Genomic DNA, 60,948 nt, shown 5'->3' on the forward strand with positions numbered 1-60,948 from the left:
CTATTTATTATTATTTAATGAAACAGAAATGTTATATTAAACGAAATTGCCTTTAGTTTGCCATCAGGCAGACAAAGATTTGCCATTATCATTACCATTGCCTGGCACATCATACATTCAGAGAAAGAGAGTCCCCACAGGTAACCGAGTGTCTGTGGATTTGCTTCCAGCGCTCCTGCAGGCTCTGAAGCCACACAAGACCAGTTCAGTTCAAACCATTGACAACCTGATCCAAACGTTAGACATGATGAGGAAGCCTTCAGCAACCTCCTTGCCCTCAGCATACTCTCGAATCCTGGTTCTGATATTTGGTTCTCATGAGCCAGTTTCCAGCAGCCCACAGCCTGTATGGGTTCCTCACCTGTAAGTCACCAACTGCTCACTCCCTGTGTGTGTCCTTCAGCCACAGAGCCCCTCGCTGGTCCACCACCATGGTCGTCTCCTCTGCTTGTCAATGGGGCAAGTTCTCCCCATTTTCTGGTGCCCTGCAACAATCTACTGCTCCTTCAGAATACATAGCTGTTGCCATCTTGGGCTCAGACCCTGTGGTTGCAGGGTTTCCAATAAAACACCATCAGCCCCTTTATCAGGTCTGCACAGAGCCAATACAGTCGGGATGTGGGGTAGAACCTTGTGGGGGAGTGCAGCATCTCTGCACCCCACTCTCCCTGAAGGGTACTACTGCCTGGTAAAGAGCAAGGACAGTTGTTTAAAGCCACATCATGATATGCATCAGCTGGAAAGTTTGGTGGAGCAGCTGTAAATGACATCAATCCATCAGATGTGAGTGATGTATTTTGGAAGGTGAACAGCTGTTGGATCACATTATAACTTGTGGGGCCCTGAAGAGTGTCGATGAACAGAGTGAACTGAAAATGGTGGCAGAGGTGAATAGTGTAGCGTGATCAATGACCACCCACAGACAAGAAGCAAGTAGTCAAAGTTTTATCAAGCAGAAAACCTTGGCATGCCTCTAGATACAAGGCAGGCATTACATCCAAGGCAGGCATGGAGGGAGGAGACTAGGGGTCTCAGCCTTTATTAGGGATCTTATGGGGAGGAACTACAGGTATGGAAAGAGGGCCAGCCTGCCCAGCCCAGCGAGTCATGCCTGCAGAATCTCGTCCCACCATATTCACCCCTTCTATTTTTAGATGAAGTCCAACGGAATGAAGCGTGGCAATGTCCATCGGCATTGGTTGTGTAGTCCATAACAGTTCATAGGTTTAGCCGATCCAATGGTTTTATCTACCGCTGCACTGGGTGTATTGTCAGTTCCTGCGGAACGGTGGCTTGTTCGGCAGGTTGAATGTTGGAGAGCTGAACTGTGTATGTGTGTACTGGGGACTTGTTTGTAGTGGTGGGGGAGGGGTGTGTGATGGTCTGAGGAGCTGAGTTGGTGGGATCACTTCATTGCTTCTCGGGGTGGTCCCTGGGGCCAACTGGTTGCTGATGGGGGCTTCTGGGTGCACCTCCTGTGCTCAAGCCAGGTCCTGGATGAACACTGTGTGTCATCTTGTCCGTCAGGGTACCTTACCAGAGCATAGTGTGGGTTAGCATGCAGGAGGTGCACTTCCTTCACAAGTGGGTCTGCCTTGTGGGTCTTAACATGATTATGGAGAAGCACCCACCCTGCGGTTGTCAGTCAGACTGTCAGTGTGGTTAATGACATTGACCTCCGAGGGAAGGAGAATAATTTCTCATGTGGAGTAGCATTAGGTGCAGTGCAGAGTAGGGACATGGTGGCGTGCAGCACTTTTGGAAGGACTTCTTGGTGCTGGGAGATGGGCATCCCTTTTGATTTGAGGGCCAAATGTACTGCCCTCCAGATCATATCATTCTCCCTTTCCAGCTGCCTGTTCCCACAGGGGTTGTTGCTGGTCGTTCTACTCTTGGCTATGCCCTTGGAAAGGAAATATTGCTGCAATTTGTCCCTCATGAATGAGGACCCCCAATCACTGTGAATATAACTGAGATATCTAAACAGGGTGAAGAGGTTGCGGAGGGCTTTAATGACCATAGATGTGGTCATGTCTGGGAAGGGAATGGCGAATGTAAGTACTTGTCCATGATATTCAGGAAATATGCATTCCGATTCGTGGATGGGAGGGGCCTCTTGAAGTCTATACTGAGGTGTTCAAAGGGGCAAGTGGCCTTGATGAGCTGGGTTCTCTCTGGTCAGTAAAAATGCAGCTTGCTTTCTGTACTGACCGAGCAATTGTGAGTCAGCTCCCTGACCTCCTCTACTGAATAGGGGAGGTTACGGACCCTCACAAACTGGTAGAGCCTTGTGACCCCGAGGTGGCAGAGGCTATCATGGAGGGCTTGGAGGCGATCTACTTGTGCCCTAGTGCAGGTTCGCCTGGACAGGGCATCGGGTGACTCATTGAGATGCCCCAGCTGATACAAGATCTCATATTTATAGGTGGACAGCTCAATTCTCCACCGCATGATCTTGTCATTTTTGATTTTCCCCCGCTGTTTGTTATTAAACATAAAAGCGACAGCTCTCTGGTTCTTCACCAGGGTGAATGGTCTGTCGGCCAAATAGTCCATCCAATGGTGCAAGGCCTCCATTATAGCTTGTGCCTCCTTCTCAATGGGGGAATGTCTGAGTTCGGGGCCCTGGAGTGTTCAGGAGAAAAATGTCACTGGCCTGCCTGCTTGGTTCAGCGTGGCGGTCAGGATGGTTGGAAGCGTCGCTCTCCACTTGGAATGGGATGCAGTCATCAATGGCATGCATTGCCGTCTTGGCATTCACACCCTTAATGCCCTCAAAAGCCTTACGGGCCTCTGCCGATGGGGTAAATGTGGTTGGGCCTTTTCTGAATTGTTGGGGATCTACAATAGTTTGAGAAGGATCCCAGGCACCTTTTTGAAGCCTTGGGATTCTGGGGCAGAGGAAGGTCTAGAAGGGGGCACATGCGCTTGGGGTCAGGGGTGATGACACCAGGCTTCGCCACGTACCCCAAGATAGCCAGCCATTTGGTGCCAAACATGTACTTTTTCTTATTGTACATTACCTTTGGCAATGGCCAGGAACCTCTACAAGTTCTCGTCGTGTTCCTCCTGGTTCCAGCTGCTGATGGTGACAATGTCCAAATATGGATAGGGAACTTTTAATTTGTTGTCATCCACCATGTGATCCATCTCCCTTTGGATCACTGACACCCTGTTCGTGAGGTTGAATTGGATCCGCAGGAAGTGATAAAGGAGGCTGTTTGCCTCAAAAGTCATGTAGGGCTGGCCTTGTGGGCAAATTAGAATTTGGTGATACACCGATATGAGGTCTATGGTGGAGAAGATCCTGAACTAGGCGATCTCATTCACCATATCAGCTATGCAGGGTAAAGGGTAGGTGTCTAATAAGGTGAGCCTGTTGATGGGCTGGCTATAATTGATGACCATCTGGTACTTCACCCCACTCTTCATCACTACCACTTGCATCCTCCAGGGGCTGTTACTGGGTCTATGATGCCCTCCCCCAGCAGTTGCCCCTACTTCTGTTTTTTTGAATTCCCTGTCCCTGGGGCTGTATGGCCTGCTTTTAGTGGTGACTGGTTTGCAGTCTGGAAAGGGGGGGTGGGTAGAGGGACCTGGAGGGTGGCCAACCCGCAGGTCAGGTGCCCTGAACGGTGTTCCAGTGTATGATTGGGCACATTTGAGAAGACGGATGGGCCCCCCAGGAAGTGGTTATACTGATCGTTGGTGGGGGGGGGGAGGGTGGGGTCCGTCAGACTGTATCACCACACCTTTAAGCTGGCACTTCGCTGGGGACATAGTCAGGGAATAATGTTGGGCCATGCCCAGGTGTATGAAACTCTCTGTGACAAACAGGCAACCTGTGGTATGGCTATTTACTTTGATGTCCATCACTGATCGTGCCAGCCGGTGCTCTGGTCCAGCACAATGGAGGCCAACGTAAACTCATTGCCCGAGTCGCTGATGCTATATCATTGGTATGGCTGCTTAGGAGATCGCGAAGTTGGTCGCCCCATGGATCTTGCATGGTGGAATTCGGAAGAGAAGCCGGATGTGGTGTTACCACTGTTCTGTTCTTGGCTACTGGAAATGACACTGGAAGTAGGACGATGCAAGATGGCAATGTGGGTTGCGGTCTGCATGCATCACTGCTAGAGTGGGATTTAGAATGGCATACCTTTGTGTAGTGCCTCTTCCTCCAGCAGTTCAACCAGGTCGCGCTACAGGCCGGGTAGTACTTCCACGGGTGTTTGCCTTGGCTGCAATAGTTGCACCTCGTGTGCTTGGTGGGAGCAGTGGCAGTCAGGGATCCTGAGTCCCAAGATGGCAGCGCCCATTCTCCCCTACCAGTGGCCACATTGCCTCCTGAGTAGTCCTCCGCGTTCTTTTGAGTTGTCTCCAGCAATCGGGCCATCTGCACCACTTCCTGAAGGGACCCATTGCCCTTCTCCAGGAGTCTTGTGATGGGAGTAGAAGCCCACAACTAGCCCGTTGTGAATGAGTTCCTCCTGGTAGGTCACTGCAGTCACATCTCACATCCTGGCACCCGCAAGCTCGTCCCAGCTCCCGCATGGCCCTTATGAAATCATTGACCGACTCACCAGGGCCCTAGTGTCAGGTGACCATTTGGTAGTGGGCATACATAGCGTTTATCAGGGCTGCGTACTGCTATTGCAGTAGGGCCATTGCCTAGTCTAACTCTTCAAGGTCACAGATTATCTGGTATGCTTGGTGGCCCACTGCTGCAAAGAGCAGATCCTATCTATCCTATCCTATCCTATTACAGATCTGCTGTAATCTTGTGGCACCTCATGTAGGCCACATTGCTTGGTGGCCACATATTGAACTTGACGGAGGCCTCTGGTTCCTTTGGATTGGTTTCCAGCTTCTCCAGTCTAATTGCCTTGTCCATGGCAATAAAATTCTGCTTAATAATTGCTAGCACGATCAATGACCACCCGCAAACACGAAGCAAATAGTCAAAGGCTTTATTAACCAAAAAACCTTGGCATGCCTCGACATGCTGCTGGGTCACATCCAAGGCAGATATGCGGGAGAAGTAGGGGTCTTAGCCTTTATTAGGGATCATACAGGGAGGAGCTACAGGGATGGAAGACAGGCCAGCCTTCCCAGCCCATGCTTGTAATACTGCGTTCACTACAAATACATTTAAAATTTTAACTTTTTATATGTGAGGGTGCCACAGTTAGCATAGTGGTTAGCTCAATGCTGTTACAGCGCCAGCAATCAGGACTGGGCTTCAAATCCAGTACTGTCTGTAAGGAGTTTGTGTCCCCTGGGTCCCCTGGGTTTTCCCCAGGGTCTCTGGTTTTCTCCCTCTTTTAAAATGTATCGGGGGTTGTAAGTTAATTGGGAGTAATTGGGTGGCATGGGCTTGTGGGTTGAAAGGGCCTGTTACTGTGCCATATAAATAAAGTTTTAAAAAATTGATATTTATAAATATGTTTATTTATAACATGGTAGAAGCCGATTCTGGTCTTTAAACCTGTGCCATCCAATTACACCCAAATTAACCTAAAACTCCATTTTGGAAGGTGGGATGAAACCGGAGCACTTGGGAAAAACTCATGCAGACACATGGAGAACGTATAAGCTCCTTACAGACAGCACAGGATTCGAACCTGGGTCAGTGGTACTGAAATGGGATAAGGTGGTGAAGTAGGAACCTGGGATGCTTCATCAGTCCTGGCACGTGTCATTACACATTTATAAATCATTGATTAGGCGAGTGGTTCCCAAACATTTTCGAGTTGCCATCCACTTGGTCTCCAGGCCACATCCGAAGCGCCCCCCCCCTCCCCCCGTATAACAGCACTTGGGGATGTGCTTAGTGGCAGTGCTGAGCAGGGTAAGAGGGGGAGTTAGTGGTGGCACTGAGAGGGGTGGTGGTTGTGCTGAGAGGGAGGTGGTGGCATCGCTGAGAGGGGGGTGGTGGCTGCACTGAGAGGGGGTGGTGGTGGCACTGAGAAGGAGATGGTTGTGGTGCTGAGAGGGGGTGGTGGGTGCGCTGAGAGGGGGGTGGTGGTGGCGCTGAAAGGGGGCTGGTGGTTGCACTAAGAGGGGATGGCAACACTGAGTGAGGGTAGCGATGCCAATACAACATGTTGGCCACCGAGACCAGTTCTCGCAAGAACACCTTGTTACTGTTTATGTTGCTCACTACTGCCACCCTGAGTCTGGCCACAAAATTACTGCACTGGCTCCCTCACTACCCCCTTGGATCTTTCCACTGCCCAGAAAGGCGGGTGGGGGGCAGCAGTGTTCACTTTGGGAATCATTAAATTAGGCCATACTGAACAATAGTGGACAATTTTGGTTACCGCACAATTGGATGTGATTGCACTGGAGAGGGTGCAGAGGAGATTCAGCAGGACACTGCTTGGAAAGGAGAGTTTCAAGGGTCAGGACAGGTATGAGGTTGTGTTTGTTTTCCTTGAAATGAAGGGTAGGGTGAGCTGATAGAGGTGAATAAAAATTGTGATGTCAATTGACATGGTGAAGTGTAGAAATCTTTCACTTTTGTCAAAGGATATTGCCTGGATTGAAGAGCAAGCCTCATGAGGATAGGTTAAGTAATGGAAGATGAGGGATGAACTGATAGAGGTGCACATAATGATGAGAGGTATTGATCATGTGGATGGCCAGAGACCATTTCCTAAAGTTGAAAGGGCTAACACTAGGGGGAATAGCTTTAAAGTGCATGGGAGTGAGTAAAGGCGGATGTTAGAGGTAAGCTCTTATTTTTTGAATATTTTCTTTTTGATTTTTATTGTATGTGTATGTGTCTGTGTATGTACATACACATAGAGTATGTGTTAATCCCATCCTCTTTCTCCTAAACATATTAATACAGTGTAGCGGGTTGTGTGTGAGTGCAGTGGAATAAGGCTGAGGCAGCAGGCTGGGAGCTTGAGTATCACACTGCTTTAATTTTAATCCCACGCTACAACTTTTAAGCCCTTCTCTGGTCCCACCCTCAACGTCCCGGCACTTGCGTCAAGGTGACGCAAGCGCGCACGTGCTCCTTCTGGACTGGACTGGAAGAGATGGTCCCACGACACCTTTCTTGCTGCAGCTGTCCTTCCAACTGCATGTGACGAGCAGGCTGGTTTGCTTTTGCCAACATGTGCGTCGCCACACAACATCCCACCCCCCCACCCAGAACCGGAACCAATGGTCTCGGGATGCGTCGAGGGTGATGCGTGCTGTTTTGATGGCTGACCCCTCGATACCAATGGGAGGATCTGTACTGGCTGGGACAAGTCCAGATGGGCTGGATTCAAACAGTCCAATGTGAATAACTCATCCTTGTCCCCAATGTCAAGAGTGAATGTGGATGCATTTCTGTGCAGCACCTTGTACAGACCCTCATAAGGTCATTGAAGGGGAGTCCTGTGCGCACCCCTTTGCACAAATACATACCCCCAGGAGGACAAGTCTGGGGGTAGTTACAGGGTGGCTGACCATGTCGTGATGGTGGTGGTGGGGCCAGGGAGCCCAGTTTGTCCCACAACCTCTCGGGGAAGACTGCAGTGTCTTTGTCCTGTTTGGTGGCTGGTGGGAGCAATTGGCCAGGGATTGCAATGGTCTCACCATGGACTAGTTTAAGTCTTTATATAAAAATGTCTTACCAAAGTAAATTGTAGAATTAAAATATTGTATCTGTATTTTTAGTTAGTTGTGGGCTGCTACAGGGTTACACTTAGGTCATAGCACATTTATAGAGAACCATTGTTTTCAAAGAGAGTTCATTCTCGATGTGTCTGGGAAGGACAGAGCTAATGGATTTGAAGTGGGTCTTGATTACTCAATAAGAACTGCTGAGGAACCCATCAGTTTTCAAAGTAAACTAGAAGGCCTCTTGAACAAGAGAAATAAAACTCAGAGCCATGTGAATGATATACTTAAGCCTTTGAAACAGAATTGAGGTAATCTTTCAGAGTTGTGCCATCTACAGGATAGAAGTATGAAAATCACATGGTTTACAAGAAACTGAGGTTGGCAACTGTTTAAAATTCCAGTAACTGATTTGGAGAAATATATTATTGAAATGAGAAACAAAGGGATAATTTCAGTTTGGAGTTGACAGAAATCAAAACCCTGTGACATACAGGGGTTTAAACCTTGTGAAAGAGAGGGTTGAGTTACAGTAACCAAAATTGGTGCTATTCTGTGTGTTACTCTTGGGAAAAGGAGAAGACAGAATCAGTGGCTTTTGAAATAAGGAAGACCACTTTGCTGTCTCTTTGGAAAAAAGGACAGATTTCTACTGGATCTATTTTTGAATGGCCACTTTATTTAACCCCTATCTGGTTTGTAACTTCATCATGGAAGAAGATAACCACATTTCATTTAATCCTTGTCTAGGTTTGTGAATTCATCAAGAAAGAAAATAACTTGAAGATATTATGTTTATAAGTGGTTTATAATTATTTCTGAACTCAGAATTTAAAACCTTCAAGCAAGACCTAAATGATGCTGAACTTTTAAAGAGTGACTTTTCAGAGTAGGACCTTAATTGCTCACTCACACTCGCACACACACACATGCATAGTGGGGTTAAATTTAGAGTTAAATATGTTTAGAGATAAGTAAGAAATGTTATGTTTATAATAGTTTAATAAAGAAACTATTATTTTGAATTTACCATTGTCTGGTGAATTTTCCACTGCTGTTCCTGTGTAGTGCTAACAAAGACCCTTTAGTCTCAAAAATAATTAAAAGGGTTGTTAGTTCAAAACAATACTTGAAGGTGGAGTATGTAGTTAATGGCAGGATTAACGGTGTGGAGAAACAGAAGGATCCTGGGGTCCATTGATATCTCAAGGGTGTCACACAAGTTGATAGGGTAGTTAAGAAGGTGAATGGTATGCTGGCCTTCATTAGTCAGGGGATTGAATTCAAGCAGGTCTATAAAACTCTAATTAGACCACACAGTGTAATCTGTTCCGTTCTGGTTGCCTCATTATGTTGTTGCTTTGGAGAGGATGCAGATGAAATTAATCAGAATATTGCCTGGATTGGAGAATGTGTCTTATGAATGAAGATTGACAGAGCTCAGGCTTTTCTCTTTGGAGTAACAAAGGATGTGTGGTGACTTAGTAGATGTATATAACATAATGTGGGGCATAAATAGGGTGGACAGCCAGCACCTTCATCCTGTGATGACAAGAGCAAATAACAGAGGGCATTTTTCCCCATTAGTGGAGGAAAGATTTTGAGGAGAGGTTGGAGGCAAGTTTTTTACACTGAGAGGTGGGTGTCTGTAATGCATTGCCAGAGGTGGTGATGGAGGCTGGCACAAAATATTCTCAGATAGGATATAAGAAAAAATAGAAGGTTCTGGGTGTGAGGAAAGAAAGGATTAGATTGTTTTGGAGAAGATTTATTGAGGTCAGCACATAAACAGAACAAAGTTTGGTGTTTGAAGAGTGCAACAGATCATAGAGTTGTTGAGTCATGGTGCTACACAGAACAGAAGCAACTCCCCTCTTCTTTAACTTCCATTATACCTATTGCATTTGGATCCTGGAATGTGTTGGGGTATTTTTTTATGTGCAAGGAGCAGTGGGAGACATTTGTCTTTATACTTTCCCCATCTCTTCTCCATTTTCTGGGAACTATGAAAAGTGTCCAACAGTCTGTTTGTAGTTCAATGAGGTGCCTGTAGAGGGCTATTATTATTTGCACCATCCTGTCAAAATGATCAATTCAATGAGCAACAGAGAAGTGGACCCCTGCTTGCAAAGGCCTTTCAGACCAACTTTCCTACACTGAACAAATTGCACCCCTCCCCCCAACACTTGTCCCACCTGCCTGCATTTAGCCCATATCCCTTGAAATGCATCCTAAGCATGTAACCATCCAAATGATTCTTTAACAGGGCAGTAGTACCTGCCTCAATGCCTTCCTCTGACAAAAACACAGAAATCCTGGAGGAAATCAGCAGGTCTCGCAGCATCTATAGTTGGTAAAGATATACAACCAGTGTTTCAGGCCTGAGCCCTTCATCAAGATGTGAATAAAAAACTGGCAGGTGTCTGGTGAAAAGGGAAGAATGGGAGAAGGAGGAGTACAGATCAATGGACAAAAAGTGTTAATGGAAGGAAAGGAAAAAGGAAAGGTGAGAATTGATTGGGAGAGGGGTTGGTTTTGGTTCTGTGAAAAAAAGACACCAGGAAAGGGTGGTAGAGGGAGATAGGGAGAGAGGGAGAGAGTTAGAGGAATGTGACATAGGGAAATACAGGGCAGGGGAGCCTAATGGAAACTGGAGACGCCGATATTAATGCCATCCAGTTGAAGGGTGTCCAGATGTCAGATGAGGTGTTGAGCTTCCAATCTGTGGGTGGTCTCAGGCTGGCAGTGGATGAGACCATGGACGGACACGTCAGCAAGGGAAAGGGGAAGGGAATGAAAATAGGTGGCCACTGGGAGATTCATGCTATTGTGGTGGACAGAGCCGAGATGCTCAACGAAGGGATCACCCAGTCTGCATCCTGTCTCTCTGATATAGAGCAACCACAAGTAGGGACAATGGATTCAGTAGATGAGCCCTATAGATTCACGTGAAATGTTACTTTATTTGGAAGAACTGCCTGAGGGCTGAATGGGTGTGAGGGAGGATATGTGGGCACAAGTGGTCACAGAAGTAGATGCCAAGGGGGAAATTGGTGGGAAAGAAGGAGCGGATAAGAGAGTCAAGGAGAGACCAGGCCCTGGGAAAGACAGAGAGGGAGGAGAGAGATTTACTCCTTTAATTCCTTTTGACTATTTGGGAGCTTGTTCCTCAGCTCCAACCATATAGCCTCTGGCCAACCATCTCCTTTAACCTCTTCTCCTACCCTCGCTGCCTTCTGAAGCACCTGAATAGAATGTTGAGCTTCCAGTCCTGCCCCTCCCTTAACTAGGTTTCTGTAATGGCCACTGCTTCCTAGTCGTGCGTTTCTCCATGCCTTATGTTCATCTGCCTTCCATGAATCACAGGGTTAGAGAACGTCCACTCTAACCAAGTTTGCATTCTGAGCTCCTTCCTTTTGTCTGCATTTAGTCCATATCCTTTCCTGTCTCTACATCAATCCTAATATCTTTTGAACATTGTTATTGTGCCTGCATCAAAGGTTTTCTCTGGCAGAAGAATGGACCATCCTTAGGGTCTGCTTAAATTTCTTTGCTCTAGTTTTCTAGTTTATCAACCATGGGAAACAGACTGTGAGCATTTACTTTATTTGTGGTCTTCATGATTTTATAAAACTCTATCAGGACATCCCTTAGCCTGCCATGCTCATGGGTATAAAGACCTAGTCTATCCAACCTCTCCCAATAATCCAACCCCTCCAGTCTCAGTGACATCCTGGCAAATCTCCTCTGGATCCTTTTTAACTTATTCATGCTGGGCGAGCAGAATTGCAAACAGTGCTTACCAATGCCTTGACCAGTTGAATCATGAGGTCCCAACTTTTGTACTCAGTACCCTTCCCATTCAAGCTAGTGTGTCAAACACCTTCAGCACTCTGTCCATCTGAGTTGCCACTTTCAAGGAACTAAATACATCTATCACTGGGTCTCTTCGATCTACAGCACTCTCCAGGGCCTGAACATTTGCTGTGTAAGTCTAGCCCTGGTTCAATTGAACAAAATACAACACCTCACACATGTCCAGTTAAATTCCATTTTAGATATAGACATAGAACAATACAGCATAGTACAGGACCTTCAGCCCTTGATGTTGTGCTGATCCATATATTCCTAAAAAATGTAAGTACTAAACCCTCACCACCCTATAACCCTATATTTTTTCCATCCATGTGCCTGTCTTAAATATCCTTAATAGACATCTATCAAGTCTCCTCTCATCCTTCCATGCTCCAAAGAGAAAAGTCCCAGCTCTGCTGATATTGCCTCATAAGACATTTTCCATTCCAGGCAACATCCTGGTAAATCTACTCTGCACCCTCTCTATAGCTTCCACATCCTTCTTTTCATGAGGTGACCAGAAATGAACATGTTATTCTAAGTGTGGTCTCATCAGAGATTTGTAGAGTTGCAATATGACCTCTCTACTTTTGTACTCAATCCCCCTATTACTGAAGCTCAGCATCCCATAGGCCTTCTTACCCATCCTATCAATCTATGCAGCGACCTTGAGGGATGTATGGATTTGGACCACAAGGCCCCTCTGTTCATCCACCTTGACCATTAACCCTGTACTCAGCCTTCTGGTTTTTCCTTCTAAAATGCATCACCTCACACTTAACTGGATTTAACTCCATCTGCCACTTCACCGCCCAAGTTTGCATCCTGTCTTTATCCTCTTGTAACCTTCGACAAAGTTCAGCTCCATCCACAACTTCTCCAACATTCATGTCATCCACAAACTTACTGACCCATCCTTATGCCACTTCATCCAGGTCATTTATAATAATCACAAAGAGCAGGGATCCCAGAACAATCCTTTTGGCTCTCCAGGCAGAATGCTTTCCTTCCACTACTACTCTCTGCTTTCTACCTGCAAGTCAATTTTTTATCCACACAGCCAAGGATCCATGGATCTCATGCCTCAAAACTTGCTGAATGCCTCTCTCATGAGGGACATTGTCAAATGCCTTATTAAATTCCATGTAGACCACATCTACCACCTTACCCTCATCAATTTATTTTGTTACCTTCTTTAAAAACTCTATTAGGATCATGAGGCTTTCCCTTCACATTCCACGCTAACTACCCTTGAGTAGACTGTACTTCTCCAAATCCTCAAAGATCCTATCCTTAAGAATCCTCTCCAATAGTTTGCACACCACTGATGTAAGACTCACTGATCTATAATTCCCAGGATTCTCCCTATTATTTTTTAAATAATGGTACTGCATTTGCTATTCTCCAACCCTTTTGGACCTCCCCTGCAGCCAAAGAGGACTCAAAGATCATAACTACCGCTACAGCTACTTCTTCCATCACTTCCCACAGGAACTTGGGGTACATTGTGTCGGCCCCAGAGACTTATCTATCTTGACGCTTTTAAGAAGATCCAACACTTCCTTTGCCACTTCTTGGCCCACTTTCCCAACTGATCTGGATACAAATGTAAACTTAGATATCCTCCCTCACTGTCCACTGCACCACCAAATTTGGTGTTATCGCAAATGTACTAATCACGTGAACTACAGTGCCATTGAAATCATTAATCACCAGTACCAACTCTTGTGTCACACCACGTGACACAGGCTTCTAAACATCCTTCCACAACTACCTTCTCCCTCCTTCCACTCAGCCAGTTTTGAATCCAATGAGTCAATTCACCAGACTAACCAGCCCTCCAATCCTCTGTGTCACCTCTTCCAACACCTCACTTTCAGGACACAAGGCCTTCTGTGCATAAATCTGTGATGACTACTTCCAATCAGTCACTGAATATTTAAATGATGGTAGACCCTTCCCCTCAGCATCCTCCCAGTAATGTTCCCATGACTGATGTTAAGTCCACTGTCCTGCAGTTCCCTGGCTTTTCCTTTGAAAATAACAGCACATCAGCTCCCCTCCAGCCTTCCAGCTCTTCACCCAAGGTCAACAATGATGAAAATATCTCAGAAAGGACATTCACAATTTCCTTCCACAAGATGCAAGGTTCACTTCATCAGCCTTTGCAACTGGATTCTTGACTTCCTATTGGGGAGGCCTCAGGCAGTCTAGATCGGTAACAGAAGACTCTTTTAAAATGCAGCACCTGGGTAGCCCTCTTGGGATGCGGGTGCAATTGTGGGACAAAGGTGCTGGAAACATCTTTTAAACGGCAGGGGGATCGACCCATTAAATCGCCGGGTTGGTGATTTAAGGGGAAATCCTGACCCCGCAATGACATGGTAACTGATGCATCATGAACTCATGGGAACTATCAGTAGTCAGTCTCCCCCGCCCCCCCCACTTGTCATCAGTTGCCATCCCCCCATTAGTTAACACCCCTACCATCAATTGACACCCACCCTGTCAATCACGCACCTCCCCCCACCAGCAACATCTTCCTGCCGCGAACGTTGAGCCATCACTGCAAACTGGAGTGGCATTTACCGCAGTGGCAGTTCACGGCCCCCCACTCACCGCCCCCCCCCCCACTGTAGCAGGAACCTATTCCCCCCCCACCATGGCAGCGATCCCTCTCGCCCCGTGGCAGCAACCTCTCTCCCCCCACTGTAGTGACCTCTCTCCTGCTGATTGTGGCTCCCACTCTATTAGGATCATGAGGCTTTCCCTTCACATTCCTAGATTGTTATTGGATCACTCACCCCTGTTATTAGCAATAGAGCTGGAGAACACCCCACTGAGAACGTATAGATGGAGATTAAACTCCATGCTACTTAAAAGGTAGGATTTTAGAGAATTCATTGAGCGATAAATTAAAATGTACTTTGAAATAAATACGGAATCAGTGAAAGAGATGCAATGAAAGCTTTCATCAGAGGGCAGATAATAAGTTATGTAACTAAGATGAAGAAGGACTACAATCAGGAAATAGAACAGCTGGAAAGGGAAATAGCAAGGACAGAAAAAGAATTAGCAACAAGGGAAGATTCAACAAAAAGAAGAGAATTGGCGGACAAAAAAATAAAATACGAAACACTACAAACGTACAAGGTGGAGAAGAAAATAATGAAGACAAAGCAGAAGTATTATGAGCTAGGAGAAAAAACGCACAAAATACTAGCTTGGCAGCTTAAAACAGAACAAACTAAAAGAATAGTATTGGCATCAAGGAAAAAGGACAAACAAATTACATATAACCCAACAGGGATCAATGAAAACTTCAATGAATTCTACGAGCAATTATATTGAACTGAGAACGAAGGGAAAGAAGACAAAATGGATGAGTTTCTAGCTAAAATTGAACTACCAAAATTGCAAGAAGAGGAGCAAAACAAATTAATAAAATTATTTGAAATAGAGGACATACAGGATATATTTTTAAAAAACTACCGAACAATAAAACACCAGGAGAGGACAGACTCCCAATAGAATTCTATGAAACATTTAAAAACTTATTAATCCCTCCTCTCCTGGAAGTAATGAACCAGATTGAAGAAACACAAAATATGCCAGATTCATGCAAAACAGCAATAATTACAGTAATACCAAAGACGGGGAAAGATCCACTAACACCAGCATCATATAGACCAATATCTCTACTCAACTCAGATTATAAGATAATAGCTAAACTATTAGCAAACAGATTGGCCGACTGTGTACCAAAAATAGTAAAACTAGATTAAACTGGATTTATTAAGAAAAGATGAACAACAGACAATATTTGTAAGTTCATTAACTTAATCCATGCAGTACAAGGAAACAAGACACCAACAGTGGCGGTTGCCTTACACGCAGAGAAAGCCTTTGACAGTGTAGAATGGAATTATTTATTCAAAGTACTACAGAGGTTCAATCTACCAGAGAAATATATTAATTGAATGAAACCATTATATAAGGGTCCATTTTAAGCAGGTCAACTAGGCAGGGATGTCCACTATCTCCCTCACAGTTCACGTTAGCTTTAGAACCCTTGGCAGAACTGATAAGAACAGAAAATAAGAGGGATAAAAATAAAAGAGAAGAAATATAAAATCAGTCCATTTGCAGATGAAATCATAGTATACTTAACAGAACCAGAATTATCAATAAAAAAATTACATAAGAAATTGAAGGAATATGGAGAAATATCGGGGTCCAAGATCAATGCAAATAAAAGTGAAGCGATGCCAATGAATAATGCAGATTACACAAAGTTTAAGAAAGAATCACCATTTAAATGGCAAACACAAGCAATCCGATACCTAGGTATACAACTAGATAATAATCTAGGCCATCTATACAAAGTAAATTATCAGCCATTAATGAAGAAATTACAAGATGACTTAGAACATTTGAAAGATTTACCACTAACACTGATAGGAAGGGTAAATTGCACTAAAATGAATACCTTCCCAAGGATATAATACCTATTTCAATCGTTACCAATTCACCTAACAGAGAAATTCTTCAAGGAGTTAAAGAAAATAATAAGGAAATTCTTATGGAAAGGGGGGAAACCAAGGATAGCACTAGATAAATTAACAGAATGGTACAAACAAGGGGACTTACAGCTACCAAACTTTAAGAATTATTATAGAGCAGCACAATTAAGATACCTATCAGATTTTTATCAAACAAGGGAAAAACCAGATTGGACCAGATTAGAGCCAGATAAAATAGGTGAGAAGGTACCTGAACATATACTATATAAGTGGGATGAAAAGCTGGTGCAACATAGGAATTCATCAGTACTGCACTATCTGCTCAACATTTGGAAGAAGATTCATGTAGAAAGGAAAGAAACAAATTATCAACTACCAAAATTAATATTGATGCAAAATCAACTAATCCCATTCACAATAGATAACTTTTCCTTTAGAGAATGGGAGAGAAAAGGGATCAAAAGAATAGAAAATTGTTTTTCGGGAAATAAATTATTATCTTTTGAACAAATGATGTACAAATATGATATAACTCATGGTACAATGTTTGCATTCCACCAACTGAAAACCTACTTGAAGGACAAATTGGGAAGCAGGCTGAGGGAGAAGGAAGAAATTTTGAATATATGATTACAGACACAATGATAATTAAAAGATTTATAACAAACATGTACATTAAACTGCAAGAGAAAGAGAATGATGAAATAAGCTGTAAACCCAAACAAAAGTGGGAACAAGATCTAAACATAAAGATAAAGAATGAAACATGGGAAAAGCTATGCTCTGGAACTATGAGAAATACAATAAACACGAGGTTACGCATGATACAATATAATTGGTTACACAGGCTATTTACCATTCCCCAAAAGTTAAATAAATGGAACCCAACAGTATCAGATAGATGTTTTCTCTGTAAGAAGGAAATGGGAACAACAGTACATGCAATTTGGGCATGTGAGAAAGTGGAAAAGTTTTGGGAAGATCTAAATCAGGTATTAAATAAAATTTCAAAAAATAACATACCAAAAAATCCAGAGATATTTCTTCTAAGTAATATAAGAAGTAAAGAATTAGGCCTCAAACTGGATGAAGCACAAAAAAGATTTATTATGATAGCCTTAGCTGTAGCAAAAAAATGTATAATGTCAACTTGGAAATCGGAAGAGAGCCTCAGAGTACAGCAATGGTACATGGAAATGAATACATGTATTCCATTGGAAAAAATAACATATAATTTAAAAAATAAAGTCACATTATTTGAACAAATTTGGGAATCGTACATGGAACATAACAGAGAGGGCTTGCCTTGGACCTCCACCCCCTAAAATGATAAAATGATAAGAAGATAAAATGACTTGATCCAGTGTGTAAAAGTAGATTACACAATTTTCTTGTTTATTTTCATTATGTGATGACATTGTTTAATGGTTTTATTGTATTACCCACACTCCTGTTCAGCTCCGAATCATGGGTTCTCTACCGGCATCACCTACGGCTCCTAGAACGCTTCCACCAGCGTTGTCTCCGCTCCATCCTCAACATTCATTGGAGTGACTTCATCACCAACATCGAAGTACTCGAGATGGCAGAGGCCGACATCATCAAATCCATGCAGCTGAAGATCAAACTGCGCTGGGTAGGTCACGTCTCCAGAATGGAGGACCATCACCTTCCCAAGATCATGTTATATGGCAAGCTCTCCACTGGCCACTGGGAGGGAAGGGAGGGGGAAAAAGGGGAGAAAATGACTGTGTATATTCAAGAGGGAAATGTTTGTGTGTATTTTGGTTAATATGGTTCATAGTGTGAAAAATAAAACAATTTAAAAAAAAGAAAGTCCTTTTTTCTGGCCAATTTTCCACTGTCCACATTTCATTTTTTATCTTTGTTTAAATCTTTTTCCCACTTTTGTTTGGGTTTATAGCTTATTTCATCATTTTCTTCCTCTTGCAGCTTGATGTACATGTTCATTATAAATATTTTTATTATCATTGTTTCTGTAATCACATATTCAAAGCTGCTTCCTTCTGGTAATCTCAGCCTGTTTCCCAATTTATCCTTTAAGTAGGCTTTCAGTTGATGGGATGCAAACAATGTACCATGAGTTATTCCATATTTGTACTTCATTTGTTCAAATGATAATAAATTATTTCCCAAAAAACAATTTTCTATCCTTTTAATTCCTTTTCTCTCCCATTCTCTAAAGGAAAGGTTATCTATTGTAAAAGGGATTCGCTGATTTTTCATCAATAATAATTTTTCTATTTGGTCATTTTTTTTTCCCTTTCTAAGTGAATCTTCTTCCATATATTGAATAAATGATGCAATACTGGTGAGCTTTTATATCGTATCAGCTTTTCATCCCACTTATAAAGTATATGTTCTGGTACCTTCTCCCCTATTTTATCTAGCTCTATCTTATCCAATCTAGTTTTTCCCTTGTATGATAAAAATCTGATAAATACCTTAATTGTGCTGCTCTATAATAATTTTTAAAGTTTGAAAACTGCAACCACCTTGGTTGTACCTCTCTGTAAATTTATCTAATGCTATCCTCGGTTTCCCCCCTTTCCATAAAAATTTCTTCATTATTCTCTTTAGTTCATTAAAGAATTTCTCTGTTAAGGGAATTGGTAACGATTGAAATAAGTATTGTATCCTTGGGAAGACATTTATTTTAATGCAATTTGCCCTCCCTATCAACATTAGTGGTAATTCTTTCCAATGTTCTAAGTCTTCCTTCAATTTCTTTATTAGTGACTGATAATTTAATTTGTACAGGTGGCTTAAATTATTATGTAATCTAATACCTAGGTATTAGATTGAGTTTGCCATTTAAATGGTGATTCTTCTTTAAATTCTGTATAATCCGCATTACTCATTGGCATCACTTCACTTTTATTTGCGTTGATCTTGTACCCCGATATTTCTCCATATTCCTTCAATTTCTTATGTAGTTCTTTTATTGATATTTCTGGTTCTGTTAAGTATACTATGATGTCATCTGTAAATAAACTGATTTTATACTCCTTCTCCTTCACTTTTATCCCTTTTATTTTATTTTCTGTTCTTATCAGTTCTGCCAATGGTTCTATTGCTAAAGTGAACAGTGAGGGAGATAGTGGACATCCCTGCCTAGTTGACCTACTTAATTTAAATTGATTCGATACATATCCATTTACTCTTACCTTTGACAATGGTCCATTATATAATGCTTTAATCCAATTAACATATTTTTCTGGTAGATTGAACCTCTGTAGTACTTTGAATAAATAATTGCATTCTACCCTGCCAAAGGCTTTTTCTGCATCTAAAACTACAGACACTGTTGGCTTCTTGTTTCCTTGAACTGCTTGAATTAGATTAATAAATTTACAGACATTATCCGCTGTTCGTCTTTTTTTAATAAATCCAGTTTGAACTTGTTTTAATATTTTTGGTAGACAGTCGGCCAATCTATTTGTTAATAATTTTGCTATTGTCTTATAATCTGAATTAAGTAGAGATATTGGTCTATATGATGCTGGTGTTAATGGATCCTTCCCCGTCTTTGGTATTACTGTAATTATTGCTGTCTTACATGAATCTGGCAAGTTTTGTGTTTCTTCTATCTGGTTCAATACTTCCAGGAGAGAAAGAATTAATAACTCAAAATGTTTTATAGAATTCTATTGGGAATCCATCTTCTCCAGGCATTTTATTGTTCGGCAGCTTTTTTAATATATCCTGTACATCCTCTATTTCAAATGGTTTTATCAGTTTGTTTTGCTCCTCTTCTTGCAATTTCGGCAGTTTAATTTTAGCTAAAAACTCTTCTATTTTATCATCTTTCCCCTCATTCTCAGTTTGGTATAATTGTTCATAAAATTCCTTAAAGATCTCATTAATCTCCATTGGATTGTATGTAATTTGTTTGTCCTTTTTCCTTGATGCCAATAAAGTTCTTTTAGCTTGTTCTGTTTTAAGTTGCCAGGCTAATATTTTGTGTGTTTTTTCTCCTAGCTCATAATACTTTTGCTTTATTTTCATTATGTTCTTCTTCACTTTATCTGTTTGTAATGTTTCGTATTTTATTTTTTTTGTCCACCAATTCTCTTCTTTTTGTTATATTGTCCCTTGTTGCTAGTTCCTTTTCTGTACTTACTATCTCCCTTTCCAACTGTTCTATATCCCGATTGTAGTCCTTTTTCATCCTAGTTACATAACTTATTATCTGCCCTCTAATGAAGGCTTTCATTGCATCCCATAATATAAATTTGTCTTTCACTGATTCCGTATTTATTTCAAAGTACCTTTTAATTTGGCGTTCAATAAATTCTCTAAATTTTAAGTAGCATGGAGTTTAACCTCCATCTATATGTTCTTGGTGGGATGTCCTCCAGTTCTATTGCTAATAACAGGGGTGAGTGATCAGATAGCAATCTAGCTTTATATTCAGTTTTCCTAACTCTCTCTTGAATATGGGCTGACAACAAAAACATATTAATTCTTGAGTATGTTTTATGCCTACTCGAATATTATTCCTTCTCCCTTGGGTGCTGCCTTCTCCATATATCCATAAGTTTCATTTCCTGCATTGATTTAACCATAAGTTTGGCCACTTTATTCTTTTTGCTTGTCTTTTGTCCAGTTTTATCCAACATTAGATCCAAATTAAGGTTAAGATCCCCTCCTATCAATATATTTCCCTGCTTATCTACAATCTTCAAAAAACTGTCTTGCATAAACTTTTGATCCTCTTCATTAGATGCATATATATATTGATCAAATTCCAAAATTCTGAATATATCTGACACTTTATCATTTCATAACTCCCTGCTGGATCTATTATTTCCTCCTCTATTTTGATTGGTCTATTTTTATTAATTAATATAGCTATACCTCTGGCTTTTGAATTATATGATGCTGCCGTTTCGTGCCCTACCCAGTCTCTCCTTAATTTATTATGTTCCACTTCAATTAGATGTGTTTTCTGCACAAATGCTATGTCTATTTTTTCTTTTTTCAGGAAATTTAATAGCCTTTTTTGTTTAATTTGGTTATGTATTCTATTAATATTTATAGTCATATAGCTCAACATGGCCATCTCATATCCTGTTTACACCTCATTTCCGCTTCCTCACCACCACAATCCCCCTTTTCCCCATTTTCATCTCTCAGTTTTCCCTTTTTGAACTCTTTTAAAACATAAAATACTTTTAAAACATAAAATACTTCAACAACTCCCACATCTAATATTCCCTTAGCCCCAAATGTCCCCCCCTCTCTGAGTTGCCCCTTATCCCTTGCCAGGCAACCACAACTCCCCTCTCCGTTTGGATTGCGAACCCGCTTGCAAGGATCAACTGATTTAGTAGTAACAGTTCTTCTCTCCCACCCAACCCCTCCAGAAAAGTCTTTTTCTTTACAAAGCTCACCCTTTTTTCCCCCTTACTTCCTTTCTTCCCTTTTCTTTCCCTTTAGTTCTTTCTTATACATTATTTTTACATCCTTATTGTAGTTTGTCGTCGTTCTTCATTCTTGTTACATCTCTTCATCTCTCCTTCTGTCCTGCAGGTGCTCTGCAAATTCTCGTGGTTCTCCGGATCTGAGAACAGTCTGTTTTGCTCCCAGGGATAAATATTTTAAGCACAGCTGGATGTCTTAACATAAATTTATAACCTTTTTTCAATGGGATCGATTTTGCTGTGTTAAACTTCTTCCTCTTCTTTAAGAGTTCAAAACTTATGTCTGGGTAAAAAAATATTTTTTGACCCTTGTATTCCAGTGGTTTATTGTCTTCTCTAATTTTATTCCTTGCCCGCTCCAGTATATTTTCTCTTGTCATGTATCTCAGAAATTTTACTAAAACGGATCTTGGTTTTTGATGTGTCTGTGGTTTTGGAGCTAGTGTTCTGTGTGCCCTTTCTATTTCCATTCCTTCCTGTATTTCTGTCATTCCCAGGCCCTTTGGGATCCATTCTTTTATAAATTCTTTCATATTTGTGCCTTCTTCATCTTCCTTTAGGCCCACTATCTTTATATTGTTTCCCCTCCTATAGTTTTCCATTATATCCATTTTCTGAGCTAACAACTCCTGGGACTCTTAACTTTTTTGTCACTTCCTTCCAATTTTCTTCTTAATTCATTCACATCCATTTCTGCAGCCGTTTCTCATTCTTCCATATTTTCTAATCTTTTCCCTATTACTATCATGACCAGCTCTATTCTACTCACTTTTTCTCCTGTACTTTTCATTTTTCTTTTCATTTCACTAAATTCTAATGTCAACCATTCTTTTAATGCTCTCATTTGTTCTTGAAATTTTTTTAAATCTATATTCTGTCCATCTATTTTGCCTTCTATTTCTCTGTGCAGATCTTGGTCTTCTTGTTCCTCTTCTTCTGTGTCTGCACCTGTGTTTGTGTCTTCTACTTCTCTTCCTTGTATCTGTGTTGCTTCTGACATTCCTGTTGAGTTGCTTGCCTCACTTTTCTGGGCTTCTTCTTGCTTGGCTTCTTGCTGTTGGACCTCTTGTTCTGGACTAGTCATCTGTTGGATCTCCTGTTGCTGCTCTTCTTTCCTATCATTCCCTTTCCTGTCGCTTTCCTCTTCTTCCAGTTGAGAGCCCTGGTGTCGGTCATCCCTCAGTTGGTCGCACTGTGTTTACTCGCTCCTCAGCTGGGCCCCCCTCCTGTCGGCATTCTCTTTTTCCTTAGTGAGCACATTGTGCATACGCGACTCCTCACGCATGCGCAGTTGCGCGCTTTTGTTTGGCTCAGAGAGCCATTTTTGCAGTCCAGCGGTTGGAAGGTCGTGACTCAGCAGGGTCGTCACCAAACTTGGAGAATGGGCTCTCTTCTCCACAACGGCTCCCTGTTTCTTCATGCAGGTAAGGCCTTCTCCTTTCTCTTCCGGCGTCTTTTCTTCTTTTTTTTCCCGTTGTTTTTACTTTTTCCTTCTTGGGTGCCATTTTCTTTCTTCACTTTATTTCTAATTTTCTGGAGAGGGCTGTATTCCCCTACCGGCCACTACTCCATCAAGTGACTTCTCCCCATTGATATGTTTTTAGGAATGTCCTAAATTAGGAGGATATTAGCAGAATATTTTTCAGTCTATATCCAATGATTTTTAAGATTAAATTAGATCCATCCCCTTTAACTGCCCTGTTTGGTTTTTCACGTGAATGGGATAAACTTTTATCGGCACCTCAAGAGAAAGTTTTAGCATTTAGCACATTGATAGCCAGACGAGCAGTTTTAATGAAATGGAAAAATGAACTCTCACTGACTCATGCACACTGGCTACATGATGTCATGACATATTTAAGTTTAGAGAAAATTAGGTATAATATTAAAGATTAAAAGTTTCTGTTTGAAAAGGTTTTGGGCCCATTTATAGAAAACTATATAACTGGCAGTTTCAGGTGATCTGCGTACTGGAGGTTGCGACTTGAGGGATTATATTAGTATTCGTTTTAAGGTCTTTTCTTTTTCTTTTTGACAAGTAGGTTTATGGGGTTTAATTTTGATTATCCTAGATGATGGCTCTTTTTTTTAGCTACTATATTAAATTAAGTTTGTAATAATATTATTCAACGGATTTTTATGTATATTCATTTTAACAAAAAATTGCATTTAACAATTATGGATGAAATTTAAAATTTGCCTTATTGTGCATTTATTTTAATTATATGCTATGCATATCTTATCATATTGCTTTGCTATATTAATAATTTGTCTCTGGATTATTTAAAGATAGGCGCTACCAAAAACTGATGGAAAACCGTGAACGTCACAAAACAGTTATTACAAAAACAGACTTCCAGTGCCCCCATTGTGCTAGATTTTGTGCTTCTAGACTGGGACTGCAAAGTAACCCTTGTGTCCCCAGATGAACTGCACAACAACACGTCTTCTTTGAACCGAAGGAAGAGCAATATTTGGATTATTATCTTAAACGCCATAAAAATATTTTTAAAATATCCTCTCCACTACAGAGCCCTCAATGAGGACTGGGTCATGTTCCCCTGACTTCCTCCTGAAGACTACAATCATCTCCTTCGTTTTGCTAATGTTGAGTGCAAGATTGTTGGTGGGAACCATTCAATGAGCTGATCTATCTCCCTCCTGTATGTTTCCTCATTGCAATTTGAGATTCTGCCAACAACTATGGAGTCCTTAGCAAATTTGTAGATCCCTGGCCTTAAACACCCTTGCTTGTGCCCTCATCAAGTTGTGAATCCTCTGATTCATCCAAGGCTTCTGGTTGGAGAACATCTGGCATGTGCGAGTGGGCACACACTTACCCACGCAGTTCTTGACAAGGTCAGTGACACATGTTACATATCAATTTAAGTCTAAGATGAGTTCTTGAAAATGTTCCAGTCCACCGATTCAAAGCGGTCCTGTACAGGCTCCTCTGCCTCCCTTAACCCATACTTTTGCCGTCTTCACTACTGGTGCTGTTGTCCTCAGTCTCTGGAATAGAAGTACAGCCAGGTAACCAGACTTGCTGAAGTGCAGTTGTGGTATGGCTCGGTAGGCATTCTTCATGGTTGTGTAGCAGTGGCTGAGTGTGTTGGCTCCTCTGGTCTTGCAGGTGATGTGTTGTTGGTAACTTGTTGGAGTCTACCTCAGCTTGGCTGATTGAAGTTCCCCACAATGATCGGGAAGACATCAAGCTGTGCTGTCTTGTGGCTGCTAATCACAATACTCAGTCCCTCCAGTGCCAGCCTGATGTTAGCCTGTGGCGGAAAGAACACTGCAATAACAGTGCACTCCCTTGGCAGGTAGAATGGGTGGCACTTGATTGCTAGATGTTCCAGGTCAGGGGAGCAGGACTGGGACATAACCATCACATTTGGGCACCATGATGAATTGATGATGAAAATGTCACGTCCCCTAGTTTTTCCTGACACCGGTGTCCGGTCAGTGCAGTGGAGGATGTAGTCCTCGGGGTGTCGTGTTGTGACTGGAATGTCCTTATTTAACCATAGTTCTGTTAAGCCCATCCCTGTTGTCTCTTTGATGTTGTAATCGGGCTCAGAGTTTGTTCTCCAAGGACAAGAATGTGAGAGTACAGATTTTATCACCAATGTGTAAATGTACAGATGGTAGGGTAGGATGACTGTGATTAGCTGAGAGTGTAGCCACACCTACTGGCAGGTCTTAAAGGATTGCTCCCCAAATCATTCTGGACTGGTCGACCTACTTGTGATATGCTCCAGTCTTTTAGTTAATAAAAGCCTTGGTTTGGATCAACATGTCTTTGGCTCTTTCAAAGCGCTCTTCAATTTTATTAACTAAAACATTTTGAAGGGATGGAGCGTATGCTACGGCTGGAATGCCTCGATATCGACCCACAGTCAGCTACAGCCTTGAATGACTTTAAGCACCGGGTGAGATGCTTCGAAACATACTTACACCTCTCTGACCCTGCCGTGATAGAGAACAGCCATTGACTACTAATATTGATGACTATGGTATCCCTGAGAGGCTACCATAGTATCCAGGATGCAACCACTTACGCCGCAGCCATAAAGGTGCTGAAAGGGCTCTACGAGCGACCGGTGAACAGGGTCTATGCTTGGTACAAACTTGCCACAAGGAGGCAACAGCCGGTTAGTCCTGTGGAGCTTATATTCAGGCACTAAGGGCAATGGGCAGGGACTGTGCCTGCACAGACAGAGCTGCTGCGGAGACCACAGACGATCTCATTTGGGATACTTATGTGGCCGGGGTTCGATCAAATGAGGTGAGGCAGTACCTGCTAGAGCACAGGGGAGAAAACCTAGAGAACGTGATCCAAATCACAGAGATGATGAAGGCTGCGGTCTTAAGTATGGATGTGTACTCTTGGGGCTCGACCCCACACTCTGATGTGAGTAGGATGCCCTCCCTCTACCCTACTACCCCTTGGCACACTGAAGGCCTGTCGGCTGCCGCTACGCTGCCCGATGCAACCCCAAAGTGTTATTTCTGCGGGGGGAACAAGCATAGCAGGTCCAAGTGCCCGGTGAGAAAAGTCATGTGCCAGAAGTGCCTTAAAAACGGGCACTTTGCTGTAGTCTATTGCTCCAAAATGGCCACCATCAAACACAGTGCCTCATGTGAAGCCCAATCACCACTCTCCCATTCAAACACTTCTTCCTCAGAGGTCTCGTCCGATGAGAGTGAAGGCTCCACTGCGCTACAGCGGCTGACATCACGGGGCAGATGCCAAGCGCGGAAGGTACAACCCACCCTCGCCGAAATGACGTTCGCTCTCCCTCATGAAGTAACGTCCAACCAGGCCCCAGTCCCGACCTCAACGGCTGCTGCTGCTGCTGACCAGTGACCCACCGCTGCCATCACCGCTGAGCCTGCCGCCGCCATCACCTCCGCCGCTGCCGACCAGTGACCTGCTGCCACTGTTGACCAGAGACACGCCACACCCGCTGCCACTACCGACTGGGGACCCTCCACCACCGAGGCAGCTGACCAGGCACCCGCAGCTGTGACTGACGCTACTGACCCGGTACCCAGTGACGCTGCTGACCAGGGACCCACCGCTGACGACCGCCTGACTCTCCGTCCCACCGCCGACATCAAGCAGCGACCCCCAACACTTACCGTTGGCTGGCCGACACCCCCAGCAGGCTGCAGGCAGTAACACCAACTCCTCGACGCTGTCTCTTCAGGCCCAACTGTTTGTGTGACGACATCACGCAGAATTCCACTGTCCCCATTACAAGTCTCTGCATCCATAACCCTCGACCAGAACTTACCCCAACCCCTCACAAAAGCAATGGAACTGATTAAAGTGCATGGACACTATACCAATTGCTTATTTGACTCGGGGTCAATTGACAGTTTTATCTGCCCAGACCTGGCCCACCGTTGCGGACTAGCTATTCTCCCCACTGCACAGAGAATTTCATTGGCGACCAGATCGCTCTCGACTAGGGTAAAGGGGTATTGCGTGGCTACCCTGAAAGTCCAGGGCATCACGTTCATAGACTTCAAACTATTAGTCCTTCCCCAATTGTGCGTCCCTGCTCTGCTGGGACTAGATTTTCAGTGCCAGTTTCAAACCATTTCCCTGCACTTTGGGGGGCCTCAAGCTCTGCTCGCTGTCTGTAACCACTCCACCCTGGAAGCCTCTTGCCAGCGGCAGCCCAAGCCACCCGCCCCCGTGCCCTAGGGCCTCATGTGTAGCCTCTCCATCCTCCGAGTTGCTCCGCCAGCACTTTTCGCAAACCTCACCCCTGGCTGGAAACCTGTGGCCACCAAAGCCACTAATATAGTTATGAACACAAGAAATTTATCACAAGCGAGGTGCGCAGACTGCTGGACAAAGGCATTATCGAACCTAGCTCGAGTCCCTGGATGGCCCAGGTGGTGGTTGTTAAAATGGGGAGAAGCCACGGATGGTGGTTGACTACAGCCAGACTATCAACCGCTTCACACTTCTGGATGCGTACTCCCTTCCACAGATCACGGATGTGGTGAATCAGATCGCCCAATACTGTGTATTTTCCACCATTGACTTACGTTTGGCCTATCATCAGCTCCCGATCCGCCGAGAAGACCGACCTTTCCTCGGCCTTCGAAGCGAATGGGTGGCTGTATCAATTCCTCAGGGTACCCTTTGGGATCACAAATGGCGTCACGGTCTTCCAGCGGGAAATGGACCGGATGGTGGACCAGAACGGGCTGACAGCTACTTTCCCGTATCTGGACAATGTCACCATCTGCGGCCATGACATGGAGGATCATGATGCCAACCTTGAGAAATTTTTTCAGACTGCAACTTGGCTGAACTTGACCTACAATTTCGATAAGTGTGTCTTCCGGACCACTCGGCTCGCAATTCTAGGTTGTGTGGTGGAGAACGGGGTGGTCATGCCGGTCCCTGACGACATGCGTCACCTCATGGACTTGGCCCCCCCCCCACACCCAGAAGGCACTCAGACACTGCCTTGACTATTTCTCCTACTATGTCCAATGGGTTCCACACTATGCCGACAAAGCACGGCCACTCATCAAGGCCACCTCCTTCCCCCTCTCAATCGAAGCCAGAGCGGCCTTCAACCGCATCAAATTGGACATCGCTACTGCAACACTGCACACCATCGATGAGTCCATCCCGTTCCAAGTTGAGAACGATGTGTCCGACTTTGCACTGGCAGCCACTTTGAACCAGGCCGGCCGGCCAGTAGCTTTCTTCTCCAGAACCCTCCAAAGTCCTGAGAGCCGACACTCCTCTGTCGAGAAGGAGGCCCAGCCCATAGTGGAAGCAGAACGTCGTTGGAGACAGTACCTCACTGGCAGATGCTTTACACTGCTGACTGACCAATGCATGGTCACCTTCATGTTTAGCAATACCCAGCGAGGTAAGATCAAGAATGACAAAATCGCCAGGTGGAGAATCGAGCTCTCCACCTTTAATTATGACATACTGTATCAGCCTGGTAAACTCATGACCCACCAGATGCGCTCTCCAGGGGGATTTGTGCCAACATACAACTGGATAGGCTGCAGAGACTCCACGAGGAGCTCTGTCATCAGGGGTCACTAGGTTGCGCACTTTGTCAAAGCTCGCAACCTGCCCTACACAGTCGAGGAGATTTGCTCCATGATCCGAGCCTGCCCTATGTGCGCTGAGTGCAAGCCACCTGCCCCTTTGAGCGTCTCAGCGTGGACTTCAAGGGGCCCCTACCGTCGACCAACCGTAATACCTACATCTTTACGGCCATCAACGAGTACTCCCGCTTCTCGTTCACTGTGCCCCGCTCGGACGTGACTGCCTCCTCAGTCATAGAGGCCCTGCACAGCATCATCGCCATCTTCGGGTACCCTAGTTATATCCACAGTGACAGGGGGTCCTCATTTATGAGCGCAGAGTTGCGGCAGTACCTTCTGGAGCATGGTATTGCTTCAAGCAGAACCACCAGCTATAACCCACATGGTAATGGGCAAGTCGAAAGAGAGAATGGCACTGTCTGGAAAGCGGTTACGCTTGCCCTCTGGTCCAAAGGTCTCCCCACCTCTCGCTGGCAGGACAAGCTCACTAGTGCCCTACACTCCATCCGCTCCCTCCTATGCACCGCAACCAATCCCACCCCCCATGAAAGGATGTTCTCTTTCCCGAGGAAATCCGAATCGGGAACAACCATACCAGCGTGGCTCACAGTTCCTGGTCCAGTCCTCTTACGACACCACATTCGGTACTCAAAGAACGACCCCTTGGTTGACCGAGTGACTCTGCTTCATGCGAACCCGCATTATGCCTACATTGAGTACCCTGACGGATGGGAGGACACAGTCTCGGTAAGGGACCTAGCCCAAGCCGGATCAGGTGCAGCAGTGCCTTTAACCCAACCTCCCCCTATTCCTTCTCCCCTAGGTCATGTGTTTGAACAGAGGGACCAGCACCACCCCACCAACTCAGGCCAGACTGTCGACAATGCCGTTGGGGAATTGAGTGAAGCAGTGGCTGCACCCTACGAGCCTGCTAGCAACATGACTCCAGTGATCCCAATCCCGGCACCACGGCGGTCACTCCGGATGGTCAGGCCCCCTGACCGGTACAGCCTCTAACCTCCATCAGTTCTCAAAGAAGGGGTGAATGTGATAGTACAGATTCTATCACCAATGTGTATATGTACAGATTGTAGTGTAGGATGACTGTGATTGGCTGAGAGCGTAGCCACACCTACTGGCAGGTCTTAAAGTATTGCTCCTAGCCAGACCAGGTCATTCTGGACTGGTCGACCTACTTGTGATATGCTCCAGTCTTTTAGTTAATAAAAGCCTTGGTTTGGATCAACAAGTCTTTGGTTCTTTCGACACGCTCTACAGATATGTTAGGCAGGAGGATGGTAGGGAGTGGAAGCCTCAGGGCCTGACATCTTAGCTTAACCTGTAGCCCCTCTGTGTTGACATGGTCGGGTCTTCTTTAAATGGCTGCTGGTAACTCTGTAGAGTTTAAATGGTCGGTGCGATCTCTCTTTAAATCTCTCTCAATGTTTAAATGGACTGAGCATCTGCTGCTTGCGAGTCACACTGAATTGAAATGGCCTGTTTTCTGGCTGTTTGAAATTCCTGCAGTGTTTAACTTGCCTGAGCGTTGGTTATTTAAAGATCCCGTGGACTCACGGAGACTGCCGTTACTGCCTATTTTTAGGACATCTTTATTCACAGGTAAGTTTGATTCTGTGGTCCTGGGGTTGAGTTATACTAGTTCTGAACAAGAGTATTTGATAATTCCCGTCAGAGTTGCATGCAAAGTGTTGCCACTGTAAGGTGCCGTTTTGAGTTCATCTTGAATTTCACCTTGGCCTCTGAAGCTCCAGAGTAAACAACCCAAATTGGTCAAATCACACATGCTCTAAACCAGACATCATGCTGGTAAACCTCTTCTGTACCCTTTTCAAAGCTTCCACATCCTTCCTTTGATAAAGTGACCAGAATTGCATACAGTATTCTAAGTGTGCGGAAAACAACATTTTATAGAGCTGCAACACAACCTCCTTACTTTCATAAGCAATGTCCCATTCCATGAAGCCCAGCATACCATATGCCTTCTTCCACCTTATGTACTTGCATGTCCACTTTCAAGAAGGTATTGCCCCAGACCCCTATAGACTTTCCCCTTACATTTGACCTCCCAAATATAACATTTCACACTTGTCCGGATAAATGCAACTCCACACAAGTCCACAAATCCACCAATCTTTGCATCATCTGCAAATTTATTAACCTATCCAACTATTTTTTTCATCCAAGTCATTTATCTTTATCACAAACAATAGAGGTCCCCACACAGGTCCTTGCAGAACACCACTGGACACAGAACTCCAGGCCGAAGTTCCCCCACTACCCCGTCTTCTGGATCAGCCGACTATGAGGGACCTTGTAAAATGCCTTACTAAAGTCATCACACTGAAGTGCTGTGGAAATTCAGCAGGTCACACAGCATTCAAATGAGGGAACAGGCAATTAATGTTTCAAGCCTGAGTCCTTTGTCAGGAATCTGGAAAAGCAGGTAGACATCGGAATAAAAAAAGGTCTTTACCTCCTCCCTAATAGAACACAGAACAGCCCCTTTGGCCCACAATGATGTGCAGACCTATATATGCCTACCACAACAATCCAATCGTTCCCAACCTCACAGCATATATCCCCCCCCCCCCAACATTCTTCTCACATCCATGTCTCAGAGTCTTTTGAATGTCCCTATTGTAGCAGCCTCCACCAATACCCCTGGCAATGCATTCCAGCACTAACATGCTTTGTTCACAATTAGATTCTTGTGTTGGGTCCAGGAAAGTGCCTCTGAAATAGTGACCCCCCACCCCCCAGGAATTTAAATTTCCTCCACCTCTGATTCCCTCATGATCACTAGGCTTCCCCTCTCTGGTTTTCCCTTCTCTTCCAATTTGCTCCTTGGTGAAATGAATTGTCAAAACAGGGAGCATCAAACTTCTGTCCCAGAATAATGCTAAGTATCATAGGTCTACTGTTACAGAATAGGTTAATATAATTATGATAAAGCATATCTTAAATGGGGTAAAGATTGTGAGGTTAGATCACATTTCACAAACAAACATCTCATGTGCCATGCCGGGATAGACTTCGTGTCTCCAATTGGCTTTGCTGGGAGAGTACTTGTGAGAATTTTACAAGTAGGTGTAATGGATCACCATGTTTGTACAGTACCCAGGATCAAGAACTGAAAATCGTTTGCTATTAAAACTGATGCCAGAAGTTTAAATTGCTGGTTCAAGTTGGTGTTCCAAGAGAGGTCATGTGGTTTTGCTAACAGAGAGAAAACAATCACTTTTAAAAATATTTTATTTTTGTATTACTTTCAAAAATTATACATAGTGACATTTTAAATATGCAATATATTAAACTTCTCATAAAGAGAACGAAGACAAAGCAGTCCCTCCCTCCCTCCCCCCTCCATACATATAGATCGATTCACTGTCAGAGATTACATATATTTTAAGTATATAGAGAACAGTTGAGGAAATTATGTTTTTGTACATATAATAGTTATTTTTATAACCTTTATTTTCCTTTTTATTACTGTATCTGGGCCCCTACATGGTCCAGGTATGACTTCCAGACCTTTACAAAATTGTCATATTTATTCTTTAAGTTATATGTGATTTTTTTTCCATAGGTTACAGCTGTTTATTTCTGCAGTCCATCATGCTATAAGTAGAGAGGAGTTGGACTTCCAAGTGATTGCAATATATTTTTCGATACCACCAGTTCTAGTTTTAGAAATGAGATTTGATATCTGGTCAATTTATTGCTTATTTCCATGAAATTACCTAATAGATTTCGCTTTGGTCGCCTGTGAAGGCCACTCCTGTTATCCTGCATATTTTTTCTGCAATTTCTTGCCAAAATGGCATCACTTTCACTCACAACCATGTGGCTTGTAGAAAACTTCCCGTCTCAGTCCCACATCTGAAACACATCTCTGAAATTTCAGCTTTTGATTTGTGTAACTTTTGTGAGATAAGATATCCCAAGATAAGGTGTAAAGAATTATACTGAACCAGTCCAAATCTTCCATTTATAATTGATGTCATGCTGTCCTTACACCAATCTGACCAGCTCCTTTCTGAAATCACCACATCCCGGTCCAACTCCCATCTTTCCCTTGACCTCTGCAACCCTGGTTTTAGACTTTCGCTCTGAAGAACATAGTACATTTTTGTTATAAATTTGGGTGTACTCCCCATTCATTCAGTTTCACTAATGTCAGGTGGGGGTCAAAGTTGGTCCCCATCTTTCTCTTAAGAACTATCTAAACTGGAGAAAACAGAAGAAGGTTCCATTGGCCACTTTGTATTTGTGTTTAATAGTTCAAAGGACATGAGTTCCTTCCGTATAACAGTCCTTAATATATCTTATACCTTTGTCATACCATGAATTTAATATTAATACACATGTTCATAGGTAATAGCACATTTTTACTCAGTACCGCTTTTATTAAAATCCCTACTTTTTTCCCATACATTCATTAATTTCTTGCCATATTCTAACCATATGTATTAGAATGGGGTTATCCGTCTTTTTCTTTAGTGATTTTAAACTCCATTTATAGATAAAGTCCTTTGCTTCCCCCTCCTCCATTGAGAACATTCCCATTTGAATCCAAGATGGGAGGTTGTCTTCAGTGAAGAAGGCTGTGAGAAATCTAGCCTGTGCAGCTAGGTAATATCTTTTTGAAATCTGGAAGTCTAAGTTCTCCCAGCCATAGTCCCATGTCAGTTTTTCAAATGCAATTCTTGGTACATTATTTTTTTCATAGGAACTCTCTAATATGATTGTTTAGTAGCATTAAAAAGTTTTTAGGTAATGGAATAGGCAGCAATTGAAAAAGGTATTGCAGTCTTGGCATCACTTTCATTTTAATGAAAACATTCATACTTTGGAAGAGAGAGGGACTGAGAGATTAAGCAGCAGTTGATGTTGAAGACTGCAAGTTTGTAGACCTGCTGCAAGATCCCATTTTCAAGATAAGTTTGAGTTCTGAGTTCAGCTGATTATAAATCTCTGAGGTCAACTTCAGAAGCTGTAGCTGGTTAATTTGTTTCTCCTGAAATAAGGGAAAAAGAAGAATGCTTTGTGGTTAACCTTGAAGAAGCGATTATCTTTCAAGAGAGAGCAAGTTTCTTCAGCAAGACACTTAGAATTAGAAGGGGGTTAAGTTAAGTTAATAGTAATAAGTTAAATATTGATATTATTAAGTATTAAGAAATAAAACCATTTTGTTTAAGTAGCCGTTGTCTTGGTGAATTTTTATTGCTGTTGGTTTTTGAGTCCTTTGGGCTCTAACAATACATTGTTATGGAGCTTGGGTATATATGTACTGTTACGAGCCCAGAGGACCCCAAAACACAGCAGCCATAGGTATTCACCAAGTCAAATGGTGACTTAAACAAAAGTTGCTTTAAATTATCTTTAAACATGAAAACAGAATCACACTTTGACTTATCATTATTAACTTAACTAACCTAACAATCCCCTTCTAATTCTAAGCGCATGTGTATGTAATGTGTGTGTAAGTTCAGAAAAATTCTTTGATTCACAGTCCAATCTCACTTCTCACTTTCCAAGTTCACCGGTATCAGGCAATTCTTATAGTGTGCACAGAATTTAACATTTATGAAGTTCACCAGGCTTTGTTGATCGAAAGGTAAATGGTTACTGCTCAGGAAGGATCTTAGTTTTCAGAGAGAGATTTGGTGTTTGCTGCACACCCACAACTGATTCCTTTAATCAGCCACTTCAGTTTCTTGCCGAAGAAACTTGCCCCATCAAGGTCCTCGAGATGATAACCTCTTTTTTTTCAGGTCACCACAGTGTTCCTTTTTGTTTCTCTTATTTCAAGTGAAATATTAGGCAGCCGGTCCTCTCCTCTTGTATGGACCACAAGGGCTTTGACCAGGCACTCAACCAGTCTATCAAATGGGGCTTTTCTAAAAGCTTGTCAGCTTGTCCTGTTCCAGTTCCATCTGTTGCTGCTGAACTATAAAAACTGCAGAACTGATCCCTCTCTCTCTCTCTCTCTCTCTCTCTCTCTCTCTCTCTCGCTCTCGCTCCCTCCCTCCCTCTCTCTCAGAGAAAAGTCTATTTCTCTCTCTCTCTCTCTTTCTCTCTCTCTCTCTCTCCCTCCCTCCCTCCCTCTCTCTCAGAGAAAAGTCTATTTCTCTCTCTCTCTCTCTCTCTCTCTCTCTCTCTCTCTCTCCCTCCCTCCCTCCCTCTCTCTCAGAGAAAAGTCTATTTTTTTTTCTCTCTCTCTGCTTGCAAAAAAACACATGACCCTCTTAGAACACCAAGCAGCACTTTAGACAGCCTGTGGCGCTGGACCTAGTCCTCCGAGTCCTTTCATCTGTTACTTTTAAAAACAACAATCCATTAGTGAAGTCACTTGGGCTCTCTCCAAAACTTTTGCAAAGGCCTTCGGAACCGGACAGTCTAGCTTGAGCAGAGCTCCAGTATTTTAAATGAGAAATGTTTTGGTGTTTGTATGGGACCTGCACTAAAAAAAAACCTGCCATACTTTATCTCCTAAAATCATATCTATATACAATACAAAACACAACATATTCTGTCACAGTACACCAGTGGATTTCCTGATTTCTTCAACAATCGCCTGTTGCAACAAATTCCACAGATTTACCACCCTTTGGCAAAAAAATTCCTCCGCATTTCTGTTCTAAACGGATGCCCTTCAATCCTGAATTTGTGCACTCTTGTCCTGGACGTTCCCACCATGAAAAACAACCTCTCTACATCTACTTTGTCCATACCTTTCAATATTCAAAATGTTTCAATGAGATTCTGCTCATTCTCCTAAATTCCAATTAGTTCTGGTCAAGAGCTGGCAAACGCTTCTCATATGATGACACTTTCATTCCTGGAATCATCTTTGTGAGCCTCTGAACTGGGGCAACAAATATATTAACATACAAATGATTTTGGATCCAACACTTTCCTCCCCTGTATTTTTCAATTTTATTTGTCATATCTCTGACAAACTGCCCCTTTGCAAAAAATGCCTTCTGTCACTGAAATGTCCCTCAGGATTACCTTTTTTCCATCTTCTTTGTCTTCCCCTCAGTAAAAGTGACAAGTTCAAGGTCAGGACCCTATTGTATTTATAGGTGCATTATTACCCTCATTTTGAATTTTGATGAAATGAGGCAAAAGCCAAACTGTGAAAGAAGCAAACTGAGAAAGCCCCAAATCAGATTGTTGCAACAAAACATAGTGCTGGAGAGGAGCTCAGTGGCTCGATCAGCCTCTCTGGAGCAAAGGTCTCAGGTTGAGAATCTGCAACAAGACTGATTGAACCAGAGAGGTATATTCTCAACCCAAACATCCACCACCCCTTCTCCTCACAGACCCTGGTCAAGCCAGCGACTTTCTTTTGTCCCAGCTTCCAGCTTTTGCACTCTCTCTCTTGTCTCGAGACCTTTTAAACAAGTTCCACAAATCCCAAGCCCTCTCAAATAAACTGTCCTCAAAGAAATTTTGATTTTAGAGACAAAGGAATGGACTGCACTTTGCATTTTTTAACACTGCAAAACAAAGAAAGCTACAACTCCCACAGGCTGTGAAATGCATGCTGCGTCTGCAGAGGGTCTGGAATGTAAAGAACAGGAAGAAAGTACGAGTGTCTGTTTCCATCCTCTGAGGCCTTGGCACATTAACCTTCCAACACAGGTTCCTTTTTCCTCTCCAGGACAGGCTACAGGAATCAACGAAGAATAGGGTGGAGTGAACGGAAACAGCTGCCCTTGGAGATTGGATAACATTCTGACCCGGTCCTGAGCGAACCCAACTGCACTCCGATAAGCATCATTGTTCATTCCCAGAATTATACTAGCATCACATGTCTACATTCCTATGGAACCTGGGTGTAAAGTTACCAATATGTATGCCACAGCTTTTCCTGATTGTTTCCACAACTTTATTTATGAACATCCAACGGTTGTCCCTAATAGCAGAATGTTATCTCTGCACAGAAAGCTGTTGATTTAAAACTAAGCTCAAAAAGCTGCAGGATCCTGCCCTTTAACCAGATTCTCCTACACAAAGGAATCTTAGCTGGCATGCAGCCTATATTCACAAGCCCACCATTGGACTCTAATGCCTTTGGTTAATGAAAATTTCATTGGGTTTTAATTTAGTAGAACATATTGAACCAGGATTGTGACCAGGGTGACAGAAATCTGTTAAGATGTTGGCTGCCTCTTGAGGTAATGCCTCCATGGTTGTTTTCAATGGTTGGGATGCCAGAGTCTGTGATGGACCTGGGGTTTGCTAACTTCTGCATTCCTGGACACTTGAATTCCCAATCAAGGCTGACACAACCAGTCAGAATTCATTCCACAGCTCACGCTGTAGAAGTGTAATCAAGTATTTGAAGATGTTCCATATCTCCTCAGACTTCACAGAAAATAGAGGCCCTGGTGTGATTTCTTCCCAGTTGCCTGGATGTGTTAGCTCCAAGGGAGGAGCACTCAATATCACCAAAAGCAAGGAGCTGGTTGTTGACTTCAGGAAGGGAAAACCAGAGGTGTATGATGGAGTGATCATAGGGGATCAAAGGTGGAGAGGGTGAGCAAATTTAATTCTTGTGAGTCACTATCTCGAAGGATCTTTCCTGGACCCAACACTCTAATGGCATTGTGAAGAAAGCACATCAGTGCTTCAGGAGTTTGCAGAGGTTTGGTATGACGTCAGAAACCCTGGCAAGGAAAGTGTGCTGAGCAGCTGCACCATGATATATATGGGGACAACAATACCCCTGAGCATATCAGTCCGATCTCTTGGTGCCTGCCACATTGACCACCGCCAGTGGGCTGATATCGCCTTAAACCGTACATCTTGGTGCCTCACATTTCGGCAGGCAGCAACCTCCTTTGAAGAAGACCGCAGAGCCCACCTCACTGACAAAAGACAAAGGAGGAAAAACCCAACACCCAACCCCAACCAACCAATTTTCCCCTGCAACCACTGCAACCGTGTCTGCCTGTCCTGCATCGGACTTGTCAGCCACAAACGAGCCTGCAGCTGACGTGGACATTTACCCCCTCCATAAATCTTCGTCCGCGAAGCCAAGCCAAAGAAGATAGCACCATAACAGGTCCTTCAGGCCCACGAGCTTGAGCCACCCAAATATCCTAATTAACCTACAACCCCCATATGTTTTGAAGGGTGGGAGGAAACCAGAGCCCCCAGAAGAATCCCACCCAGTCATGGGGACAACCTAGAAATTCCTTACATACAATGTCAGATTCGAACCCAGGTCGCTGGTGCTGTAATAGTGCTGTGCTAAATGTGGTGCTAACCATGCTTCCATTTAATTGAAATTTTAAGTTTAAATTTAGACATACAGCATGGTAACAGGCCCCTACACCTCCAGCATTTTTGGAACGGTCGGAGGAAAATAAAGCCGCCGAGGAAAACCCACGCAGACACAAGGAGAACGTACAAACTCCTTACAGATAGCGCTGGATTCGAACGGGGTCCCTCTCTCCCTCTCATACTTTTTCCCCTTCATTCTCTCTCATTCCCTTTCTCTATCTCCATCCTTTTCTCCCTCTCCCTCTCTCCCCCTCTGTCATGAGGGACTGTCTGTCAGTGTGCTCACTCAGCAGCTTCCGTTAGGAGAAAGGAGACTGACCTGCTGCTTTGTGTGCGAGTGCCAGCACTGTTGTCCAGTTTGTGACGCTCCGACTCCCAGAGTGTGTGTGTGTCCGACCTGTGCTTCTCCAGTACCCTTTCAAGAGGAGGAATTCATGTGGCAGAAGTCACTTGACAACCCAAGACAAGGTTTTACAAGAGAAGACTCGTGTGACAAAAGGTCACTTAGCAACCCTTAAAAAAGGGCTTTGGAGGCGCAGACTTAATGTTAGTGACTAGGAGGTCACTGTGTGAAAATTCACTTTGTGAAGAAATTAAAGGTGGTTGTTACCACATTAGAAAACTCAGGAAAGTCTCTTGTATTCCCCTAAAAATTTCATAAGTCTGTAGTGATAATAGTCATCTCTCTCCACATCCAACTAAAAACCTGTGCGCAACTAAACTAAGAAATCAATGCCTGGAGACCAGACTCTGTGGACTGACTGACTGAACATAACTGACTTGAGGTTTTGCCTTGGGAGTTTTATTTTGGGCTTGGACAGTAATGGTCTGGGTTTTTTTTTCCACATGCACATTATGAATACCTATTGTTAGTATATAGTTGTCATAAAGGCTTATGTTCGGGTGTTAAGTTTATTGAGTTAATTCTATCATTGTCAATTGTTAATAAATTTTGAATTAAATTTAACCCCTCTGTTTATGTGTATCTCACACACACACACACACACACACACACACACACACACACACACACACACACACACACACACACACACACACACACACACACACACACACACACACACACACACAGTCTCTGTAGAAAGGACTGTGATCTTGAGCCCTGTCACAAGTGGACACTGAGGGTAATCTCTGTGTAAACACCTCTCCAGTATTTGGTTTGTATTGTCCAAGGAGCCACATGAATGCCAATAGTGTCTCTCATAGAGAAGGTTCCAACACTACAAATATTTAGACACATGAAGGTGAAGAGTTTCATGCATGGGTTTCGCATTTCTTTCTCTTTTTTTATGAATAATTTATTTCTGAAAACTATTAAAAAAAAGATTCTGTCAGCTTTTTAAAGCATCTTAAATAGTTGAACTAGAACAACACCATGGCCATGCATAACCAGGCAAATCTGTGCTGTTTGTTCAGCCGGTGTCATTGTGGTAAATCTGCAGAGATGAATGGGTACTGCAGGTAAAGTCTTTCCAAAGCTCTGTCAATACTTTCAACATTTTGTCCTTCAGTTCGCTCCAAATAAAGGCAGTTTTTACCTTGTTTTCTCGTACCATCCACCCGCTGCCATAAGCAAAATTGTACCACATTTAGTGACGTATTTAGTGGATTTAATTTACTTTTATTTATTACGAGATGAGGTAAAGGGTAGAATAAGAAGATTAACAACGTTTCAAAAACAGGAATGAGTTTAGTTTACTGTGTAGATGGAGGAAAGCTGCAAAATTGTAAAACAAAAGGCGGAAGTGAAGAGTGGGCCTCCCTGTTATCTGCATCCAGCAGTCGTGACCTGGTGATTGGGAGGAAGGAGCTGCTTGTGTGGAGGAATTTCCTGTCTCAAGTTAAAGTGGTTTCATGCGAAGAGTTGAAGGGTAAATCTGCAGCTTTTTCTGTCAGCTGTAGATCAGGTGAATCAGGTGAATGCTGGTGGCCGAAATAGATCAACCATGATCCTTTAGCCAACGTTGCAACATTTTTAGTCCTTTTTCCCTCTGCCTCCTTTCTTCCAGCTCTGCTTTCACTGAGTTAACCCCCCCTCCCCCCTCTCCCATTCCCCCCATCAATTCTTATCTTTCCTCTCTCCTGGACTCCTCTCCATATCCAATTCTCACCTTTAGTCTGTTGGTCTGTACTTCTCCACCTGCCCTTTCTTTTAATTCAGGCACCTGCCTGCTTTTTACTCACACCTTGAAGCAGGGGCTCAGGCCCAAAACCTGCTGAGTTCCTCCAGCATTTCTGTGTTTTTACTACAATCACAGCGTCTGCAGACTTTCATGTTTCTCGATATTCACAGCAATGCTCACTTCCTGAGTGGGACCACTGACCACAGGGTGTTGGGCAAGTGCGCACTGCCTCTCCAAGCTGCTGAGATTGAGACTTGGCACATCCTCCCACACCTCTTCACATTCACTCTCACATTGAAAAAAAAAGTCGCTCTTGAAGGAAATAACTGTGAAAAATAACTGTGCTAATCTGCTTCAGGGTTTATTGTTTTTTTTATATGTTTGTTTTAAACCAGCTAACGGTTGCAATTATAGACCATTTCATGTAGTTGTACAGTGAGAGTTTACTATTGATGTTGAATTTACTGGAAAACATGGTGAATAGTTTCTCTTAAAAACACCCATCATCAGCTGAAAGAAAGAGAAACAGAACTGAGGGAGAGAGAGAGAGAGAGAGAGAGAGAGAGAGAGAGAGAGAGAGAGCTAGTGCAAAATAATGACTGAGGGGGAGAGAGATACTTAGAAAGTAGAAACACGCTGACTGAGAGATAGGGAGAGAGGGCAGAGTCCGGGGTGGGGGGGGGGGGGGGGCATAGCTGTAAAATGGTTGAGAATGGCTGATCTGTAGAACAGAACACCCTTCATAATTTTGTTTACCTCTGTCAAATCTCACCACCCCCCCCCACCCCCATTCTCTGATGCTCTGGGGAATAAAATCCTCACATTTAACTTTTATAACTCAGTCCCAAATCCCAGCATTATCCTTGTACATATCCTCTGCACTCCTTCAATCTTATTGATATCTTTCCTGTAGTCAGATGACCAAAATTGCACACAATACTCCAAATCTGGCCTTAACAATAGTTTTACAACTTCACTAGAACATCTCAACTCCTATACTCAATACTTTGATTTATGAAGGCCAATATGCAAAAAGTTCTCTTTATGGTCCTGTGACGCCACTTTCAGGGAATTATGTATCTGCATTCCAAGATCCCTTGGTTCTGCTGTACTCCTCAGTACCCTACCATTCACTGTGTTTGTCCTATTAAAGTGCAAAACCTCATTTTTTCAGCTACTCCAGACCCCGCTTTAAGCTTTGAAAGCCTTCCTCGCTGTCGACTGCACCTCCAATTTTTGGCATATGAACATTTACTGATCCACTTTACCACACTATCAGATCATCACACAGTGTGGATACAGGCCCTTTGGCCCAACTTGCCCATGTTCCCACCTGCCTGTGGTTGTCCCATATACATCTAGACCAACAATTCTCAATGGGGGTCATACAACTTGCCTGGGGGCCATAGCACATTTAAGGGGGTGGGGGGTGGGGGGGGTACTGTCTGAAATCATAAAATATATATATTTTTTAATGTAGTCAGTAGGAGAGAAGTACGGAAGAAGCAAACTAAACTTGACTGCTTCACAGAGAAGAGGGCCCATAAACTTTGAGCAGAGTCCTAAGGGCGCTATTGCCAAAAACAAAGATTGAAAATGGCTACTTTAAACCCATCCATGCATCTGTCCAATTTTTTTCTCAAACGTAGCGTAGTATCTTCCTCAACCTCCGGCAGCCCGTTCCATACACCTCAGGTTAATGTTAAATCTCTGCCTTCTCACCTGAAACCTATGTCCTTTGGTTATTATCTAGATCATTGATACAGATAACAAATAACAATTGACCCAGCACTGATCCCTGAGGCACAACACTAGTCACCAGCCTCATCTATCACTTTCTTACTTCTCCCACAGAACCAATGTTTAATCCAATTTACTACCATGTCCTACCAAGCAACTGAAACTTCTTGACCAACCTCCTATGTTGGTCCTTGTCAAAGGTCTTATTAAAGTCTATGTAGACAACATTCTTGTCTTTTCCTTCTTTAACTTTACTGGTAATCTTGGCAAAATTCTGTAAGATTGGTTAATCATGACCTACCACCACAAAGTCATGTTGACTATCCTTAATCAGTTTCTGTCTATACCTAGTCTTTTTAAGTTCAAGTTCATGTGAAGATACCTTCCATTAATTTACCCACTACTGACATCAGACCTATAATTACCTGGATTTTTCCGAGAGTCTTTCTTAAAGAACAGAACAACATTAGGTTTCCTTCAAACCTCCAACAACTCATGCTGGGGTCCTTGCAATTTCTACACTAGCCTCCCTCAATGTCCAAGGGAACATCTTGTCAGGTCATGGGAATTTATCCACCTTCAAGACTGCAAACACCTTCTTCTCTTTAATTTGTGTAGGGTCTATGCCCTCACTGCTTGTTCGCCTCACTTCTGTAGGCTCAGTGTTCATCTCCTGAGTAAATGTAGGTGCAAAATAACCATTTAAGGTTTTCCCATCTCCTTTGGCTCCATACGTAGACGACCACTCTGATCTGCAAGAGGACCAAACCCTAATAACTCCAGTGCACCTACCTGCATCACTGTATGGTTCAATTGGATGACATCTTTACAGACTTTTAGGAAATGAGAATTGGATAAGCAAGTTTGCGGATGACACAAAGATTGGTGGTGTTGTGGACAGTGAGGTAGATTACCGTAGATTAAAAATTGATTTAGGAAGGCTGGAGGTGTGGGCTGAGAAATGGCTGATGGAATTTAATACAGATAAATGTGAGGTGCTACATTTTGGAAAGGCAAATTTAAATAGGTCATATACATTGAATGGTAGACAATTGAGGAGTGCAGAGCAACAAAGGGATTTAGGAGTTATGGTAAATAGTACCCTCAAGGCTGATACTCAGGTAGATGGTGTGGTGAAGAAGGCATTTGGAATGTTGACCTTCATAAATCGGAGTATTGAATTCAAGAGTAGGGAGGTTATGATGAAATTGTACAAGGCATTGGTGAGGCCAAATTTGGAATACTGTGTACAGTTTTGGTCACCAAATTATAGGAAAGATATAAACAAAATAGAGAGAGTGCAGAGAAGGTTCACGAGAGTGTTGACAGGATTTCAGGTCTGAGTTACAGGGGAAGGTTGTGCAGACTGGGGCTTTTTTCTCTGGAGCGTAGAAGATTGAGAGGGGACTTGATAGAGGTGTTTAAGATTTTAAAAGGGACAGACAGAGTAAATGTGGATAGGCTTTTTCAAATAAGAAAGGGGGAGATTCAAACTAGAGGACATGGTTTAAGATTGAAGGGGGAAAATTATAGGGGGAACATGAGGGGAAATTTCTTTACGCAGAGGGTGGTGGGGATGTGGAATTAACTTCCGGCAGACGTGGTCGAGGCGGGATCATTGGTTATATTGAAGGAAAGACTGTATCGTTACATGGATAGGAGGGGACCAGAGGGGTATGGACCGGGTGCTGGTCAGTGGGACTAGGAGGGTGGGGATTTGCTACGGCATGGACTAGTAGGGCCGAACTGGCCTGTTCTGTGCTGTAAGTGGTTATGTGGTTATATGGTTAATATAGAATGTGTGGAATGGGTGGGATAAGTTGATTTCAGGCAAGCAAGTACAAGGTTAATGGAGGAACTTCAAAGATGAAAATCTGAGAGTACAGAGTTTGTATGTTCAGGATTAAAAGCAAGATTAGCAGGCATAAGGAACTTCGGTTTTTGAGGAATATTGGGAATCTTGTTCAGAAGAAGAGAGGGGTGCATAGCAAATATAGGAAACATGGAGCAAATGAGGTACTTGAGGTGTATAAAAAATGCAAGAAAAACCTCAAGAAAGAAATGAGGAAGGCAAAAAAAAAGACATGAGGTTACTTTGGCAGACAATGTGAAGGAAATTCCTTAGGGTTTCTACAGGTATATTAATAGCAAAAGGATAGTAAGGGATAAAATTGGTCCCCTTGAAGATCAGAGTGGTTGGCTTTGTATGCAAGTAAAAGAGATGGGAGATGACTTAAGTGTGTTTTTTCCAATCAGTCTTAAGTCAGGAAACAGGCACAGAGTGGTGGGAAGTAAGGAAAACAAGCAGTGAGGTCATGGAACCTATACATATTAAAGAGGAGGAAGTGCTTGCAGGATAAATCCCCATGAACTGACAAGATATTCCCTCGGACCTTGAGGGAGGCTAGTAAAGAAATTGCAGGGGCTCTGGCAGAAATATTTAAAATGTCCTCAGCCATGGGTGATGTGCCAGAGGATTGGAGGGTAGCTCATGTTTTCTGTTGTTTAAAAAACACTCCAAAAGTAACCCTGGATATTATAAGCTGGTGAGCCTGACACCTGTAGTAGCTAAATTATTGGAAGGCATTCTAAGAGATTAAATATACAATTATTTGGATAGCCAGAAATTGATTGGGGATAGTCAACAGGGCTTTGTGCATGGTAGGTCATGTTTAATCAATCTTGAAGAGTTTTTTGAGAAGGTTACCAGGAATGTTGACAAAAGAAAGGCTGTGGATGTTGTTTACGTGAACTTTAGTCAGGCCTTTGACAAGGTCCCACATGAGAGGTTAGTCAGGAAGGTTCAGATGCCAAGTATTCATGGTGAAGTAAAGTACTGGATTCGAAAATGGCTGGATGGGAGAAGCCAGAGAGTAGTGGAGGATGAGTGTTTCTCAGACTGGAGACCTGTTTCTAGTGGTGTGTCTCAGGGATCAATGCTAGGATCACTGCTGTTTGTCATCTATTTCAATGATCTGGATGATAATGTGGTAAATTGGATCAGCAGGTTTGCAGATGACACTAAGATTGGAGGTGTTAAGGACAGTGAAGAGCGTTTTCAAAGCATATAGAGGAATCTGGACCAGCTTGAAAAATTATCTGAAAATTGAATTTAATGCATACAAGTGTGAGGTGTGGCATTTGGAAGGACAAACCAGGAAAGGACATACACGGCTAATGGTAGGGTACTGAGAAATTCAGTAGAACAGAGAGATCTAGGAATACAGATACATAATTCCCTGAAAGTGGCGTCATGGGTAGATGGGGTTGTAAAGAGAGCTTTTGGCATATTGCCCTTCATAAATCAAAGTTTTGAGTACAGGAGTTAGGATGTTATTGTAAAGTTGTATAAGACATTAGTGAGACCAGATTTGGAGTATTGTGTGCAGCTTTGGTCACCTAACTGCAGGAAAGATATCAAGAAGATAAAAAGAGTGCAGAGAATATTTACTAGGATGTTGCCCAGACTTCAGGAACTGAGCTAGAGGGAAATGTTTTGCAGGTTAGGACTTTATTTCCTGAGGGGAGATTTGATAGAGGTATTTAAAACTATGAGGGGGAGAGATAGAATAAATATAGATAGGCTTTTTCCACTGGGGGTAGGTGAGATACAAACCAGAAGACATGGATTAAGAGTGAAAGAAGAAATGTTTAGGGGAAAAATGAAGGGGAACTTGTTCACACAGAGAATGATGGGTGCATGGAATGAACTGATAGCTGAAGTGGTGAATGCAGGCTCAATTTTAACATTTGGGGCTTCAGAGGAGACTGGTTTTGAGAGAGTTTCATGTGGAAGCTTCAAGCCTTGAGGAGCATCCGGAAATATCAGGTCTGTAATTAGAATGAGCCCTGACCCCCTCTGCTCCCAGATGCAACAAAAGCAAGATTCCCCTTATCCTCACCTACACTCCACCAGCCTCCACATCCAACATATTATCCTCTGTAATTTCCACCAACTACAACATGATCTGACCACTAGACTCATCTTCCCCTCTCCTCTCCTCCCTGCCTTCTGTAGGGATCTCTCCCTCCGTGACTCCCTTGACCACATCCCTTCCCACTAATTGTCCCCTTGGCACCTTCCCCTGTGATCACAGGAAGTGCCATATTTGCACCAACACCTCAAAACAGCCCTTTCAAATGAAGCAACCCTTCACTTGAGTATCTGCGGTAGTCATCTATTGCATCTGGTGCTCCCTTTATGGCCTTCTCTTCATCAGAGAGACTGGACGCAGACTGGATGATCAGTTTGCTGACATCTTCTCTCTGCCTGCATCAGTGCCAGGGATCTCCCAGTGGCCAACCATGTCAATTCTGAGCTCTACTCCCATGCTGTCATGTCTGCCCATAGCCTTATGTACTGTCAAGTCAAGACCAACTGTAATTTGGAGGAGCAGCACCTAATTTTCCATTGGCACTCTCCAATCAGATGGCATTAACATTGACGTCTCTGGTTTCTGTTAGCCTACTCCCCATTCTACCTCTCTTCCTCATCCCTCTGTCTTCTTTTCTCCAGCTCTCCATCCCCTTGCACCTCCATTCAAAGAGCCATTCCTCCTCCCCCTGCTTCCTCTGTTATCCACCCATTAGCTCTCCCACACCCCCCCCCACACCCCACCATCCCTCTCCCCTCTCCATCCACCATTTTGTTAGGAAGCCTTCCTGCATTTTGTCATACATTGAAGGGCTCAAGCCCAAAACGTTGATTATGTATCTTTATCTTTACCATATAAAGTACATTGTTTGACCTGCTGAGTTTCTTCTGCATTGTGTCTTTACAGTGATTGGAGGAGGCAATCGAATAAGTTGAGTGAATCAAGACCTCAAGAAGTTTGTTGGGCTAAGAAATCAATCTAATGTATCATAAAGAGAGAGATAGTCCTGGTCATCACACTACAGGAAGGATGTGGTTGTGTTGGAAAGAGTGAAGAGGGGATTCACCAGGATTCTGTTTGCATTGGAGGACTTGAGTTATGGGGAGAGATTGGATCGGTTGGGCCTGAGTTCCCTGAAGCAAACAATGTCGGAGGTGACCTTGTTTGCTTCAGGGAATACAAGGGGCATAGATAGAGTAGGTAGTCATCATAATTTCAAAACAAAAGAGCATTGGTTTAAGGTGAAAAGAGGAGTTTTAAAGGGAATCTGAGGGGCAGTGTTTTTTTTATACAGAGAGTGGTTGATAGCTGAAATGAACTATCAGAGAAGGGGATGGAAGCAGATACAATTATTACTTTAACAATGCATATTAGACATTTAAAATTATGAGAGGGATAGATAGAGTAGAATTGAATAGGCTCTTCCCCTTGAGGGTAGGTGAGATTGGAATGAGGGATCATAAGTTAAGGGTTGGAGGCAAAAGTTTAGAAGTTACATGAGAGGGGGCTTCTTCACTCAGAGAGTGGCTGAGTGGAATGACCTTCCGGAAGAGGTGATTGCAGCAGGGACAATTTTGTCATTTAAGAGAAGGTTGGATAAGTTCATGGATGTGAGGGGATTGGAGGGTTATGGACAGGGAGCAGGTAGGTGGGGCTAGAGGAGATCATTTAAATTGGTGCAGACTAGAGGGGCCAAGATGGCCTGTTTCTGTACTGCAATATGTACAAGATATATATAAAAAGTAACGTGCAATTAAAAATATTGTTTTCTGGATTGAATTAGCTCCAAGAGCACTGAAAAGAACAATATTCTGAGGTTTTGGGGAAAATTTACCTGGCTGTGGAAGCATCAAAGAGCCAAGTGATACACTACCAATAACTAGAAAAGACTGAAGTTGAATGAACTTTTATTAGGTTTAGAACAAAAGCACATACGTGCTGCTCCACTATTCTGCACTGAGCGGAGGGAGGGGGGGAGGAGGAAAGGGGACTGTGGAACATTCTGGAGCCTGTGGGAGGAGTCACAGACACAGTCAGCCAATGAGTGTGCCCAAACTGACAAACATATACATACAGTGGTTTACCACACCAAGTCCATTTCTGCAGCTCCATCAGTAAGTCACTGGAAAAATAAATCATATTGATGTGACCTTTTATGATGCATCCAGTTTCTATACGTCTGACATAAAAACAGAAAATGCAGGAAAACCTCAACAGGTCCATAAGACATAGGACCAGAAATAGGCCATTAGCACATCAAGTCTGCCTCACCATTTAATCATGAGCTGATCCATTTTCCCATATCCTTGCTGCCCGGCCTTCTCCCTATAACCTTTGGCTAATCAAGAACCTTTAATGCATCAAATTACTTGGGCTCCACAACTACCTGTGGCAACAAATTCCATAGATTCACCAACCTCTGGTGAAAGAAATTCCTCTGCATCTCTGTTCTACGTGAACACCCTTCAATCCTGAAGTTGTGCCTTCTTGTCTGAGGCTCTCTCACCATGAGAAAAAACCTTTCTACATCTACTTTGTCAGTGTCTTTCAATGAGATCCCCCACTCATTCTCCTAAATTCCAATGAGTACAAGCCAAGAGCTGTTAAACATTCCTCATACGAAAACTGGGCGGCACGGTTGACGTAACGGTTAGCACAACACCTTTACAGCACCAGCGATTGTATCCCACGCTGTCTAATAAGGAGTTTGTATGTATGAGTTTGTATGATCTCCCTGTGTCTGTGTGGGTTTTCCCAGGGGCTCCAGTTTCCTCCTGCTGTTTGATACATATTGGGGGTATAGGTTAATTGAGTGTAAATTGGGCGGGATGGACTCATGGGCCAAAATGACCTGTTTCTGTGCTGTATTTCTAAATTATAAAAAAAACAATTAAAATTAGAAAATTTAAATTTAATGCTTTCTTTCCAAGAATCATCCTTGTGAACGCATCTGTGGAAAGAGAGAAAGAGCTAACGCTGAGTGGCTCCAACATTTGCAGAATTTATTTCTTGTTTCCAACATTTGCCTTGCACTGTCTGTAAATCTCTGAGAGTTCCCATTCTTCGACCAGAAAGTATTGAAACTACAGGCTCCTGATTATTCTTCTCTCTGGAGATACATATGGGCTTTAATCATCAAATGAGATCTCCAAACCATTTTATATTTACTGAGCGAGGAGTTGCTCTATTGTCATTGTTTCTCAAGAAAATCACACGAGATTGAATGTGACCTGCTGGAAGTTTATAAAATTAACCTTTCCTGTTGAATCATAAAGAAAATGTGTACAAAGTGCATTTTACTCTGTAGCATTGCACAACTTGATAATTAATAAATCTGAATTGCTGCATCCTTGATCTACAGTAATTTCAGCAGCTAAAATAAACAGATTATTTTCTTTTTTCATATTTTTTAAATTTAGAGATACAGCACAGCAACAGGCCCTTCTGTCCTACGAGCCCAAGCCACACAAATACAGTTATGCACGCAATTAACATCTCTGGAATGTGGGAGGAAACCTGAGTGCCTGGAGGAAACCCATGCGGGTCACAGGGAGAATGTACAAACTCCTTGCAGACAGGGGTGGTTCATTGGCAGTGTAATCGCTAATAGTGTAAATAAACAATTCAGACTAATTGACCTCATCATCTATCAACATTAGAAGATGCAAAGTATTTAAGAAGTTTTTCCTCTCTTCAAAGGGTTCTGTGAGTATGCTGCTCTCATCGTCTACCATCTGCATGACCTGCTGAGTTTGTGTTTTGTGCAACATAAGTATGAAAGATACCAGAGATCAGAGTGAAACTTCATCACAAAGAGGAGCCGGGGTAACTTAGCAAGTCGGGCAGCATTCATGGAGAGAAATGGTCAGTCAACGTTTTGGGTTAAGACACTTTTGCAAGACCCAAAACGTTGACCGCCCATTTCTTTCCACAGATGCTGCCTGACCCGCTGAATCCCACCAGCTTCTCTGCAGTCCTGATGGTTCTCCAAGTTATTCAGAGTACTGTTTCATCACAAATTGAGATGATGACTTTGGAGAAGGAATCTGGGACGGCTTAGGCTTTGTGTTCAGGACTTTCAGAGTCAAAGAATGATACAGTGCTCATGCAGAATGAGTGCAGATGGACAAAAATAGTTGGCATAGAAATGGTGGGTGAATATTGGGCTGTACAATTCAATCAGAATCAAAATTTATTGTCATGATCATGTCATGAAATTTGCTGCTTTGCGGCAGCAACACAGTGTAAATATTGCTATAAATTACATATTTTTAAAAAATCAGATAAATTAGTGCAAAAGAAGATAAAGTGAGGTCGTGTCTGTGGTTCATTGTCCATTCAAAAATCTGATGGCAAAGGAGAAGAAGCTGTTTTTGTAACATTGGGTGTTTGTTTTCAGGCCCCTGTACCTTGTTCCTGGTGGTAGCTGTGTGAAGCGGCAATGGCCTGGGTAGGTGAGGGTCCTTGAGGATAGAGGCTGCTTTCTTGAGACACTGCCTCTTGTAAGTGACTTCGATGGAGTGAAGACTGGTGCCCATGATGGTATTGGTCAAGTTCACAACTCTCTGTAGTTTTTTTCCTGTCATGTGCTTTGACACCTCTATGCCAGACAGTGATGCAACCAGCCAGAATACTCTCCACTGTATACCTGTCGAAATTTGCAAGAGTTTTTTTTGTTTGGTTTGTAATTCGGAACAGAATCTTCAGCCAGACTCATCCTTGCCAACCAAGATGGCATTCTGAGTTCTCTCATTTCCCTTCTTATCCATAAACATGTCCAAGTTTCTTTGAAAGTTGTAATTGTACCAGCTTCTATCACTTCTCCTAGCTGCTTGTTCCAGATACAAACTGTGGAAAAGGTTCCCCTCAGATCCCCTTAAATCTCTTTCCCTCTCACCTTAAACCGATACTCTCACATTTGACAATCATCTGGGAAGAGTACTCTGAACATTCACTTTATCCATACCCTTCATGATTTTATAAAACTCTCTGAGGTCACCTCTCAATCTCTCTAACCCCTCCCTGTAACTCATCCCATCCAGTCCTGGTTACGCCTTGGTGATCTCTTCTGCACCCTATTCAACTTTTTAATGTCCTTCTTGTGGCTGGGTGGACTAGTACTTCTTCACCAACACTTTGTCCAGCTAAATCATGTTTATACTCCATACTCTGCCCAATGTAGCCAGAATGCCAAACACTTACTTTATCACCACCCTGTTCACCTTAGTTTCCACTTTCAGGAAACTATGTACCTGTGTCCCTCAGCCTCTCTGATCTTCAGCACTCTCCAGGACTCAACCATTCATCGTGCCCTGGTTTGACTTACAAATCATTAACAAAGTACAAAAAATTACATGCAACACTCCACACTTGTCAGAGTTTAATTCCATCTGCCATTCCTTGACCCATCTTCATAACTAATCCAGATCCTGATGTAAATTAGGTATCCTCCCTCACTATCCACTGTACCATCAATTTTGGTGTTATCCACAAATTACTGTTCACCAGAGAGGGACCTTGGTCAATGTGAGGTCAGTATAGAGCAGGCTTATATACTAGACCATGTTGACTTTCAGAAAGTGGAAGTGCTAGATCTTCCTAAAACATTTGGATTGATATAATTGAGATATACTCCACTTAACTACAGGATGTGAGGGAAGAGATTGTCGGGGAATTGGCAATAATATTTCTATCCACTGGCCATAGGGAGGAAATGGAAGATTGGAGAATGGCAAATATAGTCCCCTTGTTTAAAAAAAGGGTAATAGGGAGTTTCTGACTGGTGAGTCTTAAGTCAGTGGTGGGCAATGTGTTGGAGAAGATACTCAAGGATAGGATTTATGAACATTTAGAGAAGAATAGTCTTCACAATAATAGTTAGTATGGCTCTGTGAGAGGAAGGTCATGCCTTAGCAGCCTAGTTGAGTTTTTGGAGGAAGTGACAAAAAAAATTGATGAAGGCAAGGTGGTTGATGGTGGATGTGGTGTATAAGGATTTTAGTAAGGTGTTTGATGAAATTCCAATGAAAGACTCATTCAGAATGTCACAAGGCATTGGATCTACAGAACCTTGGCTGTGTGGATTCAGAATTGGCTTGCCTACAGAAAACAGAGGGAATGCGTCTGCCTGGAGGTCAGCAAATAGTGGAGTTCTGCTGGGATCTTTTCTGACCTGGACTGAGAAGTGGAAGGATAGGTCAGTAGGTTTGCAGATGACACAAAGGTTGGAGGCGTTGTGGATAATGAAGAAGGTTGTTGTATGTTACTGCAGGATATAGATAAGGTGCAGAGTTGGGTGGATGTGGCAGATGAAGTTCAATTCACACAAGTGTGAACTGATGCATTTTGGAAGGTTGAACCTGAAGGTGAACTATATGGTTAATGTCAGGATTCTTAACAGTCTGGAAGACCAGAAGGATCTTGGAGACCAAATTCATAAATCTCTCAAGGTGGTGTACACAGGTTGATAGGGTAGACAAGAAGGCTTATGGTATACTGGCCTTCATCAGTTTGGGGATTGGCTTCAGGATCTGTGAGATAATGATGGAGCTCTACGAAACTCTGATTCCATCACAGTTATTGTGTTCCATTCTGGTTGCCTCATTGTAGGAAAGATGTTGAAATGTTGGAGAGAGTGCAGATAAGATTTACCTAGATGTTGCCCGGATTAGAGAACTCATCGCATGAGGCAATGTTAACAGATGTAGGGATTTTTCTTTTTGGAGTGAAGAAGGATGAGAATTGACTTATTAGAGATCTACAAGATTATGAAAGGCATTGATATGGTGGACAACCAGCATCTTTCTCCTAAAGTGAGATTAGCAAATACCAAAGGACATCTGCGCAAGGTGAGGGGAGGACAGTTTAGGGGAGACGCCAGGGGTAAGTTTTTACACAGAGACTGATGAGTGCCTGGAACGCATTGCAAGATGTGGTGTTGGAGTCTGATACAATAGGGGCATTTAAAAGTCTGTTAGACAGGCACATGAATGCCAGAAAAATAAATGGTTCTGGGCAGGACGTAGGGAAGGTTCAGATTGTTGAGTAGGTTTATATAGGTCAGCATAACCTCATGGGTTGAAGGGCCTGAATTTTGCTGTAATGTTCTATGCTCTGTGTTCTATTAATTCAGAAGAATCAGGATAGATGCATCCCAAAGAAGAGCAGCATTCTAAAGGGAGTGTGAGGCAACTGTGGGTGACCGGGGAAGTCAGACACAGCATGAAAGAAAATGACAGGGCATTGCAAAAATTAGTTGCTGGATTATTTGATAGATTTTAAAAACCAATAGAAGGCAAATTAATGAGCATGGTGTGGGGTGGGGGGGGGGGGGGGGAATGAAACATGAATGTAAGCTAGCCAATAACATAAAAGAGAAAATTAAATGTTTATTTGGGTATATAAAGAGTTTTAAAAAAGCAAGAGTGAATATCAGACTGATAATGATAATGAGAAAATGACAGAGGAACTTAATCTGTATTTTGCATCAGTCTTCACTGTGGAAGGCACCAGCGATGTGCCAGAAATTCACAAGAGTCGGGGGACAGAAAATGAGTGTAGTCACTATTAGTCACCTGGACCAGATGGACTACACACCAGGATTCTGAGAGAGCCAGGTGATCAGATTGTGAATGCATTAGTGGTGATCTTTCAGGAATCGCTAGAGTCAAGAATGATTGCGGAGGACTGAAAAATTGCAAACGTTGCTTCAGTCTTTAAGAAGGGAGAGAGGCAAACGACAGGAAATGATAGGCCTGTTAGGTTGACTTCAGTGGTTGGCAAGATTCTCAAGTCCATTGTTAAGCATGAGGTTTCAAAGTACAGTACAGGGGTGCTTGATTATTCTAGAGTTCATTATTAAGGATGAGACACAAAATAAAATATGCCAAAGTCACTATGGTTTCTTTCAGAGCAGATCTTCGCCTGTCCAATCTCTTGGAATTCTTTGAGGAAATCACGAGCAGGACAAAGGAGAGTCAGTGGATGATGTTTACTTGGATTTTCAGAAGGCCTTTGATAAGGTACCTGAACAAGATAGGAGAGCCCGTGGTGTAATAGGAATGGCACTAGCATGAAGATTAGCTGACTGGCAGAAGGGAATGAAGGGAGCCTTTTCTGGACGGTTGCCGGTGACGCATGATGCTCTACAGGGTTCAGAGTTGGGTTCACTACTTTTTATATTGTCTTCCGATGATTTAAGTGACTGAATTTATGACTTTGTAGCCAAGTTTGCAGATGTCATAAAGATCTTGTTCAGGAATCCTGAAACGATAACTTGCAGATTGATTTGGTAGCAAGCAAGGCAAAATGCAATATTAGCATCCATTTCAAGAGGACTGGAATGTTAAGTTTTTTTGCATTAGTGGAAGGTGCCACAGCATGCCAGAAGTTCGAAAGTGTCAAGGGAAGAAGTGAGTTTAAATCACTATTACTGAGGAGAAGCTGATTGGAAGTTAAATAGTCTGAAGATGGATAAATCACCTGGACCTGATGGACCACATTCCTGAGGAGATTGTGGAAGGTTTCATAGAATCATTGGATTCTGGAAAATTGCAAATGTCATTCAACTCCTTCAGAAGAGAAGGGGACAAAAGGTAAAAAAATTATAGGCCGGTAAATCTAACTTCAGTGGTTGGTAAGATGTTAGAATCTATTATCCAAGATGAAGTTTCAGGGCACTTGGAGGCACACAGTGAAATAGATATTTATCAGGGGAAATTATGCCTCACAAATCTGTGGGAATTCTTTGAGGAGATTGTGGCCATTGGAATTGTAGTGGACATGACGAAATAACCACATAAGGTGTTTCTAGAGTGAATCAAACAGATTTACTCTTCATCACCCACACAAAGCCAGAATCACGCTCTTGACATGCGCTGACATCATCACATATGGCTGGTTCAATGCCTTCTGGGAGTTGTAGTGCCTCCATAGTACTGCTACATGTTAACAGAAAGGACAAAGGAGAGTCAGAGATGTAGTTTACTTAGATTTTCAGGCCTTTGACAAGGTGCCACACATGAGGCTGCTGATCAAAATGAGAGCTCATGGTATTACAGAAAAGATACCAGCATGGATAGATGATTGGCTCACTGGCAGGAGGCAGAGAGTGAGGATAAAAGAGGCCATTTCTGGTTGGCTGCTGGCGACCAGCAATGTTCCACAGGGCTCAATGCTGGGGCCACTTTTTTTAACAGTATATGTCATGATGGTGGATCAGCTAACTTTGTGGCCTAGTTTGTAGACGATACAAAGATCAGAGAAGAGACAGGTAGGGTTGAGGAAGTCTGCAGAAAGACTTGGTCAGATTAGGAGATGAAGTAAGGAAATAGCCGTGCAAAGAAGTGTGTGACCATGCACACTATTACAGGGCAAGTATCCCGGGTTCCAATCTGCCACTATATGTAAGTAATTTGCATGTTCTCCTCATGACAGTGTGGGTTTCGTCCGGATGCTCCAGTCTCCTGCCACATTCCAAAACATATAGGGCTGCCTGGTGAATTCGGTGTAATTGGACGGCAGGGGTTTCATGGGCCGGAAAGGCCTTCTACCTTAAAGCAAAAGGATCTGGCACACTGGATAAGACGTGAGCTATTTCTGTATCTCTATAGCTGAGCTTATAAAGTTGCCTAACAGCACAAGAGATGCTTGGCTGTATCCACAGGCATTACAATGCAATGAATTTGAAATCTAAACATAGCATAATTAGCTGAAAAGTTTTTGTGGTCTCCCTTTGATTTGCTGAGAAAATGCACTGATACTCTCATGCTCACTGGTCTGAATTAGTTTGGTGTACAGCCCATCCCCCGATCGAGTCTGACCTGAATCACTCACATTGCTTCTTTTCCCACAGATGCAGCCTGACTTGCTGAGGGGTTCTAACATCTCTTTTCGTTCCATAAGGTGACACATTTCAGACAGACAGTCCCACTAATCGCTACTTTCCTTCAACAAGAGGTGACAATTCAATCACCCGACTGTCGAAGCAGTTTCAAATGTCGAAACTGAGGCTGGGGCGGGCAGACAGAGGTTTTCAGCACCCCCCACAGTTTTGCACCTTGCAGCATCTAGAAAGCAATCTGCCCATGCAGAGATAGATTCTGACTTGGCATTTGTATGATTACAGGAGATGTTGCATAATAAAATCATACTATCCAGGTAACTAATTTACTAATATATTACAGTAAATAAATAAATGAATAACAGTACCTGATATTTTACATTTATTGAGGCCTGATATGTTACCCTCGCAAACTTCAAAGGCATCTGCAAAGAGGAAAAATGTTTCATTGTTACCCAGTTCCCACCTTTTGGATCAGTCATGAAAACAAAATTGCACTTCATGTTCTCTTTTTAAGGCTATTTTGCACTGTTTTTGACAGTAGTTTGAGAATATGTTGCAAACCCCATGCAGAAAATAGGTGGACAGGCAATATCAGTGATAAAGAAGGACCCTGATCCTGGAATGATGCAATGTTTTACTCAGCTGAAGGAAGGCAGTGCTCGGGAATCCCGGACACATTTCTACAAATCCTTCTTACTTGAGATTATCACTGCTCATTCCAGACTCTCCAAAGTTAAATCCATTTGACGCAGTTCCTTTTCCCATTTGGTTGACCATTGTTCTATAAAACAGTACAAACCAGCAGATCCACTCATTTCCTTCCTGGCTGCCAGGGCCTGGAGGAGAAATTTGATCCTTCAATAAAAATCAACAGTTCAATAGAATGCATTATAATTTAAACACAATTCCAATTCCAGAATTGGAAGCATACCTAAAAGGCTTGTTCATGTAGGCCTGGAGTTGATTTTTGTCTCTGTGACAATAATGGGAAGACATTTCAAAATGTCAGCAATTTTCATTCTCCTGTGATGTTTGCATTACAAAGCTGGTGTCTCGTTTCCCTTCCACTATTCATTAATTTAGTGCAGATAGGAGAAAGGATCCCTACCAATTATCAATGGAGGTGCTTGCTTGGGGGTACTACCAACATAACATCAAGAAGCAGGTGCAGGTCACTCTGCTCTTGAGTTTACTCCTTCAAATGTCAGCATGACTGATCCTTGGTCTTAATGGCACTCTCCTGCATGAACCCATAATAAGACCTTAGGACATGGGAGTAGAAGCAGGCTATTCACCCCATCGAATCTGCCCCATCATTCAATCATGAGCTGATTCATTTTCCCACTAGCCCCACTGCCCAGCCTTCTCCCCAATGCCTTTGTTGCCTGAGCTAATCAAGAAACTATCTGCCTCTACAACTGCCTGTGACAACAAATTCTACAGGTTTACCACCCTCTGACTGAAGAAATTCCTATGCATAGCTGTTCTAATCAGACAACCTTCAATCCAAGAGTTGTGTCCTCTTGTCCTAGACTCTCCCACCATGGGGAAACAACCTTTCTACATCTATTCTGCCCTTGTCTTTTAACATTTGAAATGTTTCAATGAGATCCTCCCTCTTTCTCCTAAATTCCAACGAACACAGGCCAAGAGGTGTCAAACACTCCTCATATGGTAACCCTTTCATTCCTGGAATCATCCGAGTGAACCTCCTCTGAACCCGTCAGCAATGTCAGCCCATCTTTTCTTATATGAGGACCTCAAAACTGATCACAATACTCCAATCTCGTAACCCTGTTCATATCCAACAATCTATTGATCTCTGCTTTGAATGTACACAGCCACTGAGCCTCCAGAACCAAAGATTGTTTGCTCTCTTATGATGTTTATTAAGATGTTGACAGGATTTGGGAAGTTGAGTTATCATGAGAGATTGGCAAAAGTAGATTTGTTTTCCTTAGTGTGAAGGAAATGAATTTTATTGAGGTCTTTCAAATCATGAGGGACATAGATAGGGTGAATAGTGGCCCTTGACTGGGAGAATCTGAGATGAGATGGTACAATTATAAGGAGAGGGGTGGGATTTAGAAGGCAGGTGAGGGGACAGTTCTTCAGTCAGAGGGTGGTGGGCATATAAAATGAGCAGTCAGACAAAGTGGTGGAGGCAGAGGTGTTAGCTTCCTTTAACAAACACTTGGATATCTCCGTGGATGGGAGGGGGTTGGAGGGGTCCATATCTAATGCAGGTAAGTGGGACTAAAGCAGGGAGCTACATTGGTCAGCACAGACAACCTAGGCCCGTGGGCCTGTTTCTGTGCTGTAGGACTCTGTGACTCTAAATTCCACAAGAAATTATATATTTCAATAAGATCACTTTGCATATTTGCAAAATGGTGGCACTGCTGGAACTGTTGTAACAGCTGGTATGGACCCGGGAGAGTGGGGAGCGGAGACACAGCAGGGCTCTGAAATGTTCAACTGCCCGATCCTAAAGCTGGTGGCTCCATACTGGCTTTAAATGGCCTCCAACTATGGATGTCTACGGCCAAGATGGCAGCACTTGCATACGGCAGCAGCCACGAGGAGTTGCAGATTCTGGAGGAGCAGTGGACCAGCCAGGGCACCAGAAATTGGAGGAACATATTCCACTGGGAATGGGAAGCAGACCAGACAACCCTACAGGGTGGTGACCATGGCAACAGACCAGTGAGGGGCTCAGTGGCTGAAGGACATGCACAGGCTGTGGGCTACTTGTGGTCGAAAGACTTACACAGGCTGCAGGCTGCTGGAGACTGGCTCATGGGAACCATGTACAGGAGCTGGGATTTGAGAGGGTGCTAAGGTCACAATGGGTCTTGGTTGCTGAAGGCTTCCTGATCATGTTGGAGGTTTGGATCTTGAGCTCGAGTTGCTGATGGATCAGACAGGAGTCTGTGTGCCTACGGAGGCTGTGGGAGCACTGAAAACGAATCCACAGACATTCAGTGACTCTGAAGGGACTCTCTTTTGCTTCTCTTTGACTGTAGGGGTGCCAAGCAACATGAGTGGCGACTTTGACTGCCTTATGGCAAGCAAAATGCAATTTTGTGTAATATTACATGTTCTCACTATTACAATACATGACAATAAAGACATCATGAATATTTTTGTTCTGGAGAAAATAGGTCCAGTCTGCTAAATCCCACCTCACCCTCCCCATCACAGAAATCAAGCTGGTCAATGTTGGACTTCCACTACTACAACTACGTCACACTGACAAAGTGAGATCAGACCTGCACACTATATTTCATACACTGTCACCAGGATACTATAGAAGGCACCTTTACTCTCATTCTGAGATCCTCCTGCAATACGTACTAATGCTTCATTGCCCTCCTCATCACTTGCTTAGCTACAGATGAACTTCCATCCATTTCTGTACAAGGACACCCAGATTCCTTCAAACTCCATTCCTTTGATTCTTCACTGCTCATTCACCAAGCCAGTCAATATCCTCTGCTCTCCTCACAGCTCACACTGAAAACAAACATTCTCACCTTTTCATCTCTGGAACTTCTGGACCTGCTAAGCTCTGTTAAAGAGTTTAACTATCATGTAGAATTGCAGGATAGACAAGGACAGAATTTACATGGTGAACAGTAGTGCCCTGGGGAGCGATGGAGAACAGCAAGACCTGGGAGTACAGGTGCATAATTCCTGGAAACAGTGACACAGGTAAACAGAGTGGTGAAGTTTTTGGCACTCTTGTCTTCAACAGTTGGGACACAGTGTACCAGAGCAGGGATGTTATGTTACAGATGCTGCTGCAGGGAAACAGAAAGCAGCAGATGCCAGAATCCTAAGTAGACAAAGAAATGCTGTAGCAGTGTTTGCAGCTAAAGAGATGTCTCGGGTAAGTGTGATGCTTTTCAATCTGACACACGGAGAGTTCAGGGACAGCATGTTCCAGTTAAGGTGAAAGCAAGGCCCGCAGGAGTCTGAAACCCTGGATGAAAAAGGTTATTTGTAACTTGGGTCAAGAAAAGGAACTAGGTGCACATCAGGTTTTGGCAAACAAGAGAGCAGCAGATGCTAGGAGCTTGTTCAGACAGAGAATTGCTGCAGGAGCTCAGCAGATCAGACAGCATCGAAGGGTAGGAACGGTCAGTCAAAACCTCGGCTTGGGACCCTTTATCAATAGAATAAAATATGGGAAATTTCAAAAATAGGGGGAAGAAGCTTGGGGAGTGCCCCAGAGGAGATAGAGTGAAGGGCAGAAGATCTGATAAGTGGAGTGACAGGTAGACAGAGTAATCATTAGGGAGTTAGAGAGAGAGAAAAAAATTGAGTCCAGGAGTAGGTGGAAAAAATGGAATCAGATAGGGGTAGGAATCAACAAAAATATTCATGCCATTCATGTCCAGGAGGAATATAGCATGCTGTCCCTTTAAGTTCAAAGTTCAAAGTTTAGATTTATTGTCAGGGTATATACATGACATCACATACAACCCTGAGATTCTTTTTCCTGCGGGCCAGGCAGAATATCTACTTATTGGTAGTGCAAACAAATGTATTCAATAAAAGATACTGTATGTATACAAAACAGAGAAACGTCAACAAGAAGGAAATGGAAACAAAATGCAATACTTCTGTATTATTCAATAATAAATAATGTGCAAAGTAAAAGTCCTTATATGAGTCTCTGATTGAGTCTGTTGTTTCAGAGGTGGAGGGGTTGTAACTGTTCCTGAACTTGGTGGTACAAGTCTTATGGCTCTTATATCCTTTACCTGATGGCAGCAGCTTAAGTTTACAATTAAACCTCACTCTGACAATGGGTGAGGCTGTGGGCAGATATGACACTGTGGGACTGATTGGAGGAATTAAAAGGATGGCGACAGAAAGTTCAAATTTAGATCCACAAACGGAATGTGGTGTTTGGTGAAACAGTCACCAATCTGGGTTTGGTCTGACTGATGTAGAGGAGGTTGGTGGGACCACACTTGGAGTATTGTGTTCAATGATGGTCAGTCATTGATCTAAAAGTTATAATTGAGTAGAAAGGGTTCAGGCAAAGTTCCTGAGAATTACATGAGGCACCGGATTATCTGGGTCATTTCCCCTTGGTAGCATGGTCAGTGCAGATAAAATGATCTGAAGAACCTGTTCCCGTGCTGTGCTATGTCACATGCTAGGTGTTGAGCTCAGAGCAATGGGAATCAAACTAATTAGGAAGATTTTTTTCAGAAGATCCACAATGGAACAAAAAGCTGAATTACTTCCTTCTGTGAGGTAAGATTCTGTTGATATGTCCCCAAGGGACATTGTAGGGTTAAGGTTTGAAAAGCATAGACTCTAAGCTTGAAAGAAATGATGCAACCTCTTTGTACAGAGAGCAGGAAGGTATCTCCTTGCCAACAGCCAGTCATCAGTCTGATGATTCTTTGTTTCTTCATGTCCAGGCAAAGGCATAGTTTAGATTCTTCCTTTGATGGAAACCTGTGG

At 43.0% G+C, this 60,948-nt stretch overlaps 1 long non-coding RNA gene across 2 annotated transcripts; it reads right to left on the minus strand.

The window, feature by feature from the left end:
• Positions 1 to 31,931: 31,931 nt before the first annotated feature.
• On the minus strand, positions 31,932 to 56,322 carry LOC138741860 (uncharacterized). 2 transcript variants are annotated; one of them, XR_011343888.1, is made up of 3 exons: positions 56,264 to 56,322; positions 55,830 to 55,886; positions 31,932 to 33,581 (listed from the first exon to the last, which is right to left on the minus strand). It is a non-coding gene; the product is annotated as an uncharacterized lncRNA (long non-coding RNA). The 2 variants fall into 2 exon arrangements; XR_011343851.1 differs by having other exon boundaries at positions 56,162 to 56,294.
• Between the last annotated feature and the right edge of the window lie 4,626 nt (positions 56,323 to 60,948).

Source organism: Narcine bancroftii, chromosome 1, assembly GCF_036971445.1.
Source record: "Narcine bancroftii isolate sNarBan1 chromosome 1, sNarBan1.hap1, whole genome shotgun sequence".
Taxonomy (NCBI): Eukaryota; Metazoa; Chordata; class Chondrichthyes; order Torpediniformes; family Narcinidae; genus Narcine; species Narcine bancroftii.